The following is a 72,089-nucleotide window of genomic DNA, read 5'->3' as shown; positions in this document are numbered from 1 at the left end:
GGGCAAGGGGCCTTGCAGAGGGATCTAGATAGATTGAAGCAATGAACAATCATCAATGGCATGAAATTTAACCACTGCAAATGCCGGATTCTGCACCTAGCATGGAGTAACACTGGGCACAAGTATGAACTGGGAGACAAATGCTGGAGAGCAGCCCTGCAGGAAGGGATCTGGGGGTGCTGGTTGACAGCAGGCTCGGTATGAGTCAGCAGCGTGCCCTGGCAGCACAGAGGGCAAGCCACAACCTGGGGTGCATCAAGCACAACAGAGTCAAAAAAAGGTGATTATCCTGTGGTACTCAGCATTGGTACAGCCTCACCTTGAATACTGTGTGCAGTTCTGGGCCCCACAATTTGAGAAGGATGTGAAGGTCCTTGACTGTGTCCAGAGGAGGGCAACAAAGCTGGTGACAGGGCTGGAAGGCATGTCCTGTGAGGAGAGGCTGAGGACTCTGGGCTTGTCTAGTTTGGAGAAAAGGAGGCTGAGGGGTGACCTCACTGCTCCCCACAGCTTCCTGAGGAGGGAAGTGGAGAGGGAGGTGCTGATCTCTCCTGCCTGGGATCCAGCGACAGGCTGTATGGGAATGGTCCAAAGCTGCACCAGGGGATGTGTAGACTGGAAGCATTAGGAAGCATTTCTTTACCAAGAAGGTGGTCAAACACTGGAACAGGGTTCCTAGAGAGGTGGCCAATGCCCCATGGCTGTCAGTGTTTAAGAGGCAATTTGGACAATGCCCTTAGTAACATGCTCTAACTTCCGGCCAGCCCTAAATTGGCCAGGCAGTTGGACTAGATGATTGTTGTAGGTCCCTTCCAGCTGAACTATTCTATTCTATTCTATTCTATTCTATTCTATTCTATTCTATTCTATTCTATTCTATTGTGCAAGCAGATTTTATCTCCTGTAAAATTAGCAAATCACATTCTCTAAAGCAGCTATTGACCTGTGCCCTCAAGTTTCAAACTAAAGCACATTTTCTGACTCACTCATCAGTCTTCAAATTTGTATCTACAACACTGGTGTACTCTTATTGCACTAGTTTGCTGTAGGCCTGAGGACCTGATATAACAGTACTTACCTTACAGGAAACCTCCTCTTCTTGGAAGACAGAATCCAACACACTCATATTTAGCTTAGTCTTGGGCTGCTTTCTTCCATCCTATCATGCCCGAATGGTGCCAGCTGGAGAGGAATCTTAATGGTAGCTCTGAACTCTGTTTTCCAGCTTGTAGCTTCAAAATAGCACCTCAGCAGGTGCTATGTCAGAACAGCATTTCTCATCGCTGTTTTGGGAAGAATTTTGCCATTATTTCTTGCACATGCAAATGCAAACCTTCTAAAAAAGAGCATTGTTAATGTTGTCACTTGGGGATTTCAGACCAACAGATCTCAGTTCAGAAGAAAAGTTGGTGCTTAATCATCTGAACTGCCTGAACTAGAAATGACTGCTGAGCTGTTTTCCCCCTTCCTCTGGCATCTTCTAAAACAAAAATGGCCTAAATGAAAGCTAGGAAAGTAAGAGAGTCCATAATAATGCAGAAGACAGAATCCCTTTCAGGTCCCTTTTTCTCAGGCTGTACTCGCTTCAATATTAAGAATACCCAGCATTTAAACATGCTACTAAACATGAAGATCTATTACTGCATACTTTTGAAAGGGTCCAGATTTACTGAGTCAAAGACTGCCCCCAAATACAACTGCCTGTAGAAATATCTAAACATTGCTCTCTGCGCTATTTTTTTCACCCTTTTGCTAGCATCCAGTAGAGTGAGGATATGACACATCTAGGATCTTTGTTAGCAAGGTAATTTGTTACACTCACAAATGTTTACATGTGGAAGAAGTGGGTAGATTAGGCACTTGGTGATGAGATGCAGAACTGTTCACCTCCCTGTCTGTGCACTGAATTCAGTCCAGGCTGTCTGGAGATGAAGCTGTTGGTGGCTAGCTAATGGAAAAGACTGAGGCAGTTTTATTTCAGTTCCTAATAACAAATACCCCTTTAGAAGTAAAAAGCCACGATCTCCAGAGCTGTTGTTGGCTAACCTAAGAGTTGTTCTGCAACTGCATGGGAGGTGGGGTAAGGTGAGAGTGAGCTGGTGCAGGGATCTTTCTGAATCTCAGTAAGAAAGGCCCAACAAGAGACTTAATAAGATAACTGCTTTAATAAGACAGAATAAGAAAAGGAATATAGGTAGTGAGTAACATTTTACATCCCCTCAGATGCTGGGCACCCCATGTTTGTGAAGCACCAGGCTCTCCCTGGTGGATTTTCCCACGGCGTGCTGCGCAGAGCAGATCCTGTCCGTGGGGAGAAACTCTCCATTTCAGTCATTCAAGGTCATGTATAATTCTTTACAAGAAAACAGCTCTGTTTCTAAAGGACCATCCCATGACAACTCCTTGCTTTTCTGTTAGACAAGGGCAAGGCCAGGCAGGAGGTGTAATCGTGATGCCAAGCAGGAGCTGCCTGCAGGCTCCTTCAGCACCATGCATGGGTTGTGTCCATCCTGAGGCCGAGGGAGGCGTGTGGCACGGCATAGCACACAGCATGGGACAGCACATGGCATGGCATGGCATGGCGTGGCCTGAGGGACATGCTGGTTGTGCAGCACCTGCCCGGGCTAGATGTGCTGTAGGTCACTGGCTCCTGTGCAATATGCTCCTGGTGGGGATCAATGCAAAAGCCAAAAAAGCTTGCAGCACAAGCATAAACTGTCCCCTGCAAAGATGCACTGGCTTCATAATGTGCATGTTACATGCTTCTTTTCTGCCTCATTCGTGGCCCTGAAATCTGACAGTCTGTCATGTTTTGCAAGCACTACATCTACTATAAAAAAAATTTGTTTATTCTGTGAAAGCTCTTCTGAAAATGATACAGAAAAGCAGTGCATTTTTTGTTTAGCCAGGAAATCTTTTCCCTAGGAGCGCAGAGCTTTAAACAAACCTAAAAATAGCTGTTTAGATTTTTGGGTGGAGGGGGACTTAGGTGATTTGTCCTCAATTCTACTTGTTTTTTAAAGAAGATCTTTAATGCACACTTATTTCAGTAGGTAATTTATCCGTATAATTTATCTGGAAACAGGTTTTCATAATTGCCAGAGTTAGCAGTTCCTGTATTTCAGTATTCAAAGTTCTGGGAATAATAATAAAATTACTTAGTTGCATTGTGGATCCTGTCTTTCCTGCTGTTATCAAGCCTTCCCTGACGTGTAAATGTTATTGATATGACAGAACAACTCTCAGTTTTTAATTCCAAAGCTATATCACAACCCTGTTAGACACTCTGAAACACAAAGACAAGTCCTGAAGCAGAAGAGAAGGGTTCTGTTGCTGTTTCAATTAACAAAGATGAATCTACTAAACGTTGTCAGCAATAAACATGAGGCTTTTTTATTTCAGATAAAACTCTAATTAATTTCTAATTATGGGTCATGCTGGAAGACATTTCCATATCTCTTAGAGGTAACATATATTTTTGTTAACTAAAAGAAATTAAAACCAAGCTGGTTGCGTATCTTGTGCTTGAATTCATAAGAGTAAAATGGAATTCTTAGTATGTTCCAGGAACAATTTATATGTTAGGTAAAAGGCATAGCAGACTTTTTAATTCTTCCAGACACACTAGTGGTAATAAAGTAAGCATGTTGTAATTAAATAACAAATTGTGCATTTAAAGGCCTTACTTAAGGAAATAAGTTGTTGTATTATTCACCTTCTAAAGCAATCTGTTTTATAAAAAATAATTGGGAATAGTCAATGTCAAAATTGTCTGCTGCAATACAGTGCGGCAGCTTTGGGTTTCTAAAGGTTTTGGGTGTTTTTTCTCTTATTTCAGAGGATGTGCTGCATCCCTGCTGCATTGTACCTTGAGGCCCAACAGTCCATATGCATAGGGTGATTTGCAGGGACATCATAGGCATGTCCTGCGAGTGAAGGTAAGGACGGAGAAGGTCGGCCTGCTCTCTATGCCAAAGAGACTCAACAATCCTCGCAGAGAGTAGGGAGGAGAGGAAAATGTCAGTTACACAGAGTTGGTCTAACAAGGTACTATGTGGCCTCATTTTCCAACAACTTCACAGGAATATACACGTTAAGGTGGCATTGTGCCACTCACTGCTGGGCACAGCCAATTTTCTAGGTCACTCGTGCCACAGTGGAGCCAATTAGGGTAGTTCACTGGGATAATACTAGATTTCCCGCCAGGCAAGAAATATGAGGTCTGTGGCAGAACTGTTGCATCAGAGATTTCCTTTATTATACCTTGTAATTCTTAGGAGTCACATTCTGTGAAGAACATGTTTCTTTCTTGCACAAGTAAAACTGTAAGTTTTACAACAGCTAAAGGAAATGTAACAAGAACCCCCTTCTTCTCCCTTCATACACTCCTGCTGTGAGCATGCCCCTCTCCCTGGGACACAGTGCAGACCCTCAGCCTTGACAAGCCTTCCACTTCCCAGTTAGTCCCTGTGCCTGAGTGGGTCTTCATCCTCAGTCCTACCCATGGCTGCCCCTTCTCCCATGATCAGCTGCAGCTAGGAGACAAGCTCTTGCTCTTTGGTACCCACCATTGCATCCTGTTCTCCTGCCACCAGGACTCCTGCTGATGATAATCCCTGCTTGCCATGGACTTGCATGATCTCTGTCCTCCTGTGTCTCACACCAAAAGAAACAGTCCAGAATCAGATGTCAGTTGTTGAGGACAGCTTTTGCTACAGATTTTGCTCCATGTGATGCCTTCCGTGGTGGCTGTTAAGTCACCCTGGATCATTTTCATAGCAGAATCACACGGGGATGGCATCTTTTCATATCTATTAATTATCTTGAAAGGATAGGTCCCAGGCATCTTTAAGGTCACTCTCAGTTATCCCCACGTTTAATTGAAAGAGTCACAAGGAGATCTCAAGAGTCTTGATTACCAGCCAAAAGCCTTCATAGGCTCTTTGGAGAAGAAAGGGGCTGAGCTCTCAAATGTTGCTGAGCTACACCACACACCCTTATTTGTAAAAAATTGGCTTAGAGGTCACAACAGGGAAAGGCATCAGGAAACGTATACTCTAGAAGGTTTTGCAAGAGCCAACTGGCAACATTTGGTGTCGTATGCTTCAATACACTTGGTTGCCACTGTATTATTACCATTTCCTTTTGCATCAGTGCAATAAGATGTGCTGCATACTCTAAACAAAACTACTATGCTAGAATTAATATTTCCCACTTCTTTCCTATGCTACAGTCCTGCTACAGATTGCATAGAGGAAATATACAACTATCAAAACATAACAGTAGTTAAAAAAAAACCTTTAGAGGTATTAGACTTATAAACTCTTTGAATTCTTTGAAAAATGCTCTTTGCTAGAATTCTCAAAGCTTTCCTAAATATTAAGTAAACTATACAAGGTTGTATGAATCCCATTTAAAAGATGGCCAACAGTGATTCAGAAAAAAATTCAGGAGCCTGCTGTAGACCCCTACTCCAAAATGATTTCTGAACTCATTAGCTGCTGGGGTAGATAAAGACTCTTCCAATAACTGTTATAAGTCTTGTCCAAACTCTTAACATGATTTAGGAAATCATAAAGTTCTGCTTTAATTTTAGCAGAAGAGTAATTTATTAAGCCTTAAGTAATTTCAGTGAACCATGAGGAATAGTCTTGAGTTAAAGCTAATCTTTTTCTTGTCTTTCTTTTTCACAGAGTGCAAAAATTCCAGGGTTGGATTTGTACCTATTACAAGCTAAACAACAATAAGACAGTTTGTCATTAGAGTGTACTTACTTAACTTCAATGCCTTCAAAAAAGCGAAACATGTCTAAATTTCATAATAGAGAAACAGCAGCTTTGTGCCTTCTGGCATCAGTGCATAAAAACTGTATGAATGTGCCTCCAATGTACTATCATCATCTGCAGGTATTTTTTGTCTGTCTTTATAAAGAAGAGACATTAAGAGCCTATGAATTATTGCATCTTCAGATGAACTTATCACCTCCTTTTATTTGAATGTGTAATACAATTTAAATTAACTAATTTAAATTGATTTGTATTTGGGTGAGTATATTGTATATAGGTAACTACTCAGATATTTCTATAAAAATCACTGATTGCCTTAATCATATTTCTCCACTTAATAGTGATTGATTGGCAGGCTGTTAGTCAATACCCTAAGAGTATGGGAACCATCTTGTCTTTTAGCAGTGTAGGCCACACTCCTTTCACACAGCCTGGCTTGAAACGCCAAACAAATAAGAAAATACAGACAAACTGATGCTGCTACACCACTGTCCCTGGGTATCACTCCTTCAGATCAGAAGGGGTTTCCAAAGCATTGCTTCACCCTCTTCATGTCCTGCCATTTACATACACTAAAGCCCAGTGGTCAAACACCTAACAGAACCTCTACCTCTGCAACACCCTGGCTCTTTACATTTTTCTTCTTTCAGTGGTCATGATAGAACCTTGATTTTATCTAAACCAATTTCCTTTATGAGCATCTTCAATCTTAAAAAAAACCTCATCAAATTACAAAAGTCCTCCCACCAGCAGCTTTGTTTAATTCCATCAAGCCTGGATCTCATGTATCTGCTGGGAGGTTTGATTTCCTCAGACTTGCTTCCAGTTGGCTGGACATACAGCAAGGTTTAATATTATTCAGTTACTAGCTGTGCATGAAGATGAAGTTGCAGAACACAATATTTAAATAAAGATAGTGCTCAGAAAAATAAAACAAGGTTTCTGTTTGTAGACTAAATGCAAACTAATCCATTACTGAGGATAAGGAGGCTTTGGCTGAAGCAAGGCAAGACGACTGATTGTAAAAGAGCATGCTATAGTCCCTGAGATAGATACTTGATGATGAACTTCAGAGAGAGAAATCGCGGAGAACTCACACTTACAGAGGTTTCTTTCTTTCTCCTCTCCACTCTAAAGAGCAAAGGAAACAAATTGGTGCCATTTTCATTTGGGAGATTTACCTTGTTTTACCCAGTCAAATTTCTTTTTTGAATTTTAGAACCAAAAGAAAAGACAAGCTAGTTTAATCTGGTAGAGTTTAAACAGTTCTGAGGTATGGATCAGCTCAAAAGCTGAAGTGGCTAATCGTTGAAGAAAGATACAAGTACAGGGTAGCCCAACAGCTACAATGCAGCAACTTCACTGTTTTGCTTGGGGCTGAGCCTCACTGAGTTTCTGTTGTGGTGAACAAGCGATTGCTGACGTTTACTAACATAAATCTTTTCAAACAAAAGGGTTTTTTTGGGAAATTGTACTATCTTTATACTCAGGAAACTTGGGAGCTGGTAGAAATGCACTTCATACACCAAAGGCCTGAAACTCGAACTCTCTTTTGTGCCAACTGCTCTTATGTCATGGCAAGTATTTCTGAATATAGCAGCATTTATAATGTGCCTTTGCCTTGCCCATTTGCAATCTATTCCCATCAATACCTGCCACCTGTATAGATTGCACAATTAATATTTTAGAAAGAAAATTTACTTATGAGTTTAATCCCTCGGTAGCAAATATTAATTAGGCACTTAAATTATTGCTTTAAAACATCCTTTGTGATATGGAAGGCATGTTTTTCTGTCAGCTGCTCAATATTTATTTTAAGCATATTAAACCACCTCAGGAATATTCAGTGCACGAAAACCTTTTTATGTTTGAGTGGATTAAATTTACAAGTCCAAATTAATGCTATAAATTACATTTACATAATTCATTCTCCACAAAGGGGGATTTGTTTTGCCTGTGTAGCTGTTAATATATGCAACTGAAGATGAAAACACAACACACTATTGTTGCCCACATCACTAATTTGGACTAAGCAGAGTTTATAGACCATTTCAGCCCTTTCTTGTTTGGTTGCTGGATCTTTCTTTCAGTAGCTGTGTTTCACAATTAAGCAGCATGTACATGTGTTCCCAAATAAAAAGGGTCTTGCTAAGTAAACTCAAACAGGCCTTGCTTTGGTTCTTAGGAACATAATAATGTTTTAAAAGCTATTATTAGTATTTTGCTTATTAGCATAAATAGGAAAAGGCAACTGGGGAGAAGCAAAGTAATTGAACAGAAGGTTAGGCACTAATGTCTTTCCTTGCTGATTTGAAACATCTGCAAGAAAAGCTAAGCTGAGATGAAATACTACTTAAAACTAGGCTTTGATTTAAAAAGACAAAAAGTTTTACAAAGTTAACCAAGGTACCTAGCCATTCAGCTATATTTGAAATTAATGGAAGTTATGTGACTAAATCCCTCTGCCATTTTGAAGCCCCAAATCGCATTGTAATTTCCAACACCTGAAACCACTTATACATTTGGCATGGTTAAGGTTAGCAATTTGTTTTGCAAAATCGAACACCCTTATTTGATGACCTGATCTTAAGTAAGTGATTTGTGTTCGTTTATATTTACTCAAGAAATGAGACTCCCCCTTTTTCCTGTCACCTACTGTTAACTTTTAAATAAACAGAAACATTGAAATTACCCTCTCCTTTATGCCTTTAACATGTTTGTTTGTTAATTAAGAAAACAAACCAAACGAAAAAGTGCCCCCAAACCCCTACCTGGCAGTCAGATAAAATAATTGAAGCCCAGGAGTTATTTGGGTGAATCTGAAAGCAATATTTAAGCTGGGCCATATTTTTGTCCCTTTGTTGACCTCTGCCTCTTTCAACACAACATATGTACACAAATACAATAATTTGAATAGAAAGTTTTGCCATCCTCTTACAAATTTATGTCCTGTTAACTCACACAGACACGTAAATCAAACTATTGCTTAAGATCTATGTAGTCAAAAGTTCTTGAACTGTAATTATTATTATTATTTATTACCCCAGCACCCATTTCCAGAGCTTGAATTCTCCTGTATTGCATTGCTTCGATGACTCAACAGGTTTTACTATTAGTGCCATCTCACTACCTGTAATTTCAGATTTCATTCCAAAAACTCCCCAAATTACCCCCACCACTAAAATGAACACAATTTTCTATAACAATATAATAAAAGAAAACAAAATTAGACTAACTCACTACTAGTGTTGCTATATCCACTTTCAAATGAGTAAGTGAGCTGAAACTGCCACACACATCAGGGTATGAGCTAAATGAGTATCCCCTGTGGATCACCAGTCTGACCAGTGAGAAGTACAGTGAGGATATGGGTTAGTACCTTGACACAAGTATTTCCATCATGGAATGCCCTTCCACTACACCTCAAGAGTCACTGTGGCCCTTCCTTGCTACCATACTGATCCACCAGTCCCCATGGGAAAGTATTACCATGTTCCAGCACGCTTCCACCCGCGACTGTGTTCTTCTCTAGTTTTTGTCTTGCTTGAAAAACAGCCATGGGGATGAAATTGATAGAGTGTGCTGACATTGGCAGCTTGGGGAAAAGAAACTAGATGAATTTACAGCCTAGAGCTTTGTAGAGAATGTTCAGGAAAGGCTGCCTTAAGTCAGAGTCTACCGCCTCCAAGGAACGACATGGTGCTTTCTGAATCTGGAGGAACCATTATCAGAAGAAGAACATAGCTTTTTAATATTTTTGAGCTGAGCAGGATCTGCTGAGGGTTCGTTCAGTGCACTCCTACAGCTCACCCTCTGTGGTACTGTTAGTAGCCCTAAGCGAGCATGCTAGGGATTTTGCTGCGCGAGGGCTCCGTCTTGTGGCTACTGAAGCAGGACTTGTGCCAGCAGGTCTACGCTGCTAGCCGTTTCCCTTAGCCACGGAAAGGGTGATGGCAATTTGCCTTTCAAATACGGACCATGGCTTCAGCTACGGAAACCCAGTCAAGAAAATACATTGCTGGAGATTATCAACCACACCAACAGTACTGCGTCTGGCCGGGATAGAGTTAATATTCTCATAGCAGCCTGTGCAGTGGTGTGGTTTAAGTTTGTAGCCAAAACAATGCTGATACACTGATGTTCTAGCTGTGGTTGAGCAGTGTTTGCACAGTGCCCAGGCCTCCTCTGTTTTTCCTTCTGCTGCCCCGGTGGGGAGGCTGGCGGTGGTCCAGTAGCTGGGAGGGGACACAACCAGCCAGATAAGCCAAACTAACCAGACAGATATTCCACATCATATAATGTCATGCTCAGCAATGGAACAGAGAGGAGAGGGTTAGGGTGTTTTGTTCAAGAACTGGCTGGGTATCAGTTTAACCCATGGAGGTGGTGAGCAATTGCTTTTGCATCACTTGTTTTGTTCCATTTTGTTTCTTTCTTCTTCCACTTCTCTTTCACTTATTGAAAATTTTTACCTAGACCCATGAGGTTTTTTGCTTTTACTCTCCCTTTGCTCCTCCCCCATCCCACTGGGGGTGAAGGGGAGGAAGAAGTGAGCGAGCAGCCATGTGGCACTTAGCTGCCTGCCAGGGTTAACCCACATGATAATTTAGTGAATCACACTAATGTATGATATTAAACGGCTGAAATTTCTCTGTTATTACTGACCTGAGTGCAAAACTAACAGCATGAGTTATGACAAATAAAAACTTTAAACTGTCTGACATTATTCACCTTGAGTGAATGTATTTAAATCCTGCTTTTTCTGTTAATTACACAGAAGTTGTCAGGTTTTGATCATAAATAGTTGCAATATGAGTGTAGGAGAGTGGCATGTTATTTTCAAAGACTTTAATGATGTTGATTACAATAATTTTCAAATAATGACTACGGGGGAGTCAAGGTACTTCTTCTCTAAGGGTTTTCTCCGGCAATGGAAAGGACCAAGAGCTCATTACTGTTGCACAGAGCTGTGTGGAGGTTCCTAACCTGAGAGCAGACCTGGGAGCTGTAGACTTTAAAGTCAAGTGGAGTGTCCTCACTGCACAGTCAAGTCAGGATTTTTTCTACTTCAATTTGACCATGCAGGTCAGCCTAACCCAGTTGTGAGCAGCAAGCCCTTGCTGGCACAGTGGTAGCTGGTGTTTGTCACCCTGACCTAGAGGCAGACATGTCCTGATGCCTTAATAAACTCAGAGGGTCTGTGATTCCTCCACACTGATTCATAAAAGAGCATGTTTCTTCTTTGGGCATGAAATGGGTGGCACTGGAGACCTACCCACAGGTGTCTGGCACCAGCTGCAACCTCACTGCAAAGTGAACAACTTAGAAAGCTGAGCCCTAAACCCGGCCCAGGGTTTAGCATCTAGCCTAGGTAGCAAGCTAGCACATCTTGAGAGTCACAGTGAGGCTGGGTGAGGTTTTAGCTGGTGAACAGGAAGAATATTTATGTCAACCCTGTAGTAAATGCCCAATTTATAGTAAAAGTATGTGCAGGTATGCTATCTTGTAGGAAGTTTTGCTACTGTTCAGGCAAAGAGAAGTGAACTTGGAAAGTACATCTAGGTCAAGAAGTGTGAAGCATTGTTGGCCCATTTTGTTGATGTCTGATACTGGGGAAAGTGCAAACAAGGGGCTAACATACAGCACAAAATATTCCAGCATGTAGTAGTCCCTCATAAGAACGATTTGTAAGGTCCTTTTCTTTCACTCCTGTCTTGAAGGACAGTTTGACTCCTATTGGAGCTGTTCAAGCCCTTATTTAGAAAGCTGTAAATAATAAGCACACCCTTTACATTTTTAGAGCTTAAAAAGAACCTATTGGACAAAAACTGGCTACCACCAAATCATGTTTTTGTACAACTTGTGCTATCTCTTAAACTGCACAGAAAATACAGGCTGCACTCTGAATTCAGTTGTCTGATCCCCTGTGTCCTGCTGATGTTTTCGCTCTCTTTCTCTGTGCTAGAATATCAGATGGCTCCCACTCTCAGCAAAACTGCTGGCTGTCAGCCATTTGGAATAGACAGCCACAACATGCAAAGAGAGGCTTGCCTGGCTTTTTATTAAATGGATTTCACTGGACAAAGAGTGATCAAAAGCTGGAATCTTCCTGGGCAGTGGAGTATTTTAAAGAGGTAACTTCCCCCTTTTTTAGGGGTGGAATGCTATTTGTTTAATAATCCCTAGTTTTCTAAGTTCCACTTCAATTTGCTAGTTTATTAAACAGAGCTCCCCCTGCACCATGATTGCATCAAAATGTCTATACTTCAGCCAGAATGCTCGCCCTGGTTGACAAGTGAACACACACACAGAGGACAAGCTATCAGTCTTAGAGTTCTCATAACGCAGCATGAACAATGTTAGTATTGTTTCTGGAGGCTGTTTAGAGTAGTATATGAAAGAGCAGAAAATTAGTATAAACACTGTACCCTCAGGAAATAATTTCAGATTTACTTTTTGATCTGTGTGAAGGGCATTCCACAGCCTTGCTGCAGGAGCACGTGAGTATCAAAAGCAAGTAAGCTCACCAGGAAAAAACGAGTTCAGCATAAGGGCTGAAGAAATTCTTGCCCAAGAAACCTCAGCTACACAAGTTGATGCACAGTTTGTGTTAGGGTGAAGCAAAAATATTTGAGTGTAAAGGTGTGGATTTCCTGAATCTCATCACCAAGTTCAGCTCATTTTGAACATGAATGTTCAAAAGCAATGCAAATGAGTTAACATGTCACTAGTAGACCTATTTCGTGATGCAATCACTCACATTCTCAAGGACATTTCTTTCCTTTCATTTGCCCTACATAGGGCTGACATTGCTCTTCAACTACTCTCTATTTCACATCTGTGAAATTATCCAGGATAAAGGAATCTGACCATGGAAATATAAATGGCTTAAGCTGGATCTCCCAAGTCTCTCAGCCCCTCAAAAAAAGCACTTTTGTTTTTGGGATCTGTAGGCCCAGCTATTCATACTTTCAGCAGCTGTTTTCAAATCAAGAAGTTAAACTAAAAGAGGAAAAAAAGGTTTTTTTTTCTCCCCTCCCCTATTTTTTTTTAACCATGCCATTTTATGATCAATGGATCAGCTCTTATGTGAGAGCTTACAATGAAATCTTGCAATTCCACATAACACAGTGAATCAAAATAATCTTTGGACCTCAAGTAGCTGATTAGGAGTGTCAAGTAACTTAAAGTTCCAGCTAAAGAAAATAAGCTAAAGGAGCAGAACATCGGAAAACAATACATGATATTGCATTAGGATACTACAGACATAATGAGGAAGGTTTAATTAAACAATTTTACTGAAATAATATTGTTCTAACAAATGGCAAGCTTTATTTCTACAACTGTTTTCCCTTACTCTGCTACTGCTGAACAATAACCCTGATCCAAAACCCTCAGGTCCTGTGAATCCAATGCTGGCAACCCCTTCTCCCCATAATTCCTACCAACTAACTTCTTTAGCCACCTTCTTAGGTGTTATGCATGGACTATGGACAGCCATGTCAGCATCTTCTGCTTCAGTACTAGTACTGCAGCTGAAGTATGAGGAGCTGTCAGCAGTTCTTTCTGTTCCAAGGTATCGTGTTTGTGTAGCCCAGCAAGTGGGAGAAATCACACACTACAGAATTACTAAAACTTTACAGGGCATTCTCAGACTCTGGTAATGCTTTTTTAAGTGCTTTTAGTTCCTGAAATGCAAGTTGTTATAGAAATGTCATCTATTATTGATATACCTCAAATTGTGATTTGTGAAAAATCAAACCTTGGGACACATTATTGTGGTGGAGGGACAAATCTTCCATTTTACAGCTTTTACAGATAAAAGTGATCTCCAGTCCCAGTGTGGAATATGTTGTACATTAGCATTTAAGGGAACAGCACTGGAAAATGGAGAACAGGCAAGGAAAAGTATCTGGAACATACACTTAGAAAGTGAAGCAACAATAACAAAATAAGTTCTATTTAAATTCAAGATAAAGAGAAATAACTTTAAGTAAGCAAAAAGTTAAAGCCTGTAGGCAGGTCTGCGAAGATATATACTAGGAAAATTACTACTCTGATGCACGTAAAAAAATTAATGGACTCCTTAACAACCTCCAAATGCCCCATGTGTCTACATACACAAAGGGATGTCTTAGAAAAAGCATTAGTTGTGGAGACCATTAATTCACTAAATAATGGAAAAACAGCTGGCTTGGATGGTTTCCCATATAAATTCTATAAAGTCTTTAAAGAAACTTGGAGGTCCATTTTCTGTCCCGCATTCAGCATGGCCTTTGAACGTGGTGATGAGCCAAAGTATTTGGCATGGTTCTGGCTGAGACTGCACGTATCCAGCATCCTTTCATATATCTGCAAAGGCGTTTGCAAAGGGCTTAAATCTACATTTCCCATTACTGAAAATCAACAATTAGATATACTTTTTTAACAGAGATTATCTGATTATTAATAAACTTTCTTATGGCTTTTTCGTATTAATCAGGGTAAGTAACAAGGTTCATTATTCATGAAGTACAAAAAGGATTTGGTTGCAATGCCTTAGCTTTTAAACAGTGATAATAAGCTTTTACATCTATATCAACAAATAATGTTAGATTTTTTAAAGGAAATATTGTTCCTTATGAACAGAGTGCCAGGAGTTAGTCAAAGAAACCTTTTTTTCCCCATAAAATACTAATTTCTCAAAACAAAAATTGTTGCTAGGAAAGCATTCCTTTCAACAAATTCCTGAGCTTGAAAAATGTTTGGAAAGGTTTCAGAATTATCAAAATAGCCTGTTCAAAATGCAAAATCCAGTGTTTTTCATTAGCATACAAGATAGTTTTAATAGATTGTTGAAGAATGCCAGAGAAATGCTTTAACTGACCTGAACTAAATTCACCCCCGACTGAAGGGCAGGGAATACAGACTGAATCCTTCCATTGTGTTTCCCAGTTGCCCATTCAGAAAGATGTCCCTTTCACCCTGAGTCAAGCAGCTCCTTATGGCCTTCTTACAAGGACTGAGAACTGAATATGTGGATTGTCCATAGTAAGATATTGCAGATTTTCCTCCCACTTTGTGTAAGCCAGGATTGGCCCAAGGTTTTCTTAATCAGGACCACCTGGTATCCTTTTGTCATTTTTTTCCTCACAGGGAAATAGGACCACAGCAAGAGGATTAATGCATAGGAAAAAAAATCCATTTGTGTAACTGGAGATTGCATTTGCTTTCCTGGTGTTTTGAATTATTTAATGTTCTTGTAGTTTCTATTCTGATTTTTACTTCCACCTCATCATCCTGGTCCTATCAATTTAATGCTCTTACTCATTCTTCACTCCAGCTACTTTGTTTCTTCCACTCACCTCTCTCTTTCTCCATTCCCACTACCTGCTTATTTTTTCTCACTTCATTTCTTTTATCCCCTTCTGTTTCTCTCTCTCACTATTCTCTCTTTCTTGACTTGCTGCCTCTCTCTTCTGTTTGTATTTCTTTCCCCATCCTCTGGTTCTGACTTTACTCCTTTCCTTATACTCTGGCTCACAGGGGTTTCCCTTCTCCCTGCACCCTTCTTCTCTCTTGATAAGATATAAAGCTGAATGGCAGTCATGCCTCTTGTTGCCATTTTCTTTTTTCTTTTCCCACCCCCCTAACTGTCAGCGTATCACAAGAGGAGCAAAATTAAGCTGTAAAGTGACAAGTATCTGCATGTTTCACACACTTTTCATGCTGTTTTTCTTTTAATATTACCCATAGCTGTTTCCTACCTTTCTAAATATTTGAGACTGTCTGAGAGGTAGCAGCTTAAACCAGAGCTTGCAGAAGACTTGTATAATACTTGTGATTATGAAGAAAGCCTTGCAGACACCTGCTGAATGTGGCCAGTGCAGCGAGGTCAACCTGTACCAGCAGATAATGTGAAAAAGATACTACATATGCTACTGTATTTGAGAGGTCTGAAGCCTAAAGGAAACTACTTGCATCAATATTATTAACTTTCCTTTTACCAATAATTTTGGAAGGAACATTCGGTTGACGTCGTTTTTCTATAGTCGAAAGCACTATGGATATTACTTATGGTAGTTTTCTGATCCTTGCCTAAATAAAAGCACATCGCTCAGGTTCCTTGGCAAACAATTAGAAATAAAAGCAGAAATGGCAAAAGCAAACTACAGTAACAAGACTGAATTGGCCTGTGGGAATTATATCTACAGCTCACATTAAAGGGAAGAGGGAAAAATGTTTCTTCTTAAAGCATGGCAAAAGCCACCAATCCATGAGCTGCACAGCCAACAAGGGTAGTGACACGCATTCAGCCTCTCAGGACTTCACAGTGTGGCAAGCCACTTGACAGTCACTCTTGTGGTTACCATATCATCAACTCCTCGGTATGCTTTTGCACTGCCCAGCTCCCAGTAATGATTTTTCTCTTTCAATAAATATAATCAGCCCCTGAAAAGTCTCATTTAAAAAACCTGAGGGAGAGGGGTCCTTACTTAAGCCCTGAAAGCTTCATTCTTCAGATCTTGATGTCACTCTCTGAGTTTCTCCAGGGAAACAGAGGAAAACCAAAGTTTTTATTCATTAGTTTAGACATAGATCAATTAACAGAATATGTTAGTTGCTTAGTCCTGTATAAAAGTGTATTTACTTCTGGTATTTTAAATCCCACTTCAGAGTAACTTTGGAAAGACTGTGTCAAACATCTAAGCTTACACTGCACCTGCTACATATAAACCTGTTCCTTCCAGTTTTCCCTGACAGTGACATCTCAAGAACCCATGTACATTACACCTTTTCCATTCATGTACCTGCAGAGTTATAAAATGACAGGTAACTTAATGTTTCACATATACAGATCTATCTCTTCATCATCTTACAATGACACATTACACCCTAGGTACCGTCTAACCCAAAAGGTCCCTGAAATCAGTGTGACTTCCTCTGACTGTGCTTGTCTTTGAAAAAGGCCCTACATTGCTGTGGCTCTCTAACAGGGCAATAGACTGGAAAACCTCCTAATGCTTGGCATGGTCCAGTCCCCCTTTATTGGCAGATATTATTATGTGGACATTTCATCATATATTTACAGGCACTCCCTATTCAAAGGTGCTCTGGGTTTAAGACTAGAAAAACAGGAGGAAGAAGAAATTCAGTGGTTAACTGAGGTAATCCCAGAACGAAGGGATGAGTGTGGCTTTATGGCCCTAACATGCGCTTAGTTGTCCGAAAAGCTGAACTGTCAAACAGGTTTGTGAAAAGGGACTAGAAAATAGAAGGCAGTATAGCTGATGGGCTCAGAAAAGTGTTTTTAAAAGCAGGGAACCATAGAAACAGCACACAGCTGAGTCAGTAGGACATGAGTGGAACAACAACAGCTTCAAACCAGGGGATAGGGGTGAGGAGGGAATAGGTAAAAAAAGAGGAATTTTGAGAAGATGGCAGGACTTTCTAAAGTAGATGAATTTCCCATTACTCTCAGAAAGTTAAGAGGATGGAGATGATTTTTCAATCAGCCAGAGACAATGAGGTAACAATACAGCAAGCATGCCCCTGCAAAAGTCTAGACAAAAGTTGGAATGACTATTTAGTTGTCACGTTGAAGATGAGGGTTTTCTAGTGAGGGTTGTTTTTAGTAATACGCCTCTTTGGGTTAAAGAATGGTTACTGCAGGAAACCTACTTGATGAAAAGTGAGTGCACTTAATATTCTATCATGTTCTCTCAAATGTTGTGTCTGTCAATTCTCTGATGCTTTGAAAACCTGAGCTTGGAAAACTGACAATGGAATAACAGGAAGCACAGATTGAGATCACTCCCACAGAGTGGTTGGCTTACGAATACAAACCAGTCTCAAGCTTTTCTAGGGTGTTCCTCATCACAATAGGTAAATTCTAGCTGCATGAAGAGATGTGGCAGACAAAAAAACCCCAAACCTGTGAAGTAAAAAAGTTGACAGAGTCAAAATTATTCCACCTCTGAAAAACATCCCCAGTTATCTCTTTTGCTGTGCTTTTCATGTGAAAAATGGTGTTTTGGAAACCAGACAACACTAGAACTGGAGAAAACGGCAGGCAACAAAATGAAATATATACATCTATGACAGACTCACAATGAGGAGTGGAACGGTCAAATTTTCAGCATTGATGTGAATTATTATACATTTTATGGACATGCTAGAACATTGTCTGAAGGTTAGTTTTAAAATGCAAACTTTGCTTCCTTTTGCCTCATGAAAAAATATAGCTTTGAACAAGTTTAACTTGTTAATTAACAGCAATGAACCTATTATATACCGGTTGTGTGACACATGTACATCTCTAAACATTAGGAAGTCCAAACACAGAACACCAATAAAAATGAGAATTGCAGTCTATGCCCATACAGAAAAACAAAGTATGTTCTGAAAAGCCTGTTTCAGGAAATAATAGTCACATGAAATTTGTACAAGCAGCACTTGAAAGTTTTAATTTTACATTGCTTTGCACTTTGTATTTCAGATCCATTTTCCAGGGTTTCTTAAATGTTTTCATCTTTTACCTTTGGGCTGGCAAGAAACTGTAGATACTTCTGCGTACACCCAGAGGGCGTGGTACTGGAAATCCTCATTGGGCATGACAGTCCTCAGCTTGCAGGAGGTATTTAAGGTGTTGCTTGGCAAAGATAGCATTGAATTTTGATGCTCCACACATGGACAAAGCCCTTACTCCATCCCGCCCGATGCCATGTGTCCCACAGCTCCTTCCCTACACTTCTTTCTTCCTTACTGCACCCCTCTCCCCCTTCTTGTGCCCCAAAGGGAAAGCAGCCACCTGGGAGGCAGCAACACACTCAGGCCTCTGAACAGAGGGACAGGGAGACACAGGGAAGCATAGTGGGGGGTATAGATAAGAGGCAGAAAAGTGTTGGAGGGAGAACAGAATGGAGAAGAGGGGAGTTCCCATCCCCTGCATGGTAGGCAGAGAAGCAAGCCCACTGAACCACACCATGTAAACCTACGGTAAACTCCTTGGCAAGCTCCTTCACAAAAGGATCTGAGCAGAGGGGAAGGGCAGAAAAGGGGCTTGAAAATCTCAGAAAGATGCCACAGACTTGCCAGAAATTCAAACACTCAAACAAGAGAAGGCAGACATTGTGCCTGGAGATACACGTTCTTCCACTCCTCTCCATCCTCTTAGTCTGTAGGGGAGGACTGTGGCTCGTGTTTTGACAACATATGCCACAACATATGTCAGCATGTCACCAATCCCATATGGATCATTATGATGTCACAGTGCAAACAGCATAGGGGGATTTTTCAGATCTTTGTAGTAAACGACTAGAAACAGCTTAAAAGCATACACATGAGGTGTTAGTGGTTAGGATCTTTCAATCTGGAGATTTCACACCTGTTTTTTTCACTTGTAGCAGTAATCTCTAGAGAGTATCCTGTAATAATAAAATTTTCTATAATATAGGGAAGCTCTACATTCCCTTCAGAAATTTTGTGAATTGCTGCTTTGTTCTCCTGAAATCCAGAAGACTAGGCAGCACTTTTTTGGAGATCTTCCAATACTGATCCATCACATGGACCTTTGACGCCAGGCAATGTTCCACATTCGATCCTACATGCCCCATGCAATCCTTGCTGGTTCGTTTGTTGTTCTTTAAAATTATTTTCTTTCCTGACATACTTTTGTGGAGAAATCATAGGATTCCAATGCACTGGTAAATTGAAGCAACTTTTAAGGCATTTTTAAGTAGAAGAATGCTGGAGGGGAAGGTAGATTTGAAAAAGAGCTTGACTGATGGCAGAGCATGCCACAGCTCACAAGCCTAAGCACCATGGAGAATCTGTTCTGAATAACTTACCCAGGGGGCATAGCTGGCACATTGCCAGTTTTGAAGGGGCTCAGATCCCATTTCAGCATCAGAAAGAAGTAAATTCTTAAGGTGTACAAGACTCTGGATTCTGACCTCTCCAGCCTTTTTGGCCATATGCGCCAGGTTGCCAAGAGCTTGATGCTGAGAACATGAAAACTGCCTGAAAGTATGGTGTGCTTGAAAAGCTGTCCCCAAAACGTGGCTTATCCAGCGTGTTCACAGCAACATGGCAGGTCCAGGCTCGGTCACTTTGATTATTGGTGTCACCAATTCCTCGCGAGTGTGGAATTACAGAGCAGCCCTGGTGCTGACACTGCTGAGCCCTGTAGAAATAGGTACAGGAACGGACACAAAGCCTACCTCTGCAGATGTCCTTGTCCTTCTTCAGACTTCGCTAGGCCCAGGAACATGTCATAACTGAAGTAGCTGACAGGAAAAAGAATTAACTTTATCCTTAAATGATCTTATTGTTTGTATGAGAACAATAAGAAAAATCACATAGATTATGATTACACTATCTAGCAGGCTCAGATTGGTTCATGTAGCTACTTTTTTCTTAAATAATAGTCAAATAGGGTCGATTTGTATTTCTAATTAGACAGGGGGTTAGCATAAGATGATAGACCAGTAATAGTTCCATTAGAGTAATTTATGGTGTTCATGACTTTTTTTGTAAGAGACAGCACTTGAAATTTGTTCTTTTACTCTTTTCTTCTTCACATCCAGCCTGCTGGGGCATCCAGACCAATTTCATAGCCTGAACCTTTTCCACAGGCTGCACAATGACAGGCTATGGAAATATTTCCATATACAAAATATGGGGACTTCAAGTATAGTCATTATAAGGCAGAGTTATAGGACAAGACCTACCTTTTGTGCTTTAACAAGGTAGGAAACCATGCACAAGTTACGTTTAAGCAGTAAAGCAGTTTTTCACTTGCTATAAAGGAAAGGTAGATGCAAGTGAGGATTTTCTGCAACAAAGAGGTATAAAAAGTTTTCTTTTCAGTGCTTCTTTAGCAGTCTGGGGCTAGCAGATGTTGTGCTGACTTTGCCTCCAGAAGAGCTTACAGCTGCAGCTCTAAGATTGCTTTTCAACCCTTCAAGAACTGCTCCAGCGTAGGTCCTTTTCACAGGGTACAGCCCTTCAGGGACAGGGTGAGTACCCAACAGACTGTCAATCCTGCCCTGAACCTGCTTTTGCAGGGTCCCTCCATGGGCTGCAGCTTCCTTCAGGGCTTCCTTTAGGACATGTCCACCTCTTGTAGTATGGCTGCAGGGTGTATAGCTGGTCCGGCGTGGTTCTCCATGGGTTGCAGGGGGACAGCCAGCTCCACCGTGGTCTTCTCCACAGACTGCAGGGGGATCTCTGCTCTGGTGCCTGGAACACCTCCTCTCCCTCTTCTCCACTAATCTTGGTGTCTGCAGGGCTGTTTCTCTCACATTTTTCTCACTCCACTGTCCCACAGCTGATGCACCATATTTTTCACCCTTTCTTAAATATGTTACAACAGAGGTGCCACCAGCATTGCTGATGGTCTCAGATGTGCCCTATGGTGGGTCAGTTTTGGAGCTGGCTGGAACCAGCTGTGTCTGACATGGAGGCAGCCTTTGCATCTTCTCACAGATGCCAACCCTGCAGCCCCCTGCTACCAAAACCTTGCTGTGTAAACACAATACACCACTTTATCGTAACAGACTCAGTCCTGGGTGCTTGTGTGCTTGTGTGCACGAGTGCTCCAGCAACAGCAGCTCCATAACTTCAGTCACTGATGTGAGAAGAACTCAAATGTCATCACCTACAGTGGTTTATGGTGGAGATCTAGCACATCACCCACTTAGCAGAGCCACCTAGACCTCATGGGCCTGTCCTTAGAACCAATGTAGAGCAGAGAGCTGGATCAGGTGTTGCAAACCCAATATATTCTTTCAGTTTTGAACATTATCAAGCTGACTATTTATAAACTAAGCAAAACAAAACAAAAAAACCAAACCCTACACAAAAGCTATTGTCTCCTACCCCTGCCTTCTACAAACACTTTTGTGAAAAGGCTGTCCTTGTTGTCCCTTTTCAGCTCCGCAGTTGCTACCAGCAGCAGTGCCAGACACATAACATTTTCAGTCTTGGTCTATCTAGACTTGTGATGAAGAAGCTGGTGTTAACACTGGTTAAAACAAAAAACTTCCCCCAAATAATCTCACCAATCCTAGAGCAATACATGGGTCTCTTCAGAAGATACGTATGCATAAAACTGAAGCACCAATCCACTGAGTGGCAGTTGTTTATCTGTGGTGGAAATAAAGCCCCGCACACCTATCAAATAACAAATGATAACAAATGAGAACTTTGGCTTTTACCCATAGCCAGCAGTGGAGCCAACCAACACAGACCTGGCCATGGACCTTTAAATGTGGAGCACGGCAGCGAAAGGAAGAGATTATCAGAATGCAGCATATTGTTTTATCAGCAGTTGAGGACTATGCTATCCAGATAGAATAAAAGAATAACACATTCATACACTTGCTTAGGAAAAGAGTCCTGGTTATATTAGTATTTTGCTCTATATTATATCATTGGTGGCTGCTTAATTTGTACTGCCGTTAATTTATCTATGATAGTGCTATTATGATTACTATTCTGTGCACCTGTCTCTAGTGCTGCCTTGATCTCTACACATTTTTTTTCTGTTTATTCAAAAAAATTGGATCAAAAGCTCTCTGATGATTGGTGTGTTTGTTTGTACAATGCAAAGTAAAATGGAGATTTGAGCCTGTTCTTGGTCCCTGTGAAAGTAATATGCTCAGAATTATATCAACTATGTTTTAGAATATATTTTCCTAGAAACAGTACCATCAAACAAGACAACCATTATCAACATAGTCTTATTTTGTCACAATCAGGAAAAGACGACTAGCAGCAGTTTGTTCTGGGGCATATAAGCATAAGAGGCTCATCCAAGAATATTAAATGAGATAATTTTTAGTGAAAGAACAGTAATAGTTCACAATGCCACTAGAATAGTTCCTGGGTCTTTTGTACCAAGACCTCAGGATTCAGCCTTGTCTCTCAGAAATGTCTGTATTGGCAAAGATAATCTGCAAATGGAAGACCTTTTGTGTTTTGAAAACTGGTTTCCTTAATGTACCCTCTCAGAATAAACCAGGGGAAGAATTACCATTCTCCTCTGCTTTGGCCAGCACTATCAGGTCTGGTTCAACTGGAACTTTCTTTGATGGCTAATGAGTAATTACCTGGCTCCGTTTGCACAGAAGTAACCAGTAACTACAACAGCTGTATCTGAGAAAACATAAAGCATGAAAGGAATCTAATTTACTATGTGCTGCCACCTCATATAGTTTTAGCGGGAGTCAAACACATCACAAAATATTTTTTGCCAAATAACTAAGCACATGTAAATGAACATACATATTGTGCAGAAGCTATTTTTGCTCAATGTCTGTGTTATAAGATTTTGCAAGATGTTTGCACAGACCAAAGACCTTGACTCAGAGAAGAAAGAAATCTAGATGCAGCTGAAAGCACCTTTCCATTGCTATTTTAGGGGCTGTTTAAAGAATAAGAAGGGGCTGAAGGTGACTTCTAATGCAGGAAAAAGTTCTGTACAATTTTAGGATCCTACTGGATCTTCAAGGAACTGCAAAGGCCAACATCTCTATAAATCAAAATAGCAATGATTAGATAAAGAATGACATTTTTCTAGTAATTGCAATATATGCAGACATGGAGAAGAAAGTCCTTCCAGTTGGCACTAATATTTTGAAGGTACTTTAGGCAGCAAGCTTAATGGAATGGAAAATTACCACTATTTAAAGCCTTGCATTTCCTTGGAAAGAAAAACAATATAGAGAAAACACTACAGTGGATTAGACCAACACTTTAATCTTTTCCTTTTGGCCATTATTTGGCAAATTCTTCACTGGAAACAGTAAAGTTAAAGTCTGCAGGACAGAAGTGTACCTTTTGGACCTAGCTGAAAGCATCTTTGGAGAATATGTTCCCTTTCATGTCCAAGTGAAAATGCTTTTATGAGCAATATTCCAGAAAAAAAGAGCCTTTTCAAAGCTACACATTGCTGGTAAAAGCAACACCACTCACCACCTGCTACCACCCACAACAGCTTTAGTTAACTCCAGTGATAAGCATACACCTCAGCCTTTATGGAATGACGTTAGGAAATACGAAGGAAAGCTGATAGAAGAAAGCCCAATCTATCTGAGCCTGTCTCAACAGCACACTGCCTCTGGTTTTGAGCCCTTCAAGTTTTTCAGACGTGTTCTGTGGGTGGTTCCAGTTCAGGCTTCTGAAGGATGGGTGCTCACGTCCCCTTTCCTTTGTGTATGACTTTCATGAATGTTCCCATTAACACAATCACAGATTTGAGAGGTGAAGAACAGCCTAAAGTAGGTAGAAAGTGCTCTGCTGTCTCATATTATTTGATGAAACATTTCTCAATTGGAGCGAAAGTAATAGAGAGACTCTCCTTATTTAGGTTTTGAGAAGTCTATACCCATCCAGTCTCTTTTAAAAAGCCCTTTAAATTCTGTACAAGCTCTTGCAACTCACTGTGAACTGGTTACTCTTCTGCAAAGTGGATTACTTTGCCATATTTAGCGGTGAGTATTTAAGCTCTTGAGTAGTGGTTCTAGTAGATCTGGAAGGCAAGGGAAGCTCTTTGTGCTTCCCTCTTCCCTGTAAATTGTTTGCCAGATGCTGCAACAATTGATGCTCTGGAAACAAGACATTTACTCGAGTCACGTCTCACAGCATGTCTTGTTGCTTTCTCCGCAATACATCATTTCCCTCTCCTTTCCAAGGGTACCTTTTTCTAGGGCTGCTACTCATGGTGTATGTCATCCTTAATATGTTTTTTCTTAACTATACCACAGAGGGCTGATTCTTCCTGCTCCCCCTTACCTCTACAAGGCAACTAAGGAAAACTGTATGTCCTGGTTTCGGCTGGGGTGGAGTTAATTTTCTTCATAGAGGCTGGTGTTTTGGATTTAAGATGAGAATAGTGTTGATAACACACCAATGGTTTAGTTGTTGCTAAGCAGTGCTTACAGTAAGTCAAGGACTTTTTAGCTTCTCATACTGCCTTGCCAGTGAGGAAGCTGGAAGTGCACAAGGACATGGGAGGAGACACAGCCAGGACAGCTGACGCCAACTGACCAAAGGGATATCCCATACCATGTGTCATCATGCTCAGCATATAAAACTGGGGGAAGAAGATGGAAGTGGGGGATGTTTGGAGTGATGGTGTTTGTCTTCCCAAGTAACCATTATGCGTGATGGAGCCCTGCTTTCCTGGAGACGGCTGAACACCTGCCTGCCCATGGGAAGTAGTGAATGAATTCCTTGTTTTGCTCTGCTTACATGTGCGGCTTTGGCTTTACTTATTAAACTGTCTTTATCTCAGTCCACAAATTTTCTTACTTTTACCCTTCTGATTCTCTCCCCCATCTCATGGTGGTGGGGGACAGTAAGTGAGTGGCTGGCTGGTGCTTAGCTGCCAGCTGGGATTAAACCATGACACTACCAGTGTGTGAAAAGCCTTATTGTGTTCAGCAAGCCCCAAGGTGGAGGATGTGCTGAGAGCCGGGCTGGTGGTGGAGATTACACTGAAATGGACTTTTGTACTGTTATTGGTGTTGCTGATATTCTGGGCCATGTGTGAGTTTTAGAATCCTTTAGCACTACATTACCTGCAGATAAGCAGAATGGGAATATTGTAGCAGGGTGCACAATTACCGTTCCCACAGCACCATCTGATGCAAGTTTTTGCAGTACCTAAGCCTTTTTCTATTCCATCATTCATTCTACTACTTCCACTAAGGTTACTAGAGACAAGTATTAACACCTTTCACCACCATCTAGAAAAGTAATAAGAAATCTGGGGGGATCAGCAGACAGCATTTTAGGAAAAGATTACTTTCAGGGATGGCTGTGTGGCCTCTGAAAAGTGGAGCTATTCAAAGTGCCCACAGTGGCCCTTCAGAAGCAAACGACCTTGGCCAGAGCATATAATATTTTCATATTACCTGAAAATGGGGGTTAGTTAATAGAAGTATTTAACGTGAAATTTTGAGCAACAAAAACCCTAAGTAGGCCATATATATACAAATAAAAAGGCTAGTTACTTGTATCCCTACGTTTTCTTGAAAGTGCTTTTCCTGATTGTGTTCTGCCACCTAGCGATCCGAGAAAGGAAAAATTCCAGCACCCCTCTGGTGATATGTGAAATCAAAACAAAGGTGATAAAAGAGTAAAAACAACAGATACAGAAAGCAAGATGTGAACAGTGTTACTGTAAAGCCATGGAGTGGTCAGAAGAAGAAAGAAAGGAAGGAAGGAAGAAGACACCTGGGAAATCAACGATTACCTGGTAAATGAAGCCTGACCTGAAATCTCAGTCTGTCCTCTGCCTTGGTTTTATTACGGCAGTCCAGGTAGCACAAGGAGAGAACAGATAGCTCTGGGGGATTTCTGCAAGTTTTCCTATGGGGTTTCGGGTCAAGCTAGATACTGCAATCATTTATGCAAAGTGAATGTATAGTACAAAGAGTACCTCAGTAGACTTCAGCTGAGCTGTTTGCAAGAATAGTGTCTAACTGCAAGGACAAATTCCTTTTTGAAATGCCTGGGCATGATTACTCAAAAAAATGGGGTGGGGTGGGGTTTTTTACATGGTATCTGTGAATTTAAAATAGATAACAGCTTTTTAGAGCGGTTTCTTGAGGCTGTATCTGTAACACAGAAATGATTCAAGATAAAGAGGTAAAAGACTCTGGAGCCTTTCGCTGTGTGATAATTGGTGTAATATGGCTAAATAGCCAACCAGAGTCAAATGAGAGTTTTGTAGGACAAGTTCAGTCAGCAGTTAAGGATTCTGGGAATTTCTGGGGTCATAGAGATAATAAAGCAGCTAGGGAGGGTAGCTGGGATGGTGCAATGTAACAGCAGTCATTCAGTACGGGCACTGATATTTTTTTTGTGTCCCTGCTGTTATTTGACCTCAGATGCCACAGCAGAGAAATAGTGTTTCTTTAGAGGGGGGAAATAACATCGGTATGAACCTGTCCACAGTCGTTTTCCTTTATTTGAACCAGAGCTGTTAGCTTAGGAAAAGTGCCAGATTGGTGGATTTGTATCTGTTTCGATCCATGTGTAAAAGCCTCTGACAGAAAGTAGGCACTTTTTAGTAGAGAATCAGGCTCGAGGGAGCTCTCAGGTGTACAATCCCACAACTGCAGAAGGTCTGCTCTCCAGTTTCTGCAGTCTAACAATTTTTGCCGTACTGCAACTGCTAACAACACCCCCAGGCTACTGCTTCATTTTACAGATCAGGAAGAGCAACATCACAGAACTGAGAAACTTTCCCAAGTACACATGGGGCCTGTGGTAAAACTCACAACTGGACAGAAGTCCAGGTTTGTTATCCTACACATGGGGCCGTTCTCCCTAACATGGGGACTCCAAATGTTGCAATGCAATTGCTGCTGAGGTAGGAGCACTTCGCTGGCATGTGGAAAACGAGTCAGCAACAAGTCCCCAGTATAACATTTCTTACATATATTTAATCCTAGTAACATGCAAGATTTTGCATATAAAACCTCAAGATTTTCTCATTTAATCTAGATAAATGTGGTCCTGAACTGCCATTTATACCTGCCACCAGGGAACGCGCAGTGATCTCGTGCAGAGTGCTCCCATCTCCCTGACATTTCTAGCCACCTGACATCAAAGGCACCAATCAATATAGCAAAAAGAAATCTGTTTTCACTATGACAACCATGCCTTTTGAGGTAGTGCACTGGTTGCTATAGCAAATCCCTATGCTGCAGAATGCCATAGCAACAAGAAAATGCTTTGATTTTTTCTCTGTAAACCCATCATGAAGCAGTTCTGAGCTTAAGAGGAGTAAACTGGTTTTCAGTCTGTTTTTCTGAATAGTCTCAGGTTTGAGATCCAGAGCTCTACAAGGCAAACCAGAAACATACGTACAGTTGCACTGATTGTTATAAAATATTGTATTAATTGATGTACTTCCATTGGCTCCTATGGACTGGTAGACATTAAACCAGCTTTAAATCAGAATCAAATCCAAGGAAACAAATTCTTATCTGATTTACACTGGTATAAATATATGGTAACTCCAGTTTCAGTGAAGATCTCCCAAGTTTAGACTTACGTAAATGAGAGAATTTGATTCAGCCTCTCAAACATGAAAGTTTTGTAACATGCCACTTGTTTTTATGTTTGATATCAGATAACAGCTTAGAATAGCAGCAGACCTACTGATTCTGTGGGCCTGCTTGTAGAGTTGGGATGATGCCACATGGGCGAACCGTGCCCACAAGCTCCAAACTGGGGGCCTCACACCAGCTGCCGCCAGGGCACATCCATCTGTGCCGCCAGCTGCCAAGCAAGGATCTGAACTACCCATGCGATGTACCTCACGAGGGCAGAGAGCTTGCCTTGCCCTGCACCAATGCCCTAGACACAATTTGTCTTCTGCCGCTGCTGGTGGGGCTGACGTTCAGAGCCACCTTCCCAGCTATACACCACTGCTGAGCAGAGCGCTTAAGTGACTTTAAATCTACCATGTTGAAGCTCTACTAGTTGAAATTTGGAGGTCTGTTGGTGATCCACAGACTCACAAAATTTGGGAACCATGGATTTATGGCACTGCATAGTGGGAAGCAGTCTAACCGCTCCACGGCAAAAACTGTTTCAGTATGCAGAAGAAAAGAATTGTCATTTATATACTGTCTCTTTAGCAGCTTGCTTCTCTCTACTCATGTATTCTGTGAGGAAGAGGTGATACCTGGTTTGGAGAACACTTACTTGGCTCCATGACTTGCTGTATATGCTGTATATGACATAGTCAATTATTCATATGACCACAAAGTTATATAGGTGACAAGTGCTGCTGTGTTGGAAAAAGAGTTGGAAAAAGAGTTTGTTTCTAAAGGCGTGCTTGTTTTTTCCAGCTGCCTCTCAGCCAATTAAAATAGAAATATTCCTGTTCCCTACCAGCCTTGTCTCATTTAAATATTTCGGTGCTTTTCTAGATTGGTACCAGAAAGAATTTGTCTTACATTAAGAACAGTTTTCTCTGATTGTATATGCTCTGAGTGGGATAAAGGCTATACCGTATGTTTCCTAGGACTGTTGTACACTGAACTGTGTAAAACATTTCCTGGAATCATTACCAATGATTTTTAATGACTAACCAACACCCTGTGAATGCTACAGAGCAAGGCTCCACAAGGCTATTAGATATGTACTGACATCCAGTGGGTAGTTTCTGAGGGTGACAGATTGAGTCACGCCACCTGTGCTTCATTAGCTGGTCATCTCCATTAGTTACAACCTATTGTGCACTGCTGTGCCAGTAACAGCAGCGCAAGTTAAGTTGTCCCTTTTTTGCAAGACCTTTGAAACAGGGATACCTCCACATAGGCTTAATCTGTTACTTAATCCATTATTTTCAAAATATTCTTGTAGATCTTTGAATCTATACAAGCAGAGAGTACTAGCAAACATTTGATAAATCAAGTGTTTCTTCTCAGGTCTGTGTTGCAGGTCCATTGTCACTGGCAGTTGTGTTGTTGGAAAAGCATTCCTGGGTGCTGATAGTTCAGGGTCCAACCTGCCAGGCTAACTCCAAGTGAGTGAAACGCACCATTCCCTTTTTCTGTTGAGAGAGACACGATGACCTCTACACTGAATTCCTAGCACCATCACAAGGACAGAGGTAAAATCATCTCCTGAAAGCATGATGGTACTTGTTAGCAATCCTCTCCTGCTTTTGTTTTTTTTGCTACACGTAGGATGCAATGTCCCATGTATATCATCTTTTGATTAAGCCATCAGCAAACCATGTGGGCAATCTCTTTGACCAGGTGTAGGTAAAGCAACATCTCATATCCTCTGCTGAAATTGCTTTCCATGTAATCCTGCTATAAAGGAGTCCCAAAAATGGAAAGAAACACACAACAATTCTTCTGTGGGAGGAAGGCTGCTGCCTAAAGCTGTATGAGAGGCTTTTTTAGAAGTTCATGCATGGCTGTCTTTACTAGATGGAGTAGCCCTTTTAACCAGTTTACAGTTGTGGGAATGGGAAGAACAGCCATTTCAAAAGGCTAATACTAGACTATGCTAGGGAGGAGCAAGGAGAGAGAATGCCAGTGATGACTTATAAATCAGGGGTGTGTTCTGCTTGACAGGGAGAGTTAATGTTCCTGATTAATTTCCCTTGAAAGAATATATTTCTCTATTTCAGACTCCAAACTTATTTGAAAGCTAAACCCTGCTACAACCAGGATGGTAACCAAACCCATGCAGTTTCTTTAAAACAGGTTTGTGTACAATATTTGGGCATATATCTGCCATAATTGGGATCAGCAACATTCTTTAAAAGCACTGAAAACCGAGGCAGGCATGCATTCTCCTAAATCCAGGTGGACGAGGCCAAAGAAAAACACCTAACAGCATGAAATCCATGATAAAAATCACAAATAGTAGTAATACTGGCATTTATAATTTTCCCGATTAAGTTAATAAACTGAGTTTTATAGCAAGCTAGCATCTTTTACAATAAGTCCAAATAAATACCCCCTGAAAACAGCTGTACTGGCAGCTGTCTAAGTTTATGAATCTGGATTTCCCAGAACAGATTCTACAATAATTAATGGAAGACGGAAAAGTTAGTTATTGTTTTATCAGAATAGATTGGTTGACTTCCATCTGTACAAGTTTCTGATGTTTTTAGGTTTCTTTGAGTGCCTGGCATAAAAATCGTCATAGGATAGGAATATATATATTGCAATTTTTGCAATACAATCTGCAAAGAACTTTTCTGTTTTGGAGTCCATGAAAGGTCTGAAGCTTAAAAACATAGCAGACTTTCCTCTTCAAGGTGATCTCATAGAGGTCTTCAAGATCTGTTAATGTGGCTTTCACAAGAAGCAGTCAGATTGTGACCTGCTTTATTCACATTTGATCTGCAGCACAGCTCTGTTGTTTCTGGTAGGAATACTGCTCTGTGTTCCTGGTTGGTGACTCCAGGATCAATTTTCACCCTTGTTAACCACAAAGACTGCGAAGAATGAATACAGGAAACTTTCCTTGGAGTTTGGACATTTCCATTCATGTGAGTTACCTCCAAGCAGGGAGCAACCTCCTGGATCAAGATGTGGCCTGGATACCTCTGTGGGCAGAAGGAGGGGGACTGGGGCACACAGTGGCTAGTCCCTGTTTTGCGTGCTTCAGTGACCAAGCTGGTGAGGTGCACCACATTAGCAGGTCAGTTCACCTGCAGCCATAGTTACCAGAAGAAATGTGCAGAGATTTATGAGAAGAGTCATTTATCTTCATGCAGCAAAATGCTTCTTCAGTATCAAAAAGAGCAGAAATACTATTAGGAATGGATGGCAAGTATAAATACTATTTCACAACTTTCTGTAAATCCTCTGTTTAATTCTATACATTCATCAGTTTCAGGGTAGAAATGAAATCAGGAGAATCAGAGTCAGAAATCTTCTCCTTCTAATCTGTAATAGGAGATGAGATCTGCAGCAAGAGGTGTCTTGCATTTATCCCAGTTTAATTTATGAATAATTCCAACCAAGTCAGAGGAATTGGTCTGGTAAGAGATGGAAAATAAAGGTTGCGGCAGGGGATTTCACACTTGTTGTGGAAAAGGATATTTTATTACCTTTCTACCAAGGAACACAGCTCTTATTTATGATCTATACCCCCCAAAATTAAGGATTGATCCAAGTGCAATGGAAAGCAGTTTGATTCAGTATTTGGCAACATCCTTCCCAGGAACTCAGGCTGTAGTTTCTTCCAAGGAAGATCTCTTGTGAATGATTTACACTGAGGAAGGAGATAAAAGCAGAAATCAGATATATTCCTTTTCTCTTATGGGAATATATATACACATATCTATCTATATATGTATGTATAGGTAGTATATGTATATACGCATACATATGCACATACCCATACAGATGCACGCACACACAGACAGACACACACATGCTTTCTTCAAAGCAACTTTAAATGTGTTAAAATTTTAATGAGAAATGAAACAGAGAGAAGACTTTCCAAACACCAGCCATCTGCCATGACCAGATATTCTCCCTTTTTATCGGGATGATGCCTGGTTTTCTGTATAAAGTCCTTGTGCCTTGGGTATATCTTCCCTAATAACTGAAATGATTGAGAGTTTCACTTCATTATTCAAGATTTTTGCAACTTTGAAGATTTGCTTAACATTGATTCAGGTAAAACCAGAGCAAGTTCTTGTCTTTGCAGCAACCGGGTAGAGTTAAAATTAGTGTGATAAGGAAAAGTCAGAGTGATGAAGGCATATGAAGGAAGGAATGTACCCAATGCCATAGATGACTTTTAGTGTGCAAAAGGGTCTTGACACTTGTTCAATGTTACAGTAAACTAATCTGGAACATCAAGTTGCCAGAACAGAAATTCCTTGCAGTGATACACAGGTGCTGAGTTTCAGGCAGAAGATGGTGATCCTGATACCAACATGAATAATTCTTTTTATATTACATTTTTGTGAAAAGTTAACATCTAAACATATTACCATAAAAATAAAGCCACCTTTCATATTGTATATGTCCATATTCAAAGCTACATTTTATGCCAAGGCATGGAAGGAAAAAATATATGTGTCAAAAGAATAATACAGAAAAAAACCCCACCTGAAGTTAGAATTAGAATTTTGATTCCTAACATGAGGAGTTAAACATCATAAGAAATTTCAAGTTGCCACAAGTCTTGATATTAAGAAGATGTAACAAGATACCTGTCCACTACACACACAAAAACCCTGTTTTAGTTAAATGAGGGGTGTGAAGAGAAAGCCAGTGAAATCAAAATAATTCTGAAAAATTTCCCCATTTCAGGATTTTGCCGAGAGAATGCTTGCAGGTTAGATTACAGCAACATCACTGTTACATTTACATTGTATGGTTTTGTTGTAAACAAGTGCTCGATCTTAGAGCACCGTCTTTGCTAAAAGGAACGTGAAAAGAAGGATTAAGTTCTTCTGTTTTTGATAATATGGAAAAGATTAATTACAGTATTTATTTCTAAAGCAATTAGTTGTGAAAAAGGAAAAAAGCAGCACATTAGGACAAATTTAAAAGCTTCTTGCCATAATCTAAATAAAACTTTCCTTCTTTGTGACATAGTGTTAAATATGTCTGAATATATTCCTTATTTAATATCATTATTTCTTTCTTCTCTATCTTGGATAGAGAATTATTAAAAACAATTTACCTCAGAATATTTTTCTACTTCAAACATGTGTAAAGTTTTGTATGTAAAAAGGCATGCTTACTATTATCTTCAGCCAGATTCATAGACAGCAGAAGATTATGGCTTTTTTAGCTGGAGTTATCCCCTAGATACTATGTTAACTTTATGTTAGTTCAAATATTTTATTTATTTTTTTTTAACATTTGAGTTGAGCCTGAGCTAGACCACTGAATCTTTACACAATAATCTATCTTTAGCCTTCCAGGAAGCTCATGTTTGGACAAAGACATTTTGAGTCCTCTGTTGGTTTTGTTTGTTTGATATGTAACAGAGAAATGCCCAAGAAAAGGAAAGCAATCCAGCAGTATTAATATATTTATTTATTTAAAAGATGCAAGTTCATGGAAAGCAGACGTCTAAGAAAAAAGCCAAATACAAAAAATAAAATTAGGCTTTGAGAGAATATGTGAGCTCCCTAAGCTATGTTGACAGAAGGCTAAAGAGTTTCTCAATACCTGGTGAAGAGTTGCTGGCAGCATTCAACTAGCTCTGTGCTGTTGGCAGGGAATTCTGTGGAGTTGAAGGTATTTCCTAATAAGATGGGGCAAGGAACTTCCAGACGAGGGACAATCAGTATTCCTGTGAAGTAAGTAACAATTTTCTTAATGATTAATGAAGAGCAAGATAAGACTTGGAGATGTCAGTCACTGGGGCATGTTCAGACGAAACATTCTGCCTGACACGAAATCACCCTCTGAGATGGTTCTGTAAAGGTGCAAGATTAAAACGCTTGAACTGTGGGATTTTTTAAAAATATGAATAATTTTACCGAATTGGATCAAGGACTGACCATAAACATTTTTTTATATGTAGAAATTAAACTATGCTAGACTGTTACCCTTAGACCAGTTTGGTTTTCTGCCTCTTTTAATGCAACTAAAAAGGTATGTAAATGGCTTTCTCACTGCTGGGCTAGTGTACTTTCATTAACTAAAATGGAGTTATGTTCCATTTATAGCAGAGCAAGTGAATACAGGACCTTTTCTTGTTTTTAAAATGGAATTAGTTATGGTTTCTTTATCTTTGCTTTGCTAGATGTCCTCCAACATTTCCTACAAGTAGTAATGTCAGTATTCATTCCAGTAATGGAGACAGGAAAATATGGAAGTGACAGCTCCGTCTTGTACGTAGTGTTGTGGAACTTGCAGACATTTTTAATATGTTCTTATCTTAACTTGGGTAGTAGAAATTGCTTGGCTCTTTTACCTTCTTCTGGGCACAAGGAAACCATTTGTCATGGCAGGAGTGGGTGGCATGTAATTTTCTTTCCAAAGCAGATTTCATTGTTTTGGAAGGATTTCCCAGTTGCTGTTCACAATTTTATTCTTAAGGCCAGGATTGTGAAATGAGACATTTTAGTTAAGACTTTCTGATTCCTCGGTTATACAGAGTAGTGTCATGTATTAAAATATTATGGAAGGCTGTGAGACTAATGACATTTCAAGTGTACTAGTTCTATAACCTTCAGTGTGGGCTTATCCTTAAAATGTGTATGTTTCTGTTGCTGCAGTGAACTCAAAGGATAGGGAAGCTGTGGTAGAAACAGACATTTTTCAGCTACATAAACCACCAAGATCTTTCTTCACTTGGAGGCAAATGAGTGCTTTAACCTTCGTCATGCAATTCTGAATATCACATGCTCAGAAAAGAAAGCTGGGAAAGGGATTGTTACATACTGGGGATAAATTTTACCTGCTGAATCATATCTGGTCAATTAATTAATATTTTGATTCATTAATATCATGATCTTTTTAATTTCGTCCCTAACATGGCCTTTGCATTGTGACTCTTTACTCAGCTTGAAGGTGAGACTGAAATTAAGGATCTGCTCCTGAGTCCCACCTTTGGACAGTTTCATTAACTTAAATGTTCGGTGGGAATACTGTGAGCCAAAAATATCAATTTAACATTAAGGGAAAAAGTTATTCAGCTTCCTCCTTGCTCCTTCTCTGTTACACCTCCCTTTCATTTCAATTCTCCATTTCTGCTCCATAATTACTTCTGTATTTCTGTAGCCAGCAGTGTGGAGGGATTGTAAATCATCTATGACTTGCTTTGTTCATGAGCCACGTGTTACACACAGACTAACAAAACAAAACAAAACAAAACAAAACAAAAAAAAGACATAATGGAAGGAAGAAAATAAATCTTTTCATATTCCAGTTTTTCAGGAACCTTTCGTCGCATGTTGACTTTTAATCCTGCCAAACCCGAAAATACTAGCGTTTGAGTAACAGGGGTTGCCCAGCCGCTTCCATCGTGCCGAGGCACTGCCACCCTGTGGTCACTGACTGTAAGAGACACCAAACCTGGGTACGGTACCTGCAACACAGGCTGTCATGAAACAGGCAACAGTTCCCGCAATCATTGCTCTGAAAGCACCACCAGCTATTTCCTTTTTTTTGGAGGGAGCAAGGGTTGCTAGGGAGAAAATTAAAGAGTGTGTCAAACGTAAATACATATAGATATAAAGAAGGTGAACCTGCCAGCTCTACCACCGCAAGAGCAAATTCCCTCCCTGCAGTTTGAACCAGCAGAAACAAGGATGGAAAATAATATATTTTTAGCAGACCATTTGAAGGCCTAGTGCCAATGTTGGCTCCTTCTGTTAAGAAGGTGGCTTGTGCATAAAATGGTGACTTCTGTTTGTTTTGGCAGCTGGCACGCCTGTGCTGGCCGATGGCACTTTCAGATGCAAACCCCAGGCACCGAGGTCTGGCCCCGTGGCTGGGTCCTGCTCCTCCGTGCTGCCCCACTGCTGGCACCGCAGAGCCCACCTGGGGTCCAGGGTAAAGGCGGCTGCCAGCAATTCTGGCTGCCCAGTGAGGAACCCAGATGGTTCTTAAATTTTCCTTTTTACCTTAAGATTCAAAAAGCCTTTTATTTTTCTTTCACTATAAGCCTACTGCATATATGTGACATTTTTACAGTAAACAGCCAACTTTGTCTTTCAAACCAGCAGGATACAGGGTTGGTTTGCTCCTCCTGAAGCCCAGGGGCTGTAGTAGCTCTGGCTTGTAGTGTGAAGGCTGGACAGGGAGGCCTATCAGCAGGGCTTGGTCCCCTTCCCCTCAGCCCCTCTCCCAGTACTTCCACGCCAAAGCCTGCATCCCTCTGGGAGCCCTTTCATGCACAGCTGGGTGCTGTCTCTTGGCAGAGCAGCTGCTCAACCCATAATGCTGCTAAGCTTCACCCATAGCCTGTTCCTTTGAGTGTTTTCTTTGGGATTTGCTTGCCAAATAAATTGTCCATGAGAGGTGTTCTTACTCAGGGCTCCTACTACCAGTCCCAGGGAGCTGAAGTTGGCGAACCCACAAAGAGCATAGGTGGCAATGGCTTCAGAGCGAACCTGGAAAACAAACACACACCCTGTTGAGTGGTTTGAGAGAGCTCATGCTGGTTTAGAGGTCTGAAAACATGCATTGTGGATCAGGGATCCAAGTACTGAAAACACTCTCTTTTGCTTGGTTGCTGCCCCAGCCTGCGGCTTTCTGCAACGTAGGCTTACTGTCTTGCTGAAAGTTGCAGGCTTTCATGCCCACTGCCAGTGTGAAGACTCAAAGGATATGATGGTTTTATTTTGCATGTATATTGCTGTGCCTTGTTGAATTGAGTACTAGTAATTAAGGACAAAAAGTAGTTCTTACATTACTAGTGGCAATTTAGCTGCTGGTTTTTGAAGGTATGAGTCAGAGAGCTTTAACTCAGCATGTTGTTCATAGCTGGACTGCTTCTATAAACTGTTGAAACCTCAAGTTTTGGTATGTATCCCTTACTTCTTTGTCCCTGAACAAGCAGAGGGCTCCATATGCACATCTTTTCTGTGCATGCTCCACCCCATGCCCAGGATAAAAAGGGAAAGGGGTCTCCTAGAGAGTGGGTGCTTTGATGTGGTAGCAGGCAGAGGGACCTTATAATTTTGGAATCCCCATTAGCAGCTTATTTCATTCCTGACTTCATCAACCTTCCTTCCCTTGGGAAACACCAGCTCAGCCTGGACCTCAGAGCAGAGACAAGGTTGGGCTGGCCTTTGCCCCCATGGAGGGAGGGACACCTCACAGGACCCAGAATGACTTGGGGTGAAATCAGGCTACAAACCTTGCAGACCTTGAAACAAATGTAGTTCAACCATTTTGGGAAAGGAGGCAACACATTTCAGCAAATGGCATCTCTGAACTCCTATTTACTGTGTTTTAGGCCTGAGCTGAAGATGCCTGAGTGAGTGTTCTAGTAGGTTTCCTGTTTATTAGAAGTTTCTCTGTTTCCATTCCTGTTTTATGAAAACCAATTTGTAGGTATTTTCAATCACTCTGCACATATGCAGGAAAATGCTTTCCAAGTACCCAGTCTACCTGCTTTTCCTAGAAAAGGCTCTGTGTACTGTGATTTCCCTGCTTTCATTTGCACTTTCCTAGCTCTGAAAACAGGAAGCCGTGCTATTACTGACTCAGGTGAGTGAGTTCAGAAGACCGCTTGTTTGCTCCCTCTGACTGAATATCAGTGGCCTTATGTATTAGAGTTCTGAAGCTGAAGAGGAATTAAAAGTGGAAATCAAGCACACTCTCACCTGAACTGTTGTGCCATAATTAAAATGGTTACCTGGCAATTTCTACTAGTGTAATGAATCAAAATTATTTTTATATCTCAGGGTTTTTTACCATGGAAACTTATACAGCTCTATATAGACACTAGAAGTGAACGTGGAAGTCCTATCCAACATCTTATGAAAAAAAACAGTTGAAATACAGTTGTCAGGATCCAAATTTTAAGGCTGACTTCCAGATTAAAGGAAAAAACATTCCCTCATTCAGCAGTTCAGAGCCATCTTCCTCTTGCAGAACGTAGCATGACTACAGCAGGGCAGATCAAAGGTCCCTCTAGCCCAGGATCCTATTTCCAAAAATTCCAGGAGCACTAGTAATGGATGCTCCAGCAAGTGTGTATTTGATCAGACCGTCTGGCTTTCTACCTCCACTCATGAAATATGTTCTGGTAATATGGAACGCAGGCGGTCAGGAACATGTTTTTAGTTTTTTATTTAAGGTAGGTATCCACACCATCGCACCAGATTAAATGAAGATTAAAAGCTGTACAAAAGGATGCTTCCTAGTTAAGGGTCCTCTACAGTGGCAATTTGTCTTGATTTGAGGAAGAAGGGCAGTGAAGGCATAATGCCAGTTATCATGGTTTTCGTTGCCTGTGTTTAGAATGAGGACAAATTCAGCATGGGCTGTGCATGTGGATGGGGGAGCAATCATGGCTGCAAAGGTCAGCCTTGATCACTGAATGCTCTTTGCCCCTGTGTACACACCTAGCATGCCCTTTGTATTGCCATCCTCTAGGCTTCTTCCTGAGTGAGTTGTAGTACGAATTATGTATCCTGTTGGATGAATCTGGGTGGACATGTGAGTGAAAGGTGGGCCCAGGCTTTGGCTGGAAATCCCCAGGCAAGCTAACTTACATTGGCAATTGAAAAAAACTGGTTGGACTCAGTGAGGCAAGGAAGGTGTATGGCATCTGCCATCTGCACAGGGGACAATAACCTCCAGCAGAGGTGTGCCAGCAATATCTTAAATGCCATCAGATAAAACTTGCTGAATGCCTTTCATGGAGCTTAATGCTTGGCGAAACCCTCTGCAGGCAGGAGGATCCTCCAGTTCTTGCCCAGGATTTTCCTGGGAGAGTATCTCATAGGGAAGTGCTAGCTAAGAATGAGGTAAGAAGAAACTCATCTTCAAGACAGCCTTGTTCTTACATGCAGCGTCCTGTGGGACATTGCATGTTCCCCAAAACTATGCATTTCTTTTGCTATGTTTGTTTGAGATAGCTAGTGTGATGGCAGTCATGGGAGCCTCACAAAGCAATGCTACATTTTCATAATTTAACTCCGTCACTGAAAAAAACACTTAGGAGTAACATGCCACCATTATCCCATATGCCAATATTAAAAAATAAGGTGAGTTTCAGCAGAAAAGTATTAGATCCAATAAATCTGTAGAACAGAAAATGTTACTTACAGTCATATACTGTTTCACTCCATTAATGTACATGCTCCCACCCTGTTCTCGGTTGTGAATCAGTTTTGAGAGGTGCTCATAAGCTACAAACTCATTGAAGAAAGTTTTGTAACCCAGTAGTCCACCAACAATAAAACTGTCTTCCCAGTCTACCCCCATCATGAAAGAGAATGGCATGAAGACATAAGCACAAATGTTCTGCAAAATATATAAGACAAAGCAGATCAAAAGATATGGTTGGTCAAAGAACAATGGCATGTGATAAGTAGTCTAAACTTAAAATAAGGATGGTTTTATTTCAGCAGAGGAAAATTGGCCTTGAATTTTTACTGCCAACATGTCTGGGAGACTGAGGGTTTTTAAAAGTAAGGTATGCCTGAGTAATTTTTAAAAGACTAGGCTAAATCGAAGTTTAACAAAGTAATTAAGTATGTCCCTAATATTACACCTACAGTAAAACAAAAGTTTCTGGGCCTTTTTTCCCCAACAATAGCTTCAGATTGGGCTGCAAATAAGCAGGATTCAGTTGAAAGAACTGATAAGAGAATTGAGAAATCTGGTTCTTCCGCTGATTAAATCAAATATATTAATGAACATAATTAACCAGGTTATTGGACTCCAACTAGCATAAAAAAAGAATGTCTCTGCATAAAACCTGTGACATAATTAAAGCTGTACTATTTTTCCTAGCATTAAAAGTTTTATTCAAATTTTTCTAAAATCCCGTATCACAGCGTAGCTTATTTTTATATAAGAGAGAAAACAGCTCCAGCTGTGAAAGGGTTTGGTCAGATTCTCTTTAGTGAATGTAACCAAGGTGTTTAAGCAGTTACTATTCCTGGTTGGTTTTTCTGCCCACAAAAGACTAGAGGTTAGTGTCTCTCAAAACGGATGGATGACTGAATGCAATGTGTCTGTGGGTCTCAGCTCCCTGCGGGTTATCTATCTATCAAAATCTTACTGCATCCAGCGGTTATTAAAGTACCAGTGCTTGCATGAGGGTGGCTGACATATGCATACTTGTGCCTTTGCTCTGCTGTGGGTGTCTGCAGCAGGATAACCTGTGGAAGCTATGCAGGGTAATATCTTCACATGGCTGAAGCCACATCTGTTGTGAGTGTCTATTCATTCTGCAGCACCTTTATCACAATGTTATATCCGTGCTTCACATGGCACTTTTATTAGGAGCTTGCAAAACAAAAAGCCCAAAACCATTGAAACAAGACAGTTGGCATTGGGTCAAAAATTATGTACTGACCTAGGTTCAAAAAGAGGTCTTGTTTAAAACCTGTTTGCTCAGCTGAGTGTTTTGGGTGCAGTTTTACAATTTAATTGTGTTGAGAACTAAGTGGTATTGAGTAAGTGTGGGTTCAGACCAGTTGGGCCTTGCCCCAGTGACCTTATCTAAGTGAAGCTAGTGAGCATTAAGGACTTGATAGGGCTTTCTGAAGGTAAAGCCACTTTATTGTTTGTGCTGAGGGGATGTTAATGGCTTAGCAAGTGTGTAACCAACAGATCTGCTGCACTGCCAAGTCAGAGGAGGCACATATTAGCATACAATGCTCTGTAAACCCACTCTGCTGGTTAGCAAGAGCACCACAGAGGGAAATTCTACGTGGACTAATGGATACAGTAATATTTACGTGGCAACCATTTTCCTTTGGCTGTAAAGATATTTTTCAAGAACATGCATATAAAAATATAAATTTTTAGATCATATTAAAACAAACCAAACTCACAACAAAATCACACAGGCACTTAATTTAAGAAAGACAAATTATGCATGTATATAAGCTGCATAAAGCCACTGAAGACCATACCTCAAAGTTCAGCTGTGGATAGTCAAACATATTGCCCACCCAAGACAGGACTGAGTCAAGGAAAGCCAGCAGAGCAAGGAAGGAAATCAGATTCGCAGCAATGTTTGCCACCAGCAGGATGGAGATAGAGGCACCTTGACTGGCTGCTTCCAGCAGGTTCTTTGATTCACTTTATCAATGAAAAAAAAAACCCAGAGTATGAATATTTTTTAATTAAAGAACAAATCATAGAACTAAATGTTACATGGACTTAATCAGAAATCTACTAGTGAAGCTGTCTGCTCACTCACAGGGAAAATAATGATGATGTGGAGTAGGTTTTTTCATTTGATCCTCATGGGAGCCACTGGGAGGGTATGCTTTTGGTGCCCTGAGGATGAATTCTGGCACATTTTGGGTTGGGAAAGCTCTGGATCAGATCTCAGTACTGTGACTGCTTGTGGCACCACTCGGATGGGGTAATGAGCACTGCTCTTCTTGCAGGCAGCCCTTAGAGAGATGCCCAGCCTGTTCAGGAACAGCTCCTTACAAGCCTTTTTGCTTTGCCCGTCATTCTTAAGGCAAGTGAATCTCCCTGAAGATGGAAAACAAGTTCACTGCTATCATTGAAATGGTTGTTCCGCCTTTGCTTTTTTATGGTTGCATTTAACATTTGTTACAAAGTGAAGACAGCAACAGCAAATACCTCTTGCTGCCTCACTTCAGGTAGGCTTTCCCCTCTTTCTTTGGAGGGTTTATTGTCTGGCCCAGGTCCTTGGCATCTCTGTGCCTGTCCTAATGGCTAGTGATACCTCCGAACATCTTAATGGGGCACGCTGCACCTGAATTCACAAACTACACATTTGGGGTATATTGGCGTGTAATTAACTTACTGCTTGCACATCTACCATATACTAACCCTAAAGCTTATGTGTGAGGAGTTACCCAAATTTCATTTTTGCATAAGTATTACTATTAAATAGAGCCTAGATCACCTTACCCTTTTGCCATTTGTAGGCCACTCCTTAGAGTTACTGTAGGCTTCTCAGTTTCAGGCCAGAATAGTTTAGAGGTGGCTAATGATGCTGGTGCTGACATGACAGAAGCAGTCAGTAGGTGAGAGGCGGAAACCTAGAATTCCAGATGACAGAAAATATGCTGTGATAACCACATCAGGCACAAAAATGGAGGAAAGCAATTAAAATTATTAGATGATTGGATGACTTTTCTACAGGTGGTCATTAAAAAGTTCACATTGCTCATACCAAAAAGATTGAGCAATACAGGAGAAAGCCAACTGGAGACAGGAAAATCTAAGGAGCAAAAAATAAGGAGGAATCTTTCCAAGAGGCAAACTGCTTCATTCCTCACTAGTGGCAAGCCAGACGCCAGAAGAAACAAACCCCCCAGGCCCATTGAGTGCAGCTAGGTGTAACAGTAGCGGACCAGGTCAGTGAGAGCCGATCTTCCTTAACACTCCCCGTATGCCTTACAGCAGCAGAAAATTGGTTTTTTCCCCTTAATGTTGTGTTTGAAAAAAAACTTCTAACTTCTGCAGTATTTTCATCCCTCCTTTTCTTCTCTTACTTGCTTGGTCTTTTTGGCCAATCCTCCCTTTTTGCCTCTGCCTCTCCACTGTATTTTGTTCAGATATGGACCTGATATATTTATCAACCATCCCCCAGTGACCCTGATCATAAATCATGTCTTCAGTCCTGCTTTTCTGAATTTGTGCTGCTAATCCCTTAGCAGAGAAGACATTTACTACCTGTGTTTGTACAGCATCACTTGAACCTCAGTCACAACTTTTTAGGCGCATACAGCTAGCAACTGTTCCTGAAGGACTTTATCTATATCATTGTCACAAAAGTGGGAGGGTTGGTGAGTTAGTATATTCCACATATCAGGTCATCTGGACTGTAGGTAAGTATAGAAATCAGCTGTTTCCTTACAACTATGGCAGGAATTTTCTTTGTATTACTTAGGTAGAGGTTTGTGGTACTTAATCATACCTTCAGGATCAGGTTTTGGCGTCATTTTTACTGTCGGAAGACAGATAATTTTTGTGGTTAATTTCTTCAGAAAAAAAAAATGGGAATGACTCAGGTATACTTCCAAAGCATTTTAGCTGGGCTTCTATACTTATAGGATTTCAGAAAAACACCATAGTTTCCAGTTCTCTTTCCCCATCTTACCCCAAAAGAAATATATGCTCCTAAGACACTTCCAGCAATAGTTGAGAATCCAGCTGTCATGACTGCATGGAGTTCAGATTTGGTGATGTATGGTAGGTATGGCCGTACCAGGAGAGGAGACTCTGTCTGGAAGTGAAAAACAAACACCAAATCAAGAACTTCATAATAAATGCTCAGAGGTTTCTTTTATTAATAGGGCAGAAAAATGAGTGGCTACATTACACTTTCTTACGTGTCTTTGACTAGTTAATCTCAGTGCTAATGAGAGCTCTAAATATTAATAGGTTGGGGTTTTTTTTACCCCAAGAAGGAAAATTGTACCAACAACCATCTTGTCTGAAGACAATTCTTGCTGATTTACCATCTCCCCCAAAGGCCCAGTGAAATTGCCAAGAAATCCTAATCCACTTTACATTGAGTTAGGGACAGCCACAGGTCTGAGCTGCAAGTAAGCCTGTGTGTCAAGTGAAACACGCATAACAGTCACTATGGGCAGCTTAAAGCTCTCAACAGCTCTGGCATGTGTGTGAGCATGCCCTGGAGCTAGTGTCATGCAGAAATACTAGTTTAAATGCTGAAGCAGTGTGATACCTTGATGCACAACTGCTAAACAACTGATGCGCTAATGTCACTTTTGGGTTTGGATGTTACTTGATGATCTTTCCACATTGCTTTGAAGCCTGGGACAGACACTGCTGTAGTGTGACTTCAATGGATTTCCCATTAAAGTGGACTGTTAGACTCTGCCTAATGCTTTTTTGGCTAAGGTCTTCCACAGCCAGCCCTGGATCTTAGTTTTCTGCCTTGTCTGTCTCTCCTGCCCTGGCCTGCCCCATGTGCCCTCTTCACATCCCATTTGGCTTTTCAATTGAAAAAAGCCTGAAACTGTTTTTTATTCATAGCCTTGCAGTATTCTGGTAGTCATTTTAAGGGAGATCTATGCTTGACTATGCTTGACTTTCCACTTGGAAAACATATGTATATGTTTATATATTTATATGTAATATAAATATATATATTTATATATTATATATAATATAAATATATATAATTTTATATTATATATGTTTTTATATATATGTGTGTGTGTGTATATATATATATGTGTGTGTATATGTATATATGTAGGTTCCCAAAACCCGCCCCATTGTGCATCACTGCCAACATACGAGTGTACTGGAATTCTGGAAATCAACCACCAGTCCTGCTGTACTGGAGTCCTAGCTTTATATGAAATCATAATTTTTTTTTAATACACAAATGCTGAGCAACAATATTTCACAGTATTCAGTAATCCTGTGCTAGCATGTTTTTCTATGCTCCAACTCACCTGTCCCACAAATATGTTACCTGCAGCTACCAGAGACTCAACAGGAGTTGTCCCCATGAATATTTGCATTATCCAACCAACCTAAAATGATTTAAAAAGAAAACAAAAATACAACATCCGTCTATTCCACGCAGTTCTTGAATTAATCATGCCAGTGTGTGATTTCTGAGGCACCTTGTAATATTTCCTGAGTTAATGATTTCAGCTTCAAGATATGGCACATTCATTTAATAGTAGTGTGTTGAATCAAGCCAGAGGGGAACTAATTTAAGAGAATTGAGAGTATTCCAGGCTCCTCCTGGGCGCTAAATTGTTAAACTAAATTAATCAAAGCAGATATTTTGATGTGTCCTTATTACTTATGTACCTATCCGAAGGGACCTGGATCATACAAAGGAAAAAAAATGTGAAATTTAGACTAAGGCTAAAATGCCTCGTAGAAATTTTAGCAAACTATTTCAGCTAGGTGAGGCTTGTGGTGCTTACATAACAATCCTGTTAATAAGGAGGGCAAAGGACTTTTTAAGGGCATCTTCATATAAGGTTTAACTACAATCATGCAAGATCTTTTCCCTCATATGGTAAGTTCACTGGCAGACAGGGCAGGATGTGGTCTTTCTGTGGACTTGGTCTTATCTTAGTGGACACTGGCATGGGACCTAGGACCTGACAGAAATGAACACTTAGAGCATGGGGTGAGGAACCAGCCTCTGATCTTATTCTGGGGATCTGTGTTAGGATCCTTGGGATACCTTAATAAAAAGCAGAAATCCACTGTTTGTGATATAACCTCCATCCTGCGCTTTGGGCCTGGGAGAGGGGCAGGCAGAAAGGAAGATTTAAGCAAGTATGGCATCTGAGGGATGCTAAAGCTAACCAGGCAAATGTAACAATTACTATGACATTAGCAATAAAACCAGATTGAGGGAAAGAAAGTGTGCCATGTGTGCATCACAAATGTGGTGGTAACATGTGGAACAATTTCCAGATTAAAAATAAACAACTACTTTTCATATGTCTACCTCTGAGTACCTTGGTCAGAGCCAATGCTGCAGTTCAGCTGCATGTGTTCAAGAACTGTCCCATACCAGGTAAATGAGTACCTACTGGCAAAAACGTCATACCTTTCCAACAAGCCACTGCATGAATCCAATGTGGTAAAGCATAGACATTACTGTGCTGAAGAAAACCACAATTGGCAGGACCTGATTTGGAAACACAAAACCATTAACACTTCTAGAGTGGTTTTCCTTTCCTTGATTCTGTAAGCCACTGAATTGGAGACACGCTTAAAGGTATTGAAAACATATCATTAAGTTTACACTTATGCTGTAAAAATTTTAACCTTCTAGACTCCTTGTTTATGTTTGTGCTGGAATTAACTATTTTTCATGTATCTACACAGCTTTCTAACAGGATTGCAATAGTTTTGATACTGTCTAGTTTAACATTATATGGCTTAGTTTATAGACATGTTTAAGTCAGCTCAAACATTTACTGGGCCATGGCATCTACAAAGACTTGGATATGTACATCTGTAGACTTTGAAAACCATAAACAGAAATACATTAATGGGACTGTGGTGTAGAATACAGACCTCAGCTTCTCTGTGTTTATGTTTAAAAAAATGCAGTTTAGACTTCTATATAAGCAGAAGATGAAGAGATTCTGATTGGGATTGTAGCTGACTTGGTTTCACAGTTATCAAGGACCTTCCTTAGCTGCCTTTTAATAACACACCATAGAAAAATCTTATCTTATTCTGCTCTGTTTATAACATTGATTGTAATGCCAATGTGGAGTATTCAAAAGCTCTGTAACTGTACGCAGAGACAGAATCTGCTTAAAAACACATTCACAGGTGTATACTTATTAAATACAAGAAGTGAATATAAGTATCTTTCAGTGGAGGCTGAAGGAAAAATGTTTTCCTTAAACATATAATTTAAAAGAATTGCATGAATGCCTAACTCACTGTCTGATGGGTTATTAAATGTTTTTTTCATCCTGAATAAAATTAATATCACTTGATTCTCAAGTATGTTAAATGCACAGGATCTCAGCATTTCTATGCTAGTATACAATAGAAAGAAAAATCCTCCCAAAGGTACAAAATTTGGCAGACAGATAATTTACAGTTAAAACAGTACCACTAACACGAGGAAGATTTTATGTGTGTTCAACTGAGGGCATAATGCATTATAAATAAAAGCAAAGAACAGAATGCAAAAGAACAAACCACTTTGTTAGTTCAGACCTTTGCAGTAAATAGAAGCTGTGCCTTTCTAGAGGAGAGTTAGTACTATCAGCAATTTTGATAAAGGTTTGGAAACTCAATTTAGATGATCAGAACTTTTCACTGAAAGGAGAGAGTGCAATTCACAGATATCGTTGTGCTCTTCAACAAGTTAATATGAGGCTGGTTTCTCTACTTTTATTCTCTCATTTTTTAGTGATCCTCTAGGGGTAGTTTGCCATGCAGTAACAGCAGAAAGTTTAGTTCAGTAAAAGTGACTCCACTCCCCCCTGCCTTTTCTCTCCTGCCGTTTCCCCTCCCTGTTCCTAAGCGTGCGCTAGCCAAAGAGGCGTCTGACTCCCAGATGAAACCACATCCTGGCACAAGTAGGGACAGCCACGATGCCTGTAGGGAAATGGGTCTGGAGAGGCAGTGAGCTGACAAGCAAAGGTCAGCTGTCTGTGCTGAATGGTGAAAACTGTAAGCAAGTGTCCTTCTAACTTTCACTCCAAATAGATGAGAAGACCTCTCAGGTTTGAGAGCTGTGGTTTGGTTTTAGCTGAAGGAGCTAAATGTGGACATTTTAAATACTTTTGACGGGGGTGATCCATAGACTTAGGGAAAGATATCTGTGTATTATACTATATCCAAGGATGGGGATGGGGGTCGTGGTTAATGAGGTTGTATTGGATAGTGTGGGACCTGAGCATGATGTAAATGGTATGGAATAAAGGGTGGATACTGTCCTGGTTTGAATTTGTGCTATAAAAACAGAGCTGATAATGTGGAGGTGTTCCAGTTGTTCCCGAGTAGTGCTTACAGTAGTCAAGGACTTTTCTAGCTCCCCGTGCTCTGCCGGGTGCACAAGAAGCTGGGAGGGGACACAGCCAGGACAGCTGACCCCAACTGATCAAAGGGATATCCCACACCATATGATGTCATGCCCAGCATATAAAGCTGGAGGAAGAAGAAAGGAGGGAGGGGGTATTTGGAGTGGTGGTGTCTGTCTTCCCAAGTAACCGTTACACATGATGGAGCCCTGCTTTCCTGGAGATGGCTTAACACCCCCCTACTGATGGAAAGGAGTGAATGAATTCCTTGTCTTGCTTTGCTTGCATGTGGAGCTTTTGCTTAACCTATTAAACTGTCTTTACCTCAACCCACAAGTTTTCTCTCTTTTACCCCTCTCATCCTTATCCCTATCCCACTGAGGGGGAGTGACTGGGGGCTGTGTGGTGCTTGATTGCTGTCTGGGGCTAAACCATAACACCAGGCTTTCCACTTCTACAGGGGCAATGTCTGTGAGGCAGTGGTCTGCACAGAACTTTAAGGTAGGACAGCATAGCACGATATAGCACCTTTACTTACAGAGAGGTGGGGAAGATAGGCTGGAGGTAATATTACTTTCAGTGACCAGGCAAGAGCCTTTTAACCTATTGCTTGTAGAAACATACCCCAAAGTTCTGTCTACTTGTAATATATGTTGTTATAGTTAAACTAAATAAATGTAACCTAACTCAGTGTATGGCAATAAATCAAGGGCTTTTTTTGGGGTTTGGAGTGTCACACAGTGAGGAACAGTTTACCTCTTAGCAGATTTTTCTGGTGACTGCACTGGTATCACAAGACATACAGTGAATTTATTTTCCAGCCATACTGTTCCTTTTTCTGTTGTCTATCTGCCTCACATAGTATATATTAAATCTGCCTTACCTTAAAAGCAAAGAAATGATCCGTATATTTCTCACCGAACACAAATTTAGCACCTGTGTCAGAGTACTCCAGAAACGTCTAGGGACAGAAAGCGAAGAAAGTTGGCCATAAGCTCCGTGTCCTTGCCAAAAGCTAAGCAAACATTGCTAGCTGTCTTGCAGAGATCTGCTGAGGTCCAAGGAGTTTCTGCTGTGCTCTGTATTGGTGCAGGCTTCACCTACTGTGTCTGGCTGGACTGGGTCTCTGCTGTGCTCTGCCAAGAGTGCAGGCTGCTTCAGAATATGTAGATAAAAAGCAATGGCATAGGGTGCATTATCCTGCAGTACCCAACACAATAAAGGCCATAAGGTACACTAACAGGGGAATTTATTTTTTAATCTTGATACTGTGGTGTATTTCTGCACGCCTTCTCATGCAGATAGGTTCAATAAATTATACAATTTAAAATGGAGGTTTTATGGCTGAAATAATGAGTTTTGAAAGGAGTAGCCAAAACCCAATCTAAAAAAATCTTCAACTTTTTAATTCTGATGCAGTGGTGCATTTTTATACCCCTGAGTCCAACATATACAATTAATGATACAGTTTAAAATGGAGATGTAATAGCTAGAGTAATGAGTTAATGACAGGACTGATGGTAAGCCATATGGAGCTAACAAAAGGGGCACCAGACCTGCTTCAGGTGGAGATGGAAAGGGGAGACTGAGAACATGGTGACACAACCCAGATGACTCCCACTGCTTGCAGATTAGCAGCCAGACAGATGTCAGACTTGTGCCTTCACTTTCGTGCAGAGGCAGTACATTATGCACTGTCTTGTTTTAAATGCACTTAATTATCTGTACTGTGAAGAACAGCTGTGTAAGTAGTATCCCTGGTGTGAAAAGTCTGAATGTCCTTCAGTGGGTACTCACTGATCTACATTTTGGATTTCTCATATTTATTACTTTACAGTAATGGACTTCTTTAAAAAAATTGTGCCTGCATACTGCCTGCAGGGGCACCTATGGATCAATCCTGTCCCCACTCCAGAGATCCTTTGCTGCTCACAACTGTAGATTTTGCCAGCGGTAGCTGAATTCATTTTCTTATATGTCATGAGAACTATGAAATGCCCCTGGGGCCAGGGCTGTGGCTACTCTGAAGACAACAGTCATTCTGCCTTGTTATATCTTTTCAGCATATCAGGTTTATTGCAAGGATGCTTTGGAGTTGGGCCAGGTCTAAGAGTTTCTATGAGTGCCCTGGCACAATAGTGGTTTTGTGTTTGGAGGATGCAAGTTATAATTTCAGCCCAAAGATTGTAAAGCTATTAAGAAACTGAGTCACTCTGGCCATTACTCATCAGCCACATGGTCTTGTTTTAAATGGACAAAAAAAGAAATGAGAAGGTTCAGTTCAGGTAGTCAATTACCTTTCTGAGAACCCAGTTTTTCTCAAGAGGGGAAAACATGTCGGGGCAAAGAGACCCTTGAACTCCCTGCCTGTTATGTAAGAGTCTCAAGACAGAGAGGAAATACAAAAAATAATTTTTTTGCCCAGTAGCTTACCTGGATCTGAATGCCTAGCCAGTTAAATACATCAAACCCTACTTTGGTCCTCAGAATAAGAAGCCCAAGAGTAAACTGTATCCCTATTCCTGAAAATACTGGCCTCCAAGCAACCTAGAGGGACAGAAAAATAAAAATAAAGAAACCATATGTTATTTAAATAAATAACAATTTACTTTAGATGTTTGTTAAAATAACATAAGGCCATCGTCTGACTACACTGCAGGATAGGAGCAGCTGCCGAAACAGGTTGTAGGGGCCTTGGAGTGTGAGTTACCTCGCCTAATTTGAGAGCTCTGTGATGTGGATGTCTCCATCTGAGCTAGCTGCTGAAAGCCTGGCTAGGTAGTATGGATTTACCATTTCACTTTCACTATCACCATCTTTGCTTTGTGAATACTGAATCTGATTATTTACAAGACAAAGAGCTGAGATGGCACTCTCTAATTGATTCAGATGATTTTTGAATAACACAAACCAATTAGGTGTAATGAGCACCCATGGGAGAACACCAAGCATTTGGAGAACGTGAGTTTTCTCCTCAGCTGGAGGCAACAGCAGTTGCAAAGCATGGGGTGTGGCAGGTTCATTAGTCCCTGCTGAGGGTCAGATAACAGAGCAGAATTACCTTCCTCAGAAGTTAAATACACCACTGGGTTTGGCAAGTCTAAATTTTGACGTTCATGGGTTTTCTGTTACTGTTATTGAACTTAGTGCTAGGGTAAGGAAATAGCTCTTGAGACACTGAACAAGAAAAACCCAAAAGATAGAACATGGACTAAATACTCACTCTGGTTGGAAATTTGGAGAAGATAAACATCAAGAGAACATACATCACAAGTCCACCAAAGGAGATCAGCTGGCGGGATCCATGTTTTGCTGTGTCAAAGATGAGCCAGCAGATAATAGCTATAATAAGAACTGCACACAACACCCTAGGGAAAAAAGAAGTGTCAGTCATGACTTCCTGAAGAAGACCAGATATTCCATCCCCTTCCTCTCCTTACAGCACTTACGTCTATGTCTGTGAATGAACTGTGAATTAAGCTGAAACATGTAGCTTTACATAGGCAGGAACCTGCCTTTGCTGATGCAACTCTGACAACAACATTCCTTGGTGACATCTAGAAGAAATGTCCTCCAACCTTGTCCCCAAAGTCAGAGTGTGGAGGAAACCCAATAAAGCGTGAGTGACTCTTGCCTGGGTGTTGCTTCTATTAAATGAAGTGTGAGAAGATACTCTCCTTTCTCACTCCACCTTCCTTTTCCTTTCCTGTCATCTTTATTGAATCTTTTCTTGGCTTTGGGCAAGACAGGCTTCAGCTTTTATGAATTGTACTCTGCTGTTTAACTGGTGAGCCTGTGAAACACACACTACTGAGGAGCAGGTTATAAACTGTTTACCTCTTTGTAATTGGCTGTAGTCTCTTTAGGAAAAATAACTTAACACAATTCTAGCTGTCTCAGAAACAATGACAAGAGCCATGTGTACAATTGAGTTCAGTGTTTCTATGGTCCCCACTATCACAGAACCCTTTGACCTTGCGTATTGAAGGTAATTATCACAACAGCCTCAGAGACATCATCTCATTTACAAAGGGGAAAACTAAGCCTAGTCCCAGTTCTTTAATGTTACTTGTGTCCAACAGTTGTTTAGCTTCTGCTGATTTTAGTGGTACCTAGACCTCTACATTCTGGTTTTAGACCTGGATCAAAAATACGGCAGGCCAACTCCACAAAAGCCATTTTGTGGCTTGTTCCATCTGCTCATCAGGGTTCTCCTTTGCTGTTTGCTCCTTCCCCCAGAAAGGCTGCCAGATCATCTGGTGTGTGACTGCTCTGTAACGTGGCTCCTGAGCAGAAGGAACACAATCTTTTTAGCATTTTTCTTAGAAATTCCTCCTCCTGGGGCAAAACCATTTCAAAATCTTATGAATAAGTTGGGACATTTTCTTGTACCCAGAATGACTCCTCCTTAGAGCTCTTTCTCTCTCAGACAGAAGGTGACCTAGCTGAGCTAGAAGGCAGCTGGCCAATTTTCTTTTTCTTTTTAATGAGATTTCATTTTGTCTTTTCTTTGGTCTATGCACCTCCTTTGGCTCCCCATTTTCCCAAGAATAACTTAAATATTCCTGACAAGTGCTCAGGAATACTTGGAATAAGTATCTACCAGATCTATGTGTCTACCATTTATCTACTAGGTGAATGCTTACTGGGCCCAAATAAGGCTGTATGATCTTATTACGACACTAAACGTGGCTGACAAGTTTTGATTCCTGAAGGTCAAGTAAAAATTGCTGTGGGGATATGTGAATAAGTAGTGTCTAGATAACACACTTCAGTCTTTAGTAGTTTGCATATGTTAGAGTTCAGGTTTTACAAATCTCACAGGTCTCTGAAGAAGTGGCAGTGAGGCACCTTCTGGCTTCCAGAATGAATGCAGAAGGCTACAACACACCCGAGCTTCTGTAAACATGTTCTCTTGCAACCACAAACTTGTCCTATCTCAATCTGAGGAATATTTTTTACACTTTCTGTCAAGATTTTTGATACCTAACTACTGTATCACACACTTAGGTATGCCTGACATCTATAAACTAGAAAAATACTGAATTATTCTGCAGGTATTCTTTGATCTTTTTGCAATTTGTATTATTGATCCATCTCCCTGTGCTTGTGGAGGTGTAAGATGAAATAAAACTGTAGGGGTAAATTCACTAATTCTTTGTCCTTCTGCATAAATAGGAAGTAATTCATATTTACCATTTCAGCCAAAACCACTGTTTCTCTAGATATCTCTCTCCAGGGGAAAAGAATGCAGCAATTCTGTCTTCATACTTAGCTATTAAAAAGTCCCAGCAGATGAAGAAGATGGTTATGATGGTGATGATAAAGAGTGGCAAGGCTCTCTGGAAATTCCAGCTACAGGCTGCAATAACTACTGCCAAGTATGCTGTCACAGAAACAACAATATACATATCAGTTAGGTTGGTCTTTTTAGAAACAGTATAAAATCTTAAATTTAAAGGATGCAGTTAAAGTCAGGCCTCTGTTCATCTTTCATGTGCTTTTCTGACTCTTGGCCTGAATACGGAAATATTTGCTTTCATAGATAGTGTTGTTACTTATGATATGCTTATTGATATGAAAGGTGGCCTTCATCCTGTCAAAGCAGCTTATATGCTTTGGCTAAGCCAAGTTCATATCAAACATGTTAATCACTTGGGAAAATTAAACATGTCTACAAAACTGCTTTTTTCCTGTGTAAAAACTGTGAATTTTCTTATTCCTTCTTTCACAGGAGGATGAGTTTACCCAATAAAACTAGAAGAAACACTTAGAAGTATTTGTCAATTGCCTGATTTGATGGCCCTCTCAGGCAATTTGGAAACTTAGAAGTAGTTTATTTCATAAAGTAGCTGTGAAATTATTTTTGATTTGACAGGTTCATGGCTAATACATGCTGGCCAATGAAATATTCATTTCTTCTGAATAATCATCTGGTTTTGTCTATGGCAAAAAAGGAAGAATAAATACTGATTTTTGTAAAGCAAGTTGGTTATGGTATTAACTTATGAAACCCTCATTTACTTTCTTGAGCCAGGATATGTCCGTACTCTGACAAAGCAAGATGAGCTGATGCTAGGAGGGCAGGATATTCAGCATGTAAGCGGCCCTTTTACAACTATGTTATGGTATGCTGATGCCTATCACACAGACATATTTTAGGTCTATGAGTTCTCAGTGTTCAAGTAGGATTATCTCAAAAAGAAACTTGGTGAAGTGGAAGGAAACAAACCAACCTGCTGGCTCATTAGGAAAGGGACAAAGAAGAATATCTGAATGACTTTACAGTGCATACTGACATGAAACACATTTCCTCTAGCATACATTTGCTGTGTATATCAAGTGCTAGGGGCCAGAACGAAAACCTTAATTTCCAGCCTGCTGACTTGAGTTCAGTCCAAGCTGGTGCCTTGCTCTTTTTAATGTGATTTCATGGTTTTGGGAAAGTTCCTAAAACTGTAACTTAACAGGCCTTTTGGAGTGAGCTGGTAATGGAGTAGACACAAGACTGAACTACCCTTTTATCCCAAATGTAATTTCTAGTCAGAGTTGAAACATGCTGGAGGAGCAGTGTAGCAAGTTCTGTACTTTCGTAAGTTTGGGAATGAGTGGGGGTTTTGCGATCTGGAGCTTTCTCTGGGACTACATTCACTTTTACCTCCTTTCAAATGCATTCCTTAAGACAGTCAAAATTTTTTTCTTAGATAGAACACAGTCACAGTCTATAATCTCATATAGGTAAATAAATAAGGCTTCAGCAACCCTGGGAGTAATATACTGTACCTGTTATTAAAATTCCATAGATCATATAATGAATTCTGGTTTTATGTTTCTTGCAAAATTCACAGGCTTTGTCATATTTCATTTCTAAATGCCTAGGAAAATGCAAAAAAACAAACAGAACAGAAACTGAAGCTGTAGGTAAAAAATAAGAGTAATTTGCATAGGAAGCTCAGGTTAAATTGATCAAAATTTCTCCACTGGAGGATGGCTCACTTGGTAAGGGTTAAATTTGGATCCCAAAGTGCCAAAAAAATTTTTGCAGACATCTCCAGAGCTTTTGGGGGGAACTTCTTTGGTTTGATGTTGGGCAAGTGAAAAACAAAATCTGGCAGATATCTGATGGGCCAATCCGACAACTATCTAACAGGCCGAAGTTGGCAGGCCAGTTCTGCTCACCTCTGAACTACAGCTCTGCTGTGAGGAGGTCTGTTAACAGGGTTAGTGCAAACTGGGTAGGTAGTTAAAGATTCAGTGCCCCTTACTAGACCCACAAAGATTGCAAGTAGAGCCAGCCCAGCATTGTTATGTGGAGCAGTAGTGTTGCTATAGTTGTGAAGGCCTAAGTTGGCATTTGTGTGTGCAAAATAACCAATACCTATCTAAAACCTTATTAGAGTGTGCAGAGGTGTTTCTGGATATTTAAAACTTCTGTTGCTAATTACATTAACTTTTCATCTAAGACTTATCAGTTCATGGGAGGTAAAATGATTTGTTGCATTCAAATGTCCTATTCTAGTATCTGTTCTTCCAATTATTACGTACTTCACTTTTGTTCTTTTCTCATCTTGCTAAGGGTAACACAGTGATTTCATGAGAGAGGCTGATATTTAGGGAAATAGCAGTTAAGGGATTTAATTCAACACAGATTTCCAATGTTAAGCACACTGGTGATGTGGAGTATTTCAGTTACAAAAGCTATGGCTAAATAAACACCCTTGAAAAAGAAATCTGAAAAAGAAATCACAGCTACAGCTCTGTCTCTCTAAAGCGGTGCCTCTCACCCTACAGTCTATAAAGGCAATATTATATTTAGAGATGCTAATTATCCAGACTGTACTTGTCTGGAAACTAGATGCAGCTGGAGTCAGATGCACACCGAAATTCAGCATGATTACCCTTCCTTTCTGCACTTTAAAAAAAAAAATCAATTAATTGAAAAGACATTGGAGAGAAACAAGAAATATTAACTTAATTCATATCAGCACTCAGAACAGCAAAGCAGGAACATAGTCCTTCACCAGTACAAAGAATAACAGGGTCTCTGAGAAATCTCAATTCCTTTTGATATTTCAGTTTTAATCCTGGGAATTCCTGTTGTCTCACAAATCATAATTTTTTTTTTACTTATAAAAATATTATGTTACATACCCAATCTCAGCAAAGAGATTATATAGAATAGGAAGAAAAGAAAGAAAAGGAGAAATGAGAGGCAGATGCATGAAAAGCCAGAGTTACTTTATCAAATTTATGGTTCATCCATCAACCAAAACAAGGAAAAAATATCTATTATTGTTACTTATGAGTCCTTTGGGATTTAAAATTCTTATTTTAAGATTACTATTCCTTGTTATTTCTTCTTTGCTCTAACATCTCTCTCTCCCTTGTTATTTTATTAGTTTAGGTGATTATCTCTTTGGTACCAGGATATCTTAAATGTTTAGGCATATATGTCTAAATACGCATCTCTGTTCTGAAAGCTCCAGAAAAAACATCTTCCTTATGAAATATGGTTAATTTACTAAGGAAACATTATTTTCTGAAAGCTGATCCTATAGGCTTAAAGTGCAGCACCTTGCTGATAGCTTTTACTTAACCAAAGATGTTGAATAAACAGGTATCACTTAAGCACATTTGAAGGAGAACTTTAATATGATATATTTGTGTATGTCAAAACTATTCTTGCTTGCATTTTGCAACTCAGAAATCCTTTCTCTGGTCTGCATGTGCTCTATAAGTGTAAACACCTTGTACATGTAGTGTATCAACAGACTTATTATCAACAGACTGATCTTTCAAAGGGTCTGTGTCTCAGACAACAGGCTATTCAGTACTATCTGTTAAAAGAAATCGATGACACATTCAAAATTGAGGCATGCTTTGTGAATGCCCTTTCTGAGCAGATACAAGGAAGACATTAGATCACATTAGGGCCTGCTTTTAGGAGGTAATTTACGAAAAATAACTTGGTAGAGATACCATCGCCCTTGTCAGGTGCTCAACATTAAAAATAAACCTAGACAAAGTACAAAACCAAGCAGAAGACTGGAATGCACAGAACAAGCCCTAGCCTGAATGTAATCAGAACAGAGCAAAGTGCTCTTCAGCTTCCAGCCTGGGAGGAGCTTTCACTGCCCGAGGCAATGGTACCTGTTGCTGTGTATCTGCTGCCTAAGGGGACCTCTTGGGTACAGTAAGGCCTGTGAATTAAACGTTATTTATCCCTAGACTCTCCCTGGGAGTATAAATAAACAAGAATGAATAAAAAACATACAGGCTTCATCTCTGTTCCAAGTCAATCAATCCATCTGTGTTCAGAGATGCCACTTGTCGAGTGACTCCTGTGGGTCAAAGTTTGAGGGGGAGAGACCCTGCTAACCTTGCACAGCCCTTTGCATGCCAACACTTGGCTGTGCAATTAGCTTACTTCTGAGGAGACGCCGGATACCTACCGCTGGAAAGGCTTATCAAACTTGGATGTATCATCTATCAAATCTCAGCTTTTGTTTTTGCTAGACAAGACTCTAAATGTTTTAAACAAGAAAGTGTTTCATGTTAGGTAGTGCTTGAGGAATGACAAATCTCCAAAGATCAGAGAGGGGAAATGAGAGAACATTTAAGTGCCTTCTAAACATTTTTGCTATATTTTTTAAGCAGTATTTTAATACGATGGCATCAGTAAACCTGATCATATTAACAAGCCTTTAAGATCTGTATGTACAACTTGAAAGCATAACTAAAATCTTCACAACTACTTCTGTGTATAAGCATATCATATGTACAAGCATGAGATCTTTCCAAGTAGTCCAATTTGAGTGAGACAAACTCCTATTTAAGATATCCAGTAAGTGAGTTGCTAGACTCTGCTGTTAGAAAGACAGGTTCAAAGCTGATATGGTGTGCTTTACAAGAGAATGCAGTCATAGTAATCAGGTGAAAAGTATAGTATGATTTCTGTGAAGGTTTATATGAAGATTCAATATGACAGAAAAATACTAAGATATTAAAATATAATTTACATATTGTATCTTAATTTTTTAAATGTCTTATACAGGGTTTGTAGTTTTCACCAAAAAACCTATCCCTGAACTAAAATGCTTTCACTGTGTGGTCACTTGGCACCAGTGCTAACAAAGTGAAAAATTCCGCTCCATCAAAATGGCTTTTCCTAATCTATTCTTATTTTGCACGGGGGCAAATAGCTATGCAAACTGAAGGGCAATAGTAAAACTTTAACTTCCTGAAAGAGATCACTGTTTAAGACCTCTCTTTAAAAAAGGATCTTATGGAGATATTGGTAAAGTACTGAATGTACAAAAAGAAAATACATTGCTCCCTTCATTTTACAAGGCTTCAGGAGCATAGTTCCATGATCACGTGTCAGTTGAAAGGTATAATAATTTTAAATACAATGTTTCTGTATTGCACAAATTGCTAGGCAATACAAAGGTCTGTGTAGCATAGGCGTATGGCAGTGAAATTTAGACCTGTCGCTCTAGAAGCAGAAACACTGGCAGCTTATTGCTTAGGCCAGGATGAAGTGAGTGGAAAACTTATTCATCCAAAAGACATTACCCTTTCAAGCGTGGTTGCTCATCATCTACTGAGTCACGTTTGTTTTCATGCAGATCACTCTCAATATTGATGTATTCATCCTCCTGGAAAACAGATCCGTGCAGAGGCTGTGAGAGGGGTGCATGCTTGTTAAGTAAGGTGTGAAAAAACAGATCCCCGCTGGCAGATGGCTGAAGCAGTCTCAAGACTTTCCCATCTGCACTGAACACAGGGCTCCAGCTCTCCTGTCTGTCACTAATGCTGTGATCAGTAGCAGGCAAACCCAGTGGTTAGACAGTGGCTGTGAAATTTCCCAAGCCATCTACACCATTTTTGAAAGGGGAAATCAAGGAGAAAAAATACCAGTGTTACTCAAAGCTGAAGAGGGCCCCATGGAGTACCACAGCATACAAGCTGAAAAGTGAGAGCTGCAGGTAGGGATGGTAAAGCTGCTAAATAAGCCAGCTTGCCCAGCACCTCCTGTTGATCACTCCCTGTTTTTGTTGCTTCTCTCTTTGTAGAACTTTAATACGGTGGAAATTTTACATATGGTAAATGGTTAAATCGATGGGGGCTGCTTTTAAAAAATTTAACTAAGCCAATAAATTTACTCTTCAGAAAAGCTGCAGAGAAAAGGTAACAGGTATCAATCTTTTAAAGAGAGCTAGCATCCATGGGCTTCGTAGCACAAACTTGAAATTTGGCCAGATAACACATTTTCATCAGGAACACACCTTTTTGCTATTTGAATCCACATAAGCCCAGCTGTTTTAAAGATTTTGAATAACCACAGTCTGACCTCCACCATGTTTGAGGACTGCCCTTGAGGTAGCTGGGGGCAGCACGGCCCGCCAAAGCTGCCCAGTACACCCATGGGGGCTGCCATGCCCATCCTGCATTACTTCCCTTAGCCCAGTCTGGAGGGCAGAGGGGAAGTGCCTGTCCCATGGGTACATACCTCCACACTCATGGTGGGGCCTGCAGAAGGGCCAGTGACTGTTGCGTTCAGAGTCAGGAGCCCTTGCACCACGCTCGTGCCTCCTCATTTTAATGCCACGCCAGGGCGGCGTGACTGGTCACCTACTCTTGGGTGTCCAGCCAGGACCACAGTGAAGGCAGACAGTGTTTTCCTGAGCTGGTGGTCATGTCATGCTCTCTTGAGAGGAGCTGGTCCGCTGTGCCCAGACGCTTGGAAGTGAGTTTACTTTTTCTTTTTGTGTCCCTATTATTTGTGCTAACTTAATTCCCCAAACTGCTGTGACCACTGCAGACCTTGCCCTGGCCTCTGTTTTCTGTCTAGCTTTCCTGCTGCAGGTGCTGCTGAAAGTCATGGAAAGACCTTGCTTAGTTCCTGGTGAGAGGCTTGAGCTAGATCAAAGGCAAAATGAACACACGGCCTGTAATTAAAATGGTACAGAGGAGTATGTATGTAGAAGCCATTACCCATTTCTCTACAAGAAAGCTCAATGTGACATGGGCAGGAGTCCCTCTCAGTCCTCTCGACTGCAGCTTTCGGAGGTGTGGTGGGAGTCGTGTGGTTCTGTGGAGCTGCACTGTAACTTACAGACCCATTTTCGCTAAACTCAACTTCTCTCTTTTTTGGCCTTGACTGTGAAATAAAGCAAACCTGAAAAATGCAGATGCTGCTGCCTACTAAGTTGCTTTTATTTTGCTGACTGGGAGTGCTCTCCTCAGCAGCTGCAGGAGGTGGTCTTCTCACCTGAGGGACACTGAGTGCTGGTTATATTGAAATACCATTTATTCCTGGGCTTAAATTTGGGATATATTGCATGCTAGTGGCACTTACAGATTTTTTGAGCATACATTATAAATCAGAAGAGTCCAGCTCTCTGGGTCAAAGAGCTGTGCTTTCATGTGGGCAGGGGGTTGCACTCCCTGTGGCACCATGTCGTCTTTCCTGGTCACAGCTCAAAGGCCATGTCCCACACCTCCTGCCTCCATCCCCACCACCCCACCCCGGTGCCCGCATTTCATATGCTGCCTAGGCCAGACCATGTTCCATCATTTTCCCCCATGCCACAGCATTGTCCCTGGGCCAGGAGCTCCCCTGGATCACCCACAGCCTGGGTTTTGGCTCTTTGAATTTGTGAAATATACTGTTTGTCTTGAGAATATAATCTATTTTTCCTTCCGTGTATTTCAATAGAAAAAGCATCAATCCACATATTTTCACATTGTTTACAATATATTTAAATATGCTCAGAATATTATTATGTTGCTATTTTATTGTCACAAATGCTTTCCTACATTTACATTAAAAGGTGTTAAGAAAATGTGAAATCAAAGATCACTTTGTGTCTAACTCTGTGCAGATCTACAATGAAAAGGGAGAATAGATCCAAACCCCTTTTCTTCTTTTTTCATGGCCAAATATGATAGCAGATCTGGCTCTTCAGGAGCACTGGCCTTTGCTGAGGCTAACCCAAGGGCTGCGCGGCGCACGTGGTCTTCTGCCAGTAGGGGCACAGCAAAGTCCATACTCTGCAGATCCTCAGAATAAACTCTTCTGCCTCAGTCACAGTGTGCCTGAGAAAGTGTTGGTGTGGATATACATAACTCTACTACGCTTGCACAAAGTAGTGGCTGAATGCTTTCAGTTGAACCTTTTCAGTGGAAACTGGTTTCTTTGATTAAAATCAAGCTTTCATTGACTGCCAGTACTTTTCTCTATTTTTCAAGTTTCATTTGGTTCTGCAAGTCCTTTAATTCTTTTTGTTTTGATATTTTCCTCTTTGCTGGCTTTTTGAAGAGGAAGGTATAGGTCTATCACCTTCCTCTCCTAGGATCTCAGATGCTGGTCTAGTTCCCAGGAGTGAATATCAGAATAGTCCAAAGTGATCCTTTCCATCACTGTAAATCTGGAATCGCTTAAACTTTGAGAGCAGAGGCGTTTCTTTGGCAGCATGCCTTTGCTGCCTCTGATCACATCCAAAAACCATTGGAAGATAGAAAAGAACATCCATAGCATCAGGAAGCCTCTGTTTCTTACATATTGCTTCAAGCATCATCACCAAACTTGGCAAGTAGATAGGATTACAACACAGGAAAGTACTGGAAGTTTTTAGTGGAACTTTTAGAATAGCAGATTATTTCTGGACTGTGGATGTCAAAATATTAATACATGACACTAGTAAAATACCTGTGGAGTTTTTTTAACCTGACTCTCCTGTCTTCATAGAGAGGTAGTCACTATGTGGGATTAAACAAACACACAGTTAGAAGAAGTAAAAGTGGATGTGTTTATTATGAAGTAATCTGTATTGTATTCTGCTCTCTTACTCTGGTCAGTTGTACCTCAGAGCTGTTCCTTCCAGTTTGTGTTTGCCTGAAATGTCCCTTATTTTGGATGAGTAGGTATTCAATAATACGTATGCCCTTGGTGACTGAAAGTTGTATCACTAAACGGAATGTTTCCAGCTTCTCAGGAGAAAATGCTTCTATATCAACTCCCCATCCATAGTATTCCCTCTGATCACCATTTCTGATGCCTCTTTTGCATCTTGCATGAGGCCATTATGAGATTAGAAAACATTTCTCTGAATCCTACACATCTTGTCAATTTTCTGTGTTCTTTCCTTAATGCATTTCTGAGAACATAATTTGCTTCCCTGTCAGTTCATGAATTTTAAATCAAATTCAGGTTTTGTTAAGATATCTATCTGTCTTAGGTGTATTATCACAGTCAATTACTGACATTAAATTTGAGGTTTATGAATTTACACAAGGTTATTACAAAGAAAAAAAATAAAACCCATACCTGGTTAGTATGTACAGTTTTCTTACATTGTGAATTCTTGATTCTCTGCGAATTGTCTCGGAGACCTTTGGGATTTGTAACATCCACACCTTCGCTGTCATTCTGGGGCATGGCCAGAAGTTGTATCAGTTCAAATCAAAAGCTGAAAGTCTTCCTCATATGTGGTAAGAAATGATTTTTGGTCTGATGTCTGTGTTTCCATGTTTTACTTGACTAGCACAGGGGGCCAGAAATTCAGTGTACAGAGCCCAGGTGTGCAAGTCCCTGCACTATTACACAAAGCTGCATCAGTTGTGGATGGTGCTCGACTAATGTGAATCTGCTTTTTTTCTTGACCCAAACTCACATGCCCTCCCAGCGCTGCTCTTTGCCTCAGGACTTGTTCAACAAGTTTACAAAGATCCAGCCCTTCTCCTCACCAAGGGCAAACTGACCTGTTTGGGCCTTCCCAGCTTGTTAGTGACATTGCTCCAGTACATGTGTTCCTTACGCGTATGTAGTAAATGCATATTTTCTAAAAAATATGTGCTTCTATTTCTCTTGGAATAAAATAGAGTATCTTTAAAGACAGCAGTTAGCTTTACTACATTAATTCTCTGTGGTATACCTTTTATCAGAATGTACTGAGAGTTGAGGACAGCAATAACCAGCTCCACTATTTCTACTTTTTATTATTATTATTCTAAAGCTGAGTTTTCTTGTTTCTTAATGTTTTGAAGGGTATATTATGTGTTTCTAATGATTCCTGAAGGGCTGGTTCTTATTTTGGTTTTGTAAGAAAGCTGCTTCAACAAAATGTCAGCCATCTTATATCTGCAATTGATATAAATGTTACATATTTCAGTGGTTTCTTATGGCAGCAGTTACGGTATAGTCATTTCACTGTGCACAAAGTATCCCATTATTTACATTATAATAAAACAAGTAAATTAGTATCTACATTTAGACTTCTGAGAAAATGATAATTTCCAAATGAATAATACAAAATATGCTTAATCATAATAAATTATTACAAAGGCAGGAATAAGCAGTACTACTAGACATAAATTAAATTTTGCCTTTTAGTGGCAACATGACCTTAGAAGCAACCAGAACAAATTTTCCTTTACGATACTCCATTTCTAAACTTCACAAAAAATCTGTTTCAGTAAAAGTGTTTCTGGAATCTTCTGTGTCTGGGGGAAGAGGAGGGAGCGGCAAGAAGCTGTTGATTTACATGCTGTGGTCCTGATAAATCAGATGCCAATACATCAGTTCTCTTCCTTCTAAGGGAAGAGTATCTTTGCATTCCCTTAAGAGGGAGGTATTTCTTTCACAAAAACCACCTCTGTTACTTATTTGCTTTCTAACCATGCTGTCCTAGGAGTTTGCCAGAGCTGCCCCTGCAGTCGACAGTGAAAGCCTCTACTGACCATGCCATACAGTGAAAAAAAAGAAGTTATCACAAACTGCAGTGCTTAGTTGTAACATTGAGACATAATATATGAGAAATACTATACAGGACAGCATAGTGAAGTCTAAGTGTTACAGTTCTGAAATTGAAACACACACCCCCTCGGGGACAGTCTCTTTGAAGATTTCTATACTTGCTGCTGAGCAAGAAAAAACCAGATTTCTTAGGACTTTGGTCACTGAACATGTGAAAACAGTAAGCATGCAAGTTGCTGTCTACAAGCAACAGAAGTACAGAATAATTTGGGTTGGAAAAAACCTCTAGAAGCCGCTCTGTCCAACCCATTGCTCAGCTGCAATAATTACATAAGAGTTTCATTTATAGAGTAATTAAAATATATGAATGTATGAGTAATGTAACAGAAAACTAGTAAGAGCATCACATGATTGCAGGAACTCTAAATAGCCCACACTGCAGAATGTCAGATTTGTGTTATTTTCTGCAACCATAAAAAGCACTTATCTCAACTGATCATACCATGTTTCTGGCATATTCCAAATTCAGTACAAACTGGTTAATTACTATTGATAACAAGTTTACTTCAGTAAAAGACTACTTCTGTTGACTAAAACAGGCTTTGAATGAGTGCCATGAAGCTGAGTAATTTTCTTATATTTCACAGCTGCTTCTTCAAGTACAATCTCTTAATCCTCACGTTTATACAATTTTTTTATTTGTTGCTGGTGAAAAAGCATGTTATTTAACCCTACCTCCTGAAGAAAAAAGTTCTTTTTAATTTCTGATAATAATAGCGATATTCAAGTGACAAAGAAAACTGCCTATTCCTTTTTCCTGTTTGCTCAGTCTTTCTGAGTTTGCTGAAGGAACTCCTCACCAAAATGTCAATCTGTCTGTGCTTATCATTTGGTCTTCCAGATCGCTACCTAAGCACCCAGCAAGGGCAGAAAAGTTACCTTATTTGCTCAGTATCCTTTTCCACCTCCCTGGAGATTTCTGCAGAACAAAACATTGCAACAGAAATGTTGAGCAAACAGAAAACAGGAGTTCAAGCCTTAGGGAACATAGCCAACACAGCCCTGTTACGACCGCAGGCCAGATCCAGCAATACGCCACTTCTCAACCTACTCAATCTGTAGTGACATAAGGAAGCAGGAAGTTAAAAACAAAATAGAGGTGCTTGGATGGGAAAATTCTCTTCCCTTTAGGCCACACTTGAAGGATCACAGAATTGATCCATCTCCTTTGAATGCTGACAATACGAAAAGTGTTACACAATTGTGCTTCTCCTTTCACAGTCTGCTGTACTTTTACTGATTGGAACTTCCTGCTTGTAAAATATTAAACTATAGTAAATGAGCTTTACAGACAGCAGATAAGAAACATGTACTGCCAGATTTAAATTCAGCTGGCTAAGTCTTCATGAGGTGTTTTGAAATGAGTTGTAAATTAGGCGTACCCACCTCTGAGTACATTAGTGTTTTCTTTAAAAGCTTAAGTTGTCAGTCTTGAGTAGGATAGTTGGATAGTATCCTGAAAGGCAGGATAAACAAGTTAAAATGATAGACTGGCACAAGCTCGCCATAAAAAAAAAGAAATAGGAAATCCATTTTCTCTCAGAGTAACTAAAATGTAGGAGAGGCAGAAAGTAAAATCCAGAAAAACTGAAACAGGAAAAAAGATCTGCACATTCCTGAGGAGATAACAAGGTGGAGATGATGCATGCAATTATGGCATTGCAAACATCTGTTGATGGGCAAGCAGGTACACAATGAGGATGACAAGGACAAGAATCCTAAAATGTTTTTTTTACCAACTGCTTAATGCATCGTAACACTGACAATAGGAGGGCAGTGAACAATAAATATTTATTAGCTGTTGTCTTCCCTTTGTGTTGTATTTATTTTATGTTTACCTCTGAGTTCCTTTTAAAAGTCAGGGAGTTTTTTGGTCCCACCTACCATTCCTTCTTATAAGTCAGCTCTTACCATTCCTTGAGGAATAAGAGTGACTTGTTTAATGTCATCATTAGCAGAGATCTGAATCATCGGCAATGATTAGGTAAAACCTTTGCCTCTTAAATGAGTGCTAAACACAAGCTACGTAAATTCAATCTCAGTTTTAGGGTTACTGATAATGTTGCAGGGTTTGAGCCAGAAATTCTGTGGGCGACTGTAGCCATCCTCCAGCTGGTGCCATCAGAGAGGCGGTAACTGAACCACATCGAACGCAAGAGACACAATAGTGTTTCTATATACCACATATGACATTATTGTAGATATAAATACAGAAGGTATTACATTGGCATGTAGACACTTAACATGGGCAATCTTCTGAATAGCAACGAGACTATGAGGTAAATTATTTAGGTTCCTTAAATTGCATGCATACATAAGGGGAAAAAAACCTTAAAAACCTGAATGTCTCAGTATAAACAGTCCAGCAATCTGATGATTCTAGCTACGAGGTCCATTCAAAGCAGGTAACTTTAGCATGTAGGTCTTCACAATTGCATTGGGGTTTTATTAAGGTTACATTGCACTGAAGGGTGGGAGCACGCTTGGGAATACTGGCAGTGTGGCTAGAGCTATGTATCTTCTTAAAACCAGTACAAGAAGTTTACTCATTGTAATACACCCAAATGGCTGTTGGTAACTGAGAAGTCCCTAATAGCAAAGAGGAAGAGACAACGAGAGGTACAGTGGAGCTGTACATTTGGGTTTTGTTGTCTGTTTTATTTTGAGACTGTTTTGAGCTCTTAATGACGTAAGTTGTTGTTGCCGGGTCTCCCAGGTGCTGGCATTGTCACAAGGCAATAACACAGGACCTGTTGTTTTTGACACTATGCCTATAAACAGTTCAAGTGGAATCTACATAGTGTACAAAAGAAGTAGTTGATACTTTGCAGGATCACGCATTTTTAAAAATGTAATCGATGGTGTTAATAGAACTTAACACTACATGGGTACATGCTCTCTCTGAAAGTTAACTTTGGTTAATTGATTTCTGAGGGCCTACCGCAGGATGGTTGAAAAAGCTTTATGCTTCCATGAAGTGGAAACCCTCTCATAGTACAGAAGGATGTGTGTGTTTAAATATCAACAGCCAATGTGAAACTGAGAAGAGTTCAAATAGTTTTCCCCCTTTGCCATTTGTATGACTAGTCAAAAGGCAGATTACTCTATAATATAACCTCTTCAGACCATTAAAGTCCCTCCACAACAGAAGGCACCATGCCTCTCATTCTTGACATAATAAAGCTCCGATACAATCCTTCATCCATTACTTGTTAGTCTTGAGCTGCTTTGCGTTACACTGAGAGCTGTTTTCCTGACTGATTTATTTTCTAAAACAAACTACCTAACCCAGGTTTACTTTGTCCCCCATCTTATTTTTCCTATCCCTTTGTTGCATTAATCATTAAGTGGCTCAGGTACATCTGAAGGTACCTATGGCGTGCGACTCCACACTCAAACTTAAAATGGCTTAAATTAATCCTTCTCAGAACACTTTCATTTTTGTGGTTTAGGGAAGATATTAATTGCTTAGTAATAGAAGACAGTGTATCTTGGGGGAAGAAAAGCCTTCACTCTTTGTGCAAGAAAAGCTCAAATACAAGAAGACAGGCAAAAATTACGAGATTGTTTTCTTCCCAGTGGCTTCCACTGTGTTTTATTTTTCTATATGCAAAAGTTTACCGATTTCCTTCTGTGTCTTATTTCCTCTACCGAGTGACTTATACGTTGAGTCAGAGGTAAACAATGTAAACGTAAATGTGGATACCTTCTGGTGGTCTAGGGAAAAAAAAAATCAGAAAACCTGACTCAGGTCCCACGTTTCATTGTTGGACCATCTCCAACATTTGATTGGGCATTTGATTTATTTAAATCAGAGAGGATTTGCAGGCTCTTGTAAACCTTTGCAAGGGACAGGAAAAGAAGCACCTGGGTTCCCTGCACATTGCCCAGGTGAGGTAGCTGTGTAAGCAGAGGATTATCCCGAGTCACTGTACTGTGCTCCACAGAGACTGCTGAGGAAAGAGGTGATTTTCAGCTTAGGTCACCCAAGAGTGTTCTGCAGCTAGGGAGGTTCTTCTCTCCTTTATGGGTTTCTAGGCACAGACTTTGGAAGCTGACTGCACTATCTTAGGTACATGTTGTGTGAAGATGCAGCCAGAATTAAGCCCTCTCTTATCTCATTCACCTGAACCGAGGGAGACCCAAGTTCAAATTGCTTGTCTATCTGCTCTGAAGCACAGATGTGTTAAAGATGTTCTGATTACCCAGGAGAATTCCCTAACCGCTGGGGTATCATGTTTTAAGAAGAGTTATCTCTGCCTCCTCTTGAAGCTGTCCCACTTAGTGTGCATTATTAACTATTGACTGGAGTAGGGCCTTGACCCTAACTCCCTTACATTGCACAAATATCAGATTATCAAATAAATTTATTGCTTCTCTGTCTCTATACTCCAATGAATAAATATATGGAGTGTTTGGATGTCACTGGTGTCACATAATATTTCATATGCTTAGCATCTACAAAGACCCTTCTGTACATCCACTACGTGCTACCCTTTCTGCTAGCTGAGCTCAGGGGCAGCCTGAGTATCAGAGGCTGCAGAGAAGAGCAAGGGGTACTTTGCTAACATGGCACTCTTTAGAGCCACTGCCTTTCCCCAGCCTGTTCTACCTTCAGTAACAAGCACAGTGAAGAGGTCTGCCTGTGGGTTTGCAAATTTTTGCTTGTCCCTGCTCCAATTCCAATGAAAGCGCAGGGATGCTGGGCACTGAGAAACAATAACTAACTGGTTAACAGGTGATTTGGAGCTTCCACTTTTTAAACCTGTATTTTTTAAATGGCTGTTAACATTACTTTATGTGCATAATAACACAGAATATTCTGGTTTGGCTCCTTACCTCCTCTCTGTGTTCTTCCTGCGAGCAGAACAAGACAATTGCACTTATTTTATGCACGGAAGAAAGAAGATATGCCCCACTGTGATTACACGATTATTTTTCTGATATTATTAATATGCATTGCTTTGATGAGATATATGTCTGCTGCATAATGACCCCGTCTTTAACAGAACAGTGAATTACCTATCCTCAGGAAAAAAGCAGCAACTGGTACAGCAGATGGGAGAGGTGGATGACCTAGTTGTGAGATCTATCAGCCCATGGAATATTACTGAATCAGGAGACTTTTCAGGACACCAGTATAGCAGGTAGCAGATGAAGGCAGTAAGCGAAGCCTATACCTGAATGCGTCTACTGTGCTCTAGCTTTTCATACAAGAGCCTTGTGCTTTGGCAGGATACCAGCGCAAAGCATGGGGGGTGTCGTAAAATACCTACAGACAGAGAGCAGAAATTGCTTTTTCTTTGTTCATGGACTAAGGTAATCATTGTTCATTAAGTCCTTCCTCTTCCCCACAAAACAAAGGAAACCAGGCTTACCTGGAAGGCCAAGTTGTGCACTCCAGAGTGATCACGGGTGGTCTCCTTCAGTTCCATGTGCCTAGCAGGGTCAGGAGAGTTCTGGGTGAATGTTGAAAGCTACTTCCAGTACCGGGCGGCGGCAGCCAGCACCTGATTAATCCATCCACAGGGTCGGTGAGTATCACTTGATGTCCAGTTAGCCGGAGGCACTCTCAGGTTGCGCTTGCTCACTCATAGCTCCACCTTCTTGCTCCCCTGGTGCAGCCCCTTTTGGCCAGCGTGGGAAACTGCATTCAATGTTTCTTGTGACAAGGAGGGAGGATTTATGCTGGCCCCAAGAGGCAGATGTATCTCTGGGTGATCCCAAAGGCAAATGTGTGTAGTTATATGACTTCGGGCTTTCCTCACTTGCCTGGGGGAAAATCTTCCCCACCCAGACCTTTGAGAGGTCAACATAGTTTTTGTCTTTTTTACAGCTCTTCTCGAGTCACTGTTTCTGCGATGTTATTGTGGCTCTGTTTTCATAGTGGTTAGGGACTTCATCTAGCAAGAGAAAACAAGGAAAAATGAACAGCTCCCAAACCTCCAACAAATATGCTTTACGCATTTTCAGTTGGTGTGCCAAATCTTATTGCATGGGGTCGTTTGGTTATCTGTCCTCAGATTACCTTTAACTGAAGAATTTTCTAATACTTTTCAGGCTTGCTATTTGCAGTATGGTGAAGATATATTCTTAGAACTCTCAGTTGGGTCTCTTACCCATGTTTTGGTTGCCTATGGACTTTGTATTTACAGCTTGTTCTATGTAAGTTCACTGAAAACAGGAGCACTATTACAGACACTAATGTCAAACAGGATTTGACATGAGTGTTATGTGTCTCTGAAGTAACAGCGATGTGTATTTATATACCCATTAGGTACCTAAATTTATAACTTTCTACACAGGCATTGAAAATGTAATGAGTTTTGCCTGATCCTGTGAAAAAGCAAAAAAATATGTCCTGTTTTAGGAATAAAGACAGAATGGACTAGCACAACTGAATACATTCTTGGAAATAAAGAAGAGTTACATGATAAAAAAGATGATGCATCTTTCTGAGGAATCTTCCAACTATGTTTTAATTATATTACAAATCATAGTGTTGCAATATATTGCTTAAAAAGGAGGACTAGTTGTTTTTCCTTTTTTTTTTTGTTAGTAACAAGCACATGGGTTTTAATGATATATTCTGTTTTTCAGTGTTCAGAGTATTTTTTGATGCCCCAGGTTTTGAAATCAGCATGTTTGTTGCTATTTGTGTTTACCCTGTGAGTACAGCAATTGCTGTGACTAATTGCTTCTCTCTGCACACTACTCGCCAGCAAAAATAGCTGCAAATATCTTTAACCAGTTTTATATAATTGCCTGCTGATTACTGCATACCTCAGCTGTTTCTCTCTTCCTTTCTTCCTTCTCTTCTCCTGCCGGCTTTGGACATGCTTCTACTATCAAAGGGAAAAGGGCAGAGGAAACAAGTCAGTGAATCGTTTGCAAATCCAGCCCATGCAATCCTAAAATCTGTAGTCTGCACTTGCATGGTTGGAAGAAAGTTCTACCGTGGTAACTGTGCCAAGACACAAGTATTTTCTGCTATTGATCCCCTTCTTCTGGCAACTCATTAGACACTTTTTAAAAGTGGTTTTCTGTTTGAAAAAATGTCAGAATAACAGACTTGATAATTTCTGTGCAGTTTCCCCCTCTGAAAAATATTTTATGTTAGAAAACTCACAGGATACTGAAAGCAAAACCATGCACACATCCAAGGAAGTCCTGAACCCACTATAGAAAACATGAAATATGCCATTTCCTTGTGGACAAAGGACCATGTAGTTAAACAAAAGGTGGAAACGAACCGGTATTTTTTGTCAGGATCAGCCAGGAGCCTACTTAATGTTTTATTTACAGCAAAGCCCTTCCCATTTCTAGTTAGTTTAAATGGTCTCTCAATAAATGTGATGTGTCAGAAGGATATCAGATCCTGCCATTTCAACTGATAACAAGCCTAGACAACCGTTTTCCACTTATGTGATTCCTCCAGCTACAAGAAGACATTATAGACTCACACTCTTAATTAGACTAACAGTGCTAGGCTCAAGCAAATACATTCTGCCAAAATTCTACAGACTAATAACAGAGAGAAAAATTTGCAATAACCAAAGAGTTGCTTCCTAAGAAGAGCACTAAGAAACTTTATGTTCCATCCCAATATTTCTGCATGAACTCTGGTCTCTCTTTCTCCTAGAGGAAGACCAATCAAAAAGCCTAATTCTTTCACTGAGTTTCACATATAAATGAGATTTATATTTTTCTTAGTGTAAGTAATACATGGAGGAAGTTTATTCTCATTTGAATACAAATATAACTTTCCTCGGTGCTTCTCACTTCCTTTTTTAATGGTAGATGTTTATGAATGTATAGAAAGAATGTTGCTGTTTTGGTTAGCAGACCTGAGAAACTACGAAAAGAAAGCATTTTATTGTATTAAAACAGCAATCAGGAAAATTATCTCAATAGCAGAGTAAGCATGTGAAACTACTTTTTTGATATGGACTAAGGAAAAATTTTCAATGTGTTGTGTATCTTTACAACTTTGCAGGCAGCTGGCAAAACGAACCACTGTTATTTTATCACACATATAGCTGAAACCTAGAAAATTAATAAATTTGAGGAACGAACATTTTTTTTAAAGTTGCGTATATACAGGTTATTTTCTTGTATCCTTTCCTCAAAACACATGACAGGTGTTTTCAGTCATTCCCCAGAAATTTATTAAGGAAGCAAAAAGCTTGAACATCACCTCCTCAAAGTGTTTTCCTTGGATTCTAATGCTGGAAACCAGAGGTCTTGCTAGCAGGAGAGGCTTTCAGCTGTGCTTTATGCTTTGTGATATAGAAAAATGTTCCTATCTCTAGCGTAAAGTAATATGGGTTGCTATAAACGGGTATCTTACAGGCAGTGGTAGAAACCAGACATCAGTATTTCCCATGGAATATACACAGAGGTCTGAGTAGTATGGACTACTATGGCAAATAAATAAAACTTCTGGTTAGCAAAAGAAAACCTTCCCACACTAGTGCTAAATTTGCCATGAAATCCTTGTCACAAGGAATAGCATTCAGAGTGCTTTTGTGCTCTAAGAAATGACACAGCAATGCTCAATCTGCTCTGAAATTGTCATGCAGCCTGGCTAGGCCAGAAAGGATTTTTCGGGTACTATAAAAATATTCATCAACAGCACTGTTTACTGTATACACAACAGGCAAATACATCAATATAATTCTTAATCATTTACTAGGTATATAGTGAAGATGAGCAGGAGTATGAAGAAACAAGTGGGGTATCTAGAAAGAGTAAGGCCATTCTGGTTCTTTCATTGCTGAACTGCAGGGAAGAAACTTCATGGTTAGGACTTGTACAGTTGTTCAAAAATTCAGGTTTTCTTATATTCTTAATTGATCATATT

At 40.3% G+C, this 72,089-nt stretch overlaps 1 protein-coding gene across 2 annotated transcripts; it reads right to left on the bottom strand.

Annotated features, from left to right (window-relative positions):
• Positions 1 to 31,112: 31,112 nt before the first annotated feature.
• On the bottom strand, positions 31,113 to 68,827 carry SLC28A3 (solute carrier family 28 member 3). 2 transcript variants are annotated; one of them, XM_075078432.1, is made up of 18 exons: positions 68,605 to 68,807; positions 61,739 to 61,840; positions 57,982 to 58,064; positions 54,190 to 54,281; positions 52,603 to 52,792; positions 50,630 to 50,774; positions 49,840 to 49,953; positions 48,290 to 48,367; positions 45,465 to 45,545; positions 44,341 to 44,421; positions 43,011 to 43,136; positions 41,816 to 41,946; positions 40,837 to 41,005; positions 39,017 to 39,214; positions 36,267 to 36,348; positions 35,322 to 35,420; positions 33,455 to 33,578; positions 31,113 to 31,532 (listed from the first exon to the last, which is right to left on the bottom strand). In XM_075078432.1, the coding sequence occupies exons 1-18, from the start codon at positions 68,659 to 68,661 to the stop codon at positions 31,418 to 31,420; spliced, it is 2,067 nt and encodes a 688-aa protein (XP_074934533.1). In that variant the 5' UTR covers positions 68,662 to 68,807; the 3' UTR covers positions 31,113 to 31,417. The 2 variants fall into 2 exon arrangements, with proteins under 2 accessions (XP_074934533.1, XP_074934534.1); XM_075078433.1 differs by lacking the exons at positions 57,982 to 58,064; positions 61,739 to 61,840 and having other exon boundaries at positions 68,605 to 68,827.
• Between the last annotated feature and the right edge of the window lie 3,262 nt (positions 68,828 to 72,089).

This window comes from Phalacrocorax aristotelis, chromosome Z (genome assembly GCF_949628215.1).
Source record: "Phalacrocorax aristotelis chromosome Z, bGulAri2.1, whole genome shotgun sequence".
Taxonomy (NCBI): Eukaryota; Metazoa; Chordata; class Aves; order Suliformes; family Phalacrocoracidae; genus Phalacrocorax; species Phalacrocorax aristotelis.
Note: the sequence above shows the minus strand (reverse complement) of the source record. Positions and strands in the feature narration are given on the sequence as shown.

Coding starts and splice junctions, on each gene's coding strand:
- SLC28A3 (XM_075078432.1), bottom strand. CDS start 68,661: ATGGAACTGAAGGAGACCACCCGTGATCACTCTGGAGTGCACAACTTG. Junction 50,775..52,602: donor CAGTGGTTTTGGCTGAAATG/GTAAATATGAAT, acceptor TTTTTTCCCTAG/GGTGTTGTGTGCAGTTCTTA. Junction 35,421..36,266: donor ACTGGTAGTAGGAGCCCTGA/GTAAGAACACCT, acceptor TTTTCTCCCTAG/CAACCCTTGCTCCCTCCAAA.